At 39.8% G+C, this 72,089-nt stretch overlaps 1 long non-coding RNA gene across 1 annotated transcript; it reads left to right on the forward strand.

Moving 5' to 3' along the window:
* Positions 1-6,481: 6,481 nt before the first annotated feature.
* On the forward strand, positions 6,482-44,807 carry LOC144282879 (uncharacterized). Its single transcript, XR_013351290.1, has 3 exons — positions 6,482-6,681; positions 43,103-43,250; positions 43,979-44,807. It is a non-coding gene; the product is annotated as an uncharacterized LOC144282879 (long non-coding RNA).
* Positions 44,808-72,089: the final 27,282 nt, after the last annotated feature.

Below are 72,089 nucleotides of genomic sequence, written 5' to 3' on the forward strand. Positions count from 1 at the left end.
ACAGATGAATGGATAAAGGAGATGTGGTATACATACAATGGAATACTACTCAACCATCAAAAAAATGAAATCTTGTCATTTGCAACGACGTGGATGGAACTAGAGGATATTATGCTAAGCAAAATAAGTCAATCAGAGAAAGACAATTATCATATGATCTCACTCATATGTGGAATTTAAGAAACAAACAAGATCATAGAGGAAGAGAGGAAAAAATAAGATGAAATCAGAGAGGGAGATGAACCATAAGAAACTCTTAATCATAGGAAACAAACTGAGGGTTCCTGGAGAGGAGGGGAGGTGGGGGATGGGGTAAATGGGTGATGGACATTAAGAAGGACACGTGAGCACTGGGAGTTATATAAGACTGATGAATCACTGACCTCTACCTCTGAAACCAGTAATACATTATATGTTAATTAATTGAATTTAAATAAAATAAAGCATAAAAATGTAAAAAAAATAATAAAAATAAAATATGAAAGTAAAAAAAAAAAAAAGAGGCTATGGAAGAAATACCATCTCAGACTTTTCCAGGTTTAAAAGCATAGCTTTAAAAAACTCTTTCTTTTTGAGATTTCTTGAACCTGTGTTTTACCTGCATTATTATGGGCTAAGTTCTTTTTTACTTTTCCTTTCTACAGGTCCCCTGTGCCCCACTAACAGTGGCCAGGCCCTCTATTCCCTGTGAGTTGCAGCTAAATTGTGAGGTAGTTGTGAGCAGATGAATCTGCAGTTGGAGGAAGAGTGCAAGTTATGAAGGCTTGCCCAGAAAGAAAGGCAAATGGTCAGATTCCCCCTTGTACCTGGGCAGCTGAAAACTTCTGGAGAAAATCCATGGAGTCTAGGTGTCTGGCCCTCACAAACTGCACAGGCATAAATCAGCAATAAGTCATCTTCCCTCACAACGTCCCTCTGCAACCTCATGTCTCTTCTGTTGACAAGGTTACCACGAATTGTCCTGGATTTATGAAAGAATCTTTCTAATGATAAGATACAATCAAACAATTTTCCCTCTCAATATTCTGTAATATAACCTCATCATCAGGAAATCACTATCCAAACCCCCAGCCAAGCCTTTTAGGATCTGACTCCTGACTACTTTTCCATTCACATCTTCTTAAAAAAAAAAAAAAAAAAAAAATTACTTTCCGACCTTTTTCTCTTGGAGCATTTCTGCTTTTACCATGCTATATTATTTTTTTTCCCCAAACACGGCAAGCTCTCTCACCCCTAATCACTTACACATGCTCTTTGCCATGCCCATCCCACTCCTTTCCTCCATTGATGTCACTCTTTGCCTGGAAAAGTCCTGCTCGTCCTTAGGTCAGATGTCACCTTCCTCAAATTCCTCTAGTCACCCTTAGAGGCTCCTTTTCCAGGACGAGAGCAAACCCGATTAAAGCAATGTCATGTTGTAATGGAATCAGGGGAAGATCCACGTGTTATGGGACATGAAGCCTAATGTAGCTTTATGGGGTTTTCTTTAAGGAAAAGCACAGAAAATTCCTATGACAAAGTTAGACACAGCTTATTTGGGTGAAAATATCTTCCTACTGCAAATTTTATAAGCACATATGGGCCATGTGAACCTCTTACTAGGACTGTAGAAGTGGTCTGTGTGTGAGAGGGGCCCTGAATCTGCTTTCATGAGCTGCACTATCAATCTACCTCTGACTGTAATTGTCATCTATCATGCCTGTCTCCCCATGAGACTGTGAGTTCCTTAGGGTCAGGGACCATGTCTTCTCTCTCTGAGTTAATTATTTTTAAGAGGCCAGCTTTATTCCAAGTCACATTTTATAACCTCATATGTCTCTTCTCTGGATTCTGCATTGTCTGAGAATTATACTTGGTTTGGATTGAAGTTAATTTTTTTCTAGAAGTAAAATCTACATAAGAGGTACAAAACGGATATTCAAAAGTTAACATCTGTGGGGCAGAATTGAGAATGCCTGTGGGAAAAAAAAGGGGGGGCATGTGAAAACTATCACTGTTCCTAAGAAGGGAATGCATTAGAACCTTTCTTCTCATCATAAAGACTCAAAAATATCAGCCATTGACTATCAGCTTGTGGCCCAGCAACTATTCATGGAGCATGTCACTTTCTGGATTATGGTAACTAGTTTTCTGTACAACAGTTGGAAAACATTTTCTATAAAGAACAAGATAGTGAACATTTTCTTCTTTGCAGGCCATATAGTTTCCATTGCAAAAACAGCCATAGACAATATGTAAATAGGCATGACTGTGCTTTAATAAAACTTTTTTGACAAGAGCAGGTGGCAGTGGGCTCAATTTGGCCCATGGGCTATAGTTTGCTGACCCCTGTTCCCCAGGTTCAGTAAAAAGCATGTGATAGGTATTAACTCTAGGGCTATTCTATTTTGGAGAGGAATGCATCAAGTAAAACCAACTTGCGTACATCTCTTTCCATGCTAGTTGATTTCTTGCAGTTCAGAAACATAGTAAGTCCATCAACAACTCTTTCTTAAGAGTCTGCTAAGCACTAGACCCTCTGCTAGCCTTAGAGAATCCGTGGGAACAAGATCAATGGGGCATCTTCCTGTCCAGTCTGTGAGCAGGAATGTGTTCATTGTTCATCATGTGCCAGGCTCTGTGTGAGGGCCGTGGAATCCATTGCTGAGCAAGATTGATGGTGCATCCATCCCTCCATCAGTCCGTTTATCCACCCATCTACTCAACAAGCAGCTAATGAATTTCTACTCTTACAAGATAAGCTGGCAGAACTCTGCATAATTTATCAGCAACCAGGCCATGGCTCCTGCCTCCAAGTTGCTTACCATCTAGGGAGGAGATAAGCCATGTGCATTAATATCCAGGGTCTGAGGTACAGAGAGAAATGTGCTACAAAAAAGTACAGATGGAGGGCTGTGGGTGCTCAGAGCTAAGCAGGATGATTTCCAGCTGGAAGAGGTTGGGAAGGTTGACAAGATGACATCTACTTTCCTGTTAACCCTTTAAAGTGACACATGAGCCTGTGCAAAGATTACAAACAGATTCTGAGAAGACACTACTCTTTTGTACACGCTCGCAGCCCTCAGGTTCCACTGGGACAAGCCTTGCACCACTCAGGGAATTCAGTTTCCGAGACTGGCTCTTCTCCTCTCCCATCAAAATGACCCTACCTCTCAGTTTGCTTACTTGTGAGGAATTTCCCTATTTGCAGGCTCTTGAGTTATGCATCAAAAGGAGTTGTTATTATGCAAAAGGATGATAATAATAATTCTCACAACTCTATGATGTTGTATCTATTTTGTAGATAGAGAAGTTGAGGTCAAAGGGATAAATTAGCTTACTGAGCAACACAAAAGAAAGAGAAGCAAGCCCAGAACCTATGCCTTTTGACTCTCAGATGGCTCTCTCTTTAACAGACTATTTAGTGGCCAGTCTCCAGATAAATAAGCTGGAGTTCATCTTGACTCCTGTGATCTTCTTCCATTCAGACCAGCTCCCTGCTGGACATTTCTTTCTCCACTATATTTCTTGGAGATATAGCTCTGCTTCACCCCTTCAGCCACCACACCAGGCTGAGCTCCACTGAGCTCATTGTTCATTGGGTCAACCAGCATTTATCCTCTGCCCCCAGGGAGTTCACACTCTATTATTAGGGCCTTGAAATTGGCCTTCCCACCTCCTTCCTGCCCCTTTCCAATCTATCAATCAGACAACATTAATAAGCCTTTCCTTAGTTTAATTTAAGACACATTCACTGATTATCTCCCTTCTTTTTTATTTTTTTAAAGTTTTTTTTTAAAGATTTTATTTATTTATTCATGAGAGATGCAGAGAGAAAGGCAGAGACATAGAGGAAGAAGCAGGGTCCCTATGAGGACTCCCATGCAGGACTCAATCCAGAACCCCGGAATCACACCCTGAGCCAAAGGCAGATGCTCAACCACTGAGCCACCCAGGTGTCCCTGATTATCTCCCTTCTGTCAGGCTCTGTTCTAGGTCCTAAGGAAGGAAAATTAAAAATTTATAGATTTCATAGTTTACAGAACATTTGGGGTTAGGTCACAAATACTGAGGACAAATAGCAAATCTCAGTTGAATTGGCAGTAAGGAATCTAGACAAAAGAAACATTCCAGAACCAGGAAGAAAGAAAAGATGGGTTTTCTGAAAGAGTATTGACTTATCAATGAAGAAGATTTGTGCGACTTTCATCAGCTCCAGACCTTGTAACATACACCAGCCAACAGTGGGAGAGGAAAGGGAGAAAAAGCATCTCACTCCCAGTTCCAGAGTGAGGATAGCTACTGCATAGCTGCAGAAGGGCTCAGAACCTAAGTGGATGGGGTCTGCCCTGTCTAAGCCCAGGACTTTAATGCCCTTGATCATCCTCTGTATTCAGAGGCTGCTCAACCAAAATGGTTGGTTATGATAATTAAAATGCTTTTCCAAATAAGAGCAGTTCCAAGAAAGCAGGTTGCCTTCTGGGAGAACTCTAGTAGTCATTTCATGATTGATTGGAAATATCTGTAAATACGTGTGTCCTGAGAGGTGAATGAGAAATGTGTGTTGCTATTTTCTCCCTGATGAGTCCATTTGTCCCAATAGAACAGTTTGGCAGAGAGGGGCATGGAGGAAAGACCAGTGGCTGGTGATGTGGGAAGCTCCACTGTGAATGGACCTCATGGTGCTGGGATTGAGGGGTTTGGGGAAGTGGAGAAAGCACAGCTGGAAGGCACTGTGGAAGGAGAGTAAACATAATACATGCTTTTAGGTCATGGAGCTGGTTTTTGGTAGAAAGTAAGTTGAGAAAAATAGAAATCAATGTTACCAAGTTTGAACTTTATCTTCCTAAAAACAGTGCTTCTGTGGGTAGAGTTCTTAAGCAGGAGTAATGAATCATAGTGACATCCCTTGTGTCACCCCTTGGGAAAATATCTCTGCCTACACTGAGGTTTCCACAGATTCTCTTTTGACATTCAGAGAGTAAAGAAGAGGAAGAGGGAAATACCCTTCCCCTCCATTATGCTCTCAAGCCAGAAACCCACTTTGGAGGCCACAGTCAATGACGAACACACTCATGCAAATTCTGAGCTTGCTTTCGTGCTCTGTTTCTTCACCAGCTATGCAGCTAAGCAGAATGGAACAAGAAATAGTGTCTTGGGAGAAATAAGATTGCTAGATTAGATATAAGCCACCTTTACATAAAGAAAAAAAAAAGTGAAACTATGGCACTGCTGCAAAAAGTCTTTTGAAATTATTGTAGAATTTTGTGTGAGACTGAAGAGGCTAGTTAAGACAGGGTGGGGGGAGTGCCTGAGTATGAATATCTTTGGTGACAGATGGTTCTAGAATTAAAGTGCAGCGCCAAGGTCAACAAACCATGGATGTGGGCCAGAGACCTGGTTTTGTTTTGTTTTGTTGTGTTGTGTTGTGTTTTGGTTTGTTTTATGGCCCTTGAACTAAGAATAGTTTTTGTATTTTTAAATGCCTGCATTTTAAATGATTATGTGAACACCTACCTAGTAGCCTGGATTTTGCCTGTTGGGCCACGGAATCTAAAATAATTACCATTCTGGCCCTTTCAAAGTTTGCTGACCACTGGCATATTGGATAAGAATATATAAGCTTTGGGGTCAGAGAGATCTGGATTTGAATTCTGCCCAGACGTGTCATTTCATTCATTTGACACATACTTCTTAAATATTTATTCGTTTTCTCTCTTGCCTCCCAAGATGCCATCCTCTCCTGATTTTCCCCCTTTGTCACTCACCACTTCGTCATGATCTCCTTCACCAGTTGCTCCTAATCTTTCTGACCTCTTAACACTGGGTCCAGGGCTCAGACCTTAGACTCCTTCCCTTTCTTATCTGTTCTCACCATGCATTTGGAATCATTCTTTCCCACTGCATTAACCTGTAAGCTGATGACTTCTAAGTTTTTATTTCTAGCCCTCCAACTCCACAGTCATAAAGGCAAGTGTCTCCTTTATATGTCCCCTTGACATTTAATGAATATCTCTGGCTTACCACATGCAAAACTGAACTCCTGATCTTCTTCCCCAAACCTGTTGTTCCTATAATCTTCCTTCTATTAGGAAGTGGTAACTCCATCATCCTAGTCATGTCAACTGAAGCAATCATTTAACCTTTCTGAATTTCAGTTTCTTCATTTATAAAGTGATCATTGCACCCATCTCAAAGTCAGTGTGAAGATCAAATGGGATAATATGATGTAAATGCTTCTCAGAGTACCTGCCACAGTTAGCATTCCATAAGGATGATTCAAGTATGGCCTTGCAGTTCTTTCATCCTAATGTCTTTTACATCCATCTTTTCTTTCTTTCTCTTTTAGATCCCAATTATCTTATCCTGAGACCATGACAAAAGTTTCTTAACTGGTAGCCTTGGCTTAGTAGTAAAGTAGTAGTCATAGATAATATGATTCTCTCCATTTAAAGATAAAGAAAATGAAAATCATCCAAATATGACCTAGATCTCTCAGCTTAGAAAGCAACTAAGTGAAACCCAGGCCAAGTAAAAAGCCAGTTTTCTGTATTCTCTAGTATTTACCAGTTTCATCCTCTGGAACGCAGCTTTTACTCTGCTTATTGCCAGGTGAAGAGCAGAACCTAAGAGGATAATATGATAACCAAAGAAGGCAACTGAAAAATGGAAAACAAGAGAAGGTGTTCCTAAACTGGACAGGTATGTCAGAACCTTCTGGGGTTTTTTATGCAAATTCCTGAGCCTTGCCCTAGAGCAACTCTAACAAAATTTCCATGGATAGGGCTCAGGAATGCATATTTTTAAAGAAATTTTATTTATTTATTTATTTATTTATTTATTTATTTATTTATTTGAGAAAAAGAGAGCAGGGAGGAGGATCAGAGGGACAGATGGACAAGCAGACTCCCTGCTGAGCGAGGAGCCCAAAGTGGGGCCAGAACCCAGGACTCTGAGATCATGACCTGAGCTGAAGTCAAGACTCTAAACCATTAAGCCACCTAGGTGTCCCTGGAATGCATATTTTTTAAAAAAGCTTCAAAGGCAGTTTTGAATAGTCAGATTTGAGTAGCCGTGCTCCAAAACTCTGGCAGATTTCACAATATTTAAAGCCAATAAATATGATCTCATAATCTAAAACACCAAAAGGCCAGCAAAAACTCAACCACTCTAATATATAAATGGGCAAAGGGCATGAAAAGAGAATTCATAAAAGAGGAAGCAAGATGGCTAATAGAAATATTTTAAGTTGTCAGACCTATCGTATTCTAATGAGTGCCAACTTTTAAGAATGAATGGCATGCCATTTTTTGTACCTATCAAATTAACTTTTTTTTTTATGCAAGTGAAGATGTGATAAGATGAGCACTTTTTTGAGCTAATGGGAAAATAAGTACTGGAATTACCACTTTAAAAAGCAATTCAGAAATATGTATCAAATTGTTGTAAGTCATCTTTAATTCAGAAATTCTTCTCATATGAATGTATATCCAATGAAATAATCCAAAAAAAATGTGGAAGATATTTTACATGTAAAATATATTTATAACAATCTCATTTGCAAAAGCAAAATAAATGAAAGCCCAAATGTTCAACAATAGGAAAAGTGAAATATTTAGCACTATTATATTAGCAAGCAGTTATCCAATCTTTCAGAATATATGATTTCATTTTACTAAAATATTAAAAAATATATAGGCCAGGGAGGAAAAAGGCTGAGTGTCCTTAAACAGTGTTAACAAGAGTCTGTGAGTAGGACATATTATTCTCTCCATCTCATTATGTTAAAGCAAAAATTATGCTAATTCCATGACTCAGATTATTCTGCTCATCTTCTTAAAAGACCCTACACAGATTTCTACACTAGGAAAACATTTTTATTTTAAGAACTAATGTAGCTCCTTTGTCTCTTACCCAGGCTGTACCCCATTTGCCCATTTTATTTACTAATATACATTACTTTTACCTTAGCACTTACTTGCTATTCAAAATTATTTGTTGGTGCATTTATGGTTCCTACTAGACAATGAGATGTTTGAAGGTAATATTTGGGAGTCCCAGATGCCTAAAATTGCTTCTTGATAGACCCCATGGATGACAAAGAAAGTCCAAAGTGAAATTCACATTTAGTGTCTCTAATTCCATCAAAAAGAATGTTGTCAAAGACTTTTGGTTTCTTAGGATGTAGAATGTGGGAGAGAGTGGCACTGCTGTGGGTACTACAAACACAGTGCCAAGCAATCTGCAAATTCACAAAATTTTTTGAACCAATCAGAGTACTGAGTTTATAGGACAACCAGCTAGCCCTAAATCAAAAGATACATGCCTTCAAGAAGAGCCAGGGTTGAGCACTTACTTATGGTAGATGCTACAGGAACCATAAAAGCTGTTAATAAGAATTCAGCTAAAAATTTTTAACACATTGCTAAAAACCACACTGGGGTAACATGAGATTATAGAACGCCTGGCACCATGGGAATTTCCACCCACTCACTGGCTCTTCTCAACAGACAATAGACAACAGACCTCAGTGGGTGCTCACAGGAATGACTGGAGGCAAGGTGTGAAACCTAAGGGACTCTCCCTCCTGACATAGGTCTCAGAGAGTGGGCCAGCAGCCACCGTGGGAAAGTCATGAGCCCTACATGGATCCTTCTACACTCTCCTACACAACAAAAGCTTTAAGCTTATAGGTAAGGAGCAACAAATAATTATGGCCCTGGGCAAGTAGTGAAAACCCACTGCAGCTAGGAAAAGGAAGCAGAAAAAAAAAATCAAAGTATTAAAAGATGGCTTGATGACAACACCCAGATTTTGTAAGTAGGAGAGAAGCCTCCCAACTTTAAAAGCTAAAGGTCCATTATTCAAATTAAGCCATGTAGAGAAGCATAAAATGTACAACAGATAAAAGGAGAGCATGTATGGACAAAAACTCTATTGATTTATCCTCAGACTTTACAGGGGACCTGAGGTACCACTAGGAGATAGATGTTTAGGACTCCACTACACATGCTTTAGAACTACCAGATAATGAGGTCTGACTAGGATGTGACCACTAGCTAAACTTTCTTTTTTTAATTTAAATTCAGTGTAACTAACACATACTGTATTATTAGTTTCAGAGGTAAAATTTAGTGATTCATTAGTTGTATACAATACCCAATGCTCATTATTTCAAGTGCCTTCCTTAAGGCCCATCACCCAATTACCCCATCTCCTACTCACCTCACCTCCAGAAACCCTCAGTTTGTTTCTTAGAGTTAAGTCTATTACTATTTGCCACCCTCTCTGTTTTTATATTATTTTCTTTTTCCTTCCCTTCCCCTATGTTCTTCTGTTTTGTTTCTTAAATTCCACATATGAATGAAATCATGTGGAATTTGTCCTTTTCTGACTGACTTATTTCACTTCTAGTTCCATCCACATCATCGTAAATGGCAAGATTTCATTCTTTTTGATGGCTGAGTAATATTCCATTGTGTGTGTGTGTGTGTGTGTGTGTGTGTGTGTGTGTACACACACACACATACATATATACTACCTCTTCTTTATCTATTCAACTTTCAATGGACATTTGGGCTCTTTCCATAGTTTGGCTATTGCAGATATTGCTGCTATAAACATTGGGATGCATGTGCCCCTTCAAATCTATATCTTTGTATCCTTTGGGTAAATGTCTATTAGCACAATTCCTGGGTCATAAGGTAGTTCTATTTTTTACTTTTTGAGGAACCTCCAAACTATTTTCCAGAGTGGCTGCAACAGTTTGCATTCCCACCAGCAGTGTAAGAGGATTCCCCTTTTGTCGCATCTTCGCCAACATCTGTTGTTTACTGAGTTGTTACTTTTAACCACTCTGACCAGTATGGGGTGATATCCCATAGTAGTTTTGATTTGTTTCCCTGATGCCAAGTGATGTGGAGCATTTTTTCATGTGTCTCTTTACCATTTATAGGTCTTCTTTGGAGAAGTGTCTGTTCATGTCTTCTGTCCATTTTTTGAGTGGATTTTTTTGTTTTTTGGGTATTGAGTTTGATAAGTTCTTTATAGATATTGGATGCTAGCCCATTATCTAATAAGGCATTTGTAAATATCTTCTCCCATTCCATAGGTTGCCTTTTAGTTTTGTTGACTGTTTCCTTTCCTGTGCAAAAGCTTTTTATCTTGTTAAAGTCCCATTTAGTTCATTTTTGTTTTGGTTTCTATTGCCTTTGGAGATGTGTCTAGCAAGAAGTTGCTGCAGCTGGGGTGAAGGAGGTTGCTGGCTGCCTTCTTCTCTAGGATTTTGCTTTCTAACATAGATTGGCAACTATCATTCATTACTCCTTTGGCTGCCATGCCCTCACTCTTAAAACTTCTGTAGGTGTTGTTTTATAAGGCAGGATGGGCTCTGGAGTAAGTCTTCCTGTGTCCAAATCCCTCTCTATAATTACAAAGTTTATCATGTTCTTTATCCATTCATCTGTGGGTGGACATCTGGGCTACAATGGAATATTACTCAGCCATCAATAAGGATGAAGTCTTACCATTTATATTGATGTGGATGGGGATCCCTGGGTGGCGCAGCGGTTTGGCGCCTGCCTTTGGCCCAGGGCGCGATCCTGGAGACCCGGGATCGGATCCCACGTCGGGCTCCCGGTGCATGGAGCCTGCTTCTCCCTCTGCCTGTGTCTCTGCCTCTCTCTCTCTCACTGTGTGCCTATCATGAATAAATAAATTTAAAAAAAAATTTAAAAAAAAAAGGATTTTATATTGATGTGGATGGAACTGGAGGGTATTATGCTGAGCAAGATAAGTTAATTAGAGAAAGATAATTATCATATGGTTTAGCTCATATGTGGAATATAAGAAACAGCACAGAGTATCATAGTAGAAGGGAGGGAAAATAGAATGGGAAGAAATCAGAGAGTGAGACAAACCATGAGAGACTCTTAAGTATGGGAAAGAAACAGGGTTGCTGTAGGGGAGGGGAGAGGGGGGATGGGTAACTGAGTGATGGGCACATGATGTAATGAGCAGTGGGTATTACATGCAACTGATGAATTACTTAATTCTACATCTGAAACTAATGATGTACTTTATGTTGGGTAGTTGAATTTCAAATTAAAAAAGGAAAAGAAAGAAAAGCTTATAATCTTGGGTAAAATCCATAACTTTTCTTTTTTTACTTTTAAGCAATCTGTACACCCAACATGGGGCTCAAATTCACAACCCTGAGATCAAGAGTTGCATGCTCTATCGACTGAGCCAGCCAGGCACCCCAGGGCAAATTCCATAACTTTTCTAAGTCTCTGTATCTCGATCTGTAAAATGGGGATACTAATAGCATCTACCACAAAATATTTTTTTTCAGTGACAAAGAAATGAGTGGATATATATGAAGCATTTAGAACAGTATCTGACACACAGTAAACACATAATAAATGTCAGCCATTATTTTTCCTAAACATCAGCAGCTTTTGGGGCTACATAGAGCAAGGACTTTGGACCTACGTTGACTTGATAGTAGTTCACTGCCAGTTAGTAGCTCTGTAATCATAGGCAACTTACAGCAAGATTCTCACTTCATTGTCTTTATTATTTATCCCACTTTCATTGATTGAATACCATGTATTATGCATTCTTCCTGCTTCTTTTGTACAAAATTGATATCAAAGATTAAAGATTATAAAGCTAAAGGATGCAAATAAGTCACTTAGTAGCAAATTAATGGATGCCAAAGAAATTAATATTGCCTAATTTCTCTCTGGATTCAAGGTCTGAAAGTGTACCTTCAGAATATTTTCCGTATTTCTATATCCCTTGATTTTATAACAACCTGAGATATAGTTAGCGCTAATAACTACTTGCTATAAAAATGTAGTGGTCATACAAATTGTGATAATAGCCCAAATGGGAATTGTGATGTTCTTTGTGGGGCCCAATAAACTGTGGCATATCAACTCATAGCAAATTAGAAATAGGGCTCTTTGATGCATATTGTGGTTCTTTATATCTCAAAACCTAGCACCATGTCTACATTTTTCTATTACACTTATTACCATCCATTCATTTGGATATGGACTGACTAACAGGAAAGTCAAAGTAGACTTGAAAAAAAAGGGAAAAAAAGGTAAGAGAGAAAAATTATAAATTAAAAAAAATTCTATTTTGTCTATTCTCTTTTCTGTGAATTGGAGAAAGATCATACTGGTTAGGTATAGTCAAGGACCACTCAAAGTGACTTTTAAAGAATGTATTCTATAAGGATGGAGTTTGAGAATCACTGTTGGATGGATCTGAATCAAGCAATTTCTAGGATTTGGTTGGCAACAATGAGTCTGTCTCATTTGTGAAATCACATAGTTGAAACCAAAAAAAAAAAAAAGAGAGAGAGAGAGAGAGATTGTGCTTTCTATAGCCACCCCCACCCCAACACACAAACCCATTTAAAGTAACTATTTCTTTTTTTTTTTTTAATTTATTTTTTTATTGGTGTTCAATTTACTAACATACAGAATAACACCCAGTGCCCGTCACCCATTCACTCCCACCCCCCGCCCTCCTCCCCTTCTACCACCCCTAGTTCGTTTCCCAGAGTTAGCAGTCTTTACGTTCTGTCTCCCTTTCTGATATTTCCCACACATTTCTTCTCCCTTCGTTATTTAAAGTAACTATTTCTTATCCTTTAGGCTTCTCCTTGTTCTCCAGGCTATCTATTTGGCCAGTCCCCACCACCTGACTATTTCTGATCATTGAAGGACCACGACAGGCTTAAAACGCAAACCTCCATATCTTATGATATTTTTCTACCTTCATGCCTTATGAAAAAAATGCAACTTTTACAATATTATCTGGGGTTCCTTGGGATATCTCATTCTATCTCTCATCCTAATTGCTTTATGTGTGCCAATTGTTGAGATTTTGAGAAAGATATTTTAATAGGCCAATAATCTTTAAGAGGCATACTAAGAGACCAGGCATCCCCAGAAATGCCATGTGTTCACCCTCCTACATGGGCAGTTTAGAACATGCTATTCTAAAAAAAAAAATAAAATAAAATAAAAAATAAAAAAAAAAAAAAAAAAAAACATGCTATTCTTTCTATTTGTCATGTCCCATCTGACCTCTCTGTGCTGCTTTGTCTGTGACCTCTGTGGTAGGGAAAGTAAAAAGCCACCAAAGATAGTCAAATCATAAACCCAATAACCTATGAATATGTTAACTAATATGCTAAAGGACAGTTTCAAGGGTGATTAAATGATGAATCTTGAGATGGAGAGGGTGTCCTGGATTACCCAGGTGGACTGAATATAATCCCACAAGATTTGTGATGGAAGAGAAAGGAAAGAGAATGTCAGAGATGATGGGGTCAGTTAGGATGGAAGAGAGATCACACCAGGAGCCAATGACTGTAGGCAGCTTCTAGAAGTCAGAAAAATACAAGGAAACACATTCTCCCTAGAGCCTCCGGAAGGAACACCACTCTGCCAACACCTTGATTTTAGCCCAGTGAGACTCATTGCAAATTTCTGATCTCCAGAACTGTACGTAATAAATTTGTGCTTCCTTAAGCCAAGTTTGTGATAATTTGTCACAGCACCACCAGAAAACTAACACAACTTCCAAGAAACTGATTGTCTTAATGAAGATTTCAGTGTGATGATTTTTCATCTTGCTCAACTGTCAATTGGCCTATAACTACTAGTTCTAGATAAAATAAGGGCTTAGTAAATTAATAATGATTAACAAATGAATAAATGTATGGATGATTCACTGAACATTTCTTGCAAGCATTTAATTAAGGAGAAGATGGTACATTAGACAGAGCTACAGACTCAGGTCAGAAGCCAGAATTAGTTTTAGCTCTTCTGCCTGGATGGAGATAAATCACTTCACCTCTCTGAATCTCAGCTTCTTAACCTGAGAAAAGAAACCCAAGATATTTTTTTGGTCCCCAAGCTAACGCTCAGCCATAAGATTGTGTGACCATATGCCAGGAAATTTTTGGAAGACGTGCCTGAACTGCATCGGGGGTTGGACTGATGACCTTACAGGTCTCATCTAGCACAAAGATTCTATGACACAAACACAGCAGGACACATCTTGTGTAGAAAGTAACTCTAAGACAACTGATTTTTCAGAGCCTCCTGGGGGGAGGGGAAGTCCTGTGAGAGCAAACAAAGGCATCAGTAGCTTTGGGTCAAACTCTGCTTCTGATTCAGGCCAAAGGCAACTTGAATGCCACAAAGAACATCAAAGGGCAGAATCTGGCCCTGGAACAAGAAGACGGATGGAGGGGAAGTCATGATCTGCAGTAAAACAAATAAATAACCTTTAAAATCACATCTGCAGACGGTCTAACATTTTTAAATGCTTTCCAATAAGCTTCCCTGGTAGCTTGCCACAAAGCCTGTCCAAGAGGATTTACAACAGATGGAGGCAGGGAATTGCAACCCATCCCTGATGCTGCTACTAACCATTTGGGTGACCTTGGGTACATCATTTCACCTCCGTGGCCTATAAGTTTCTCATTTCAAAGTGAGAGGACAGAATTAGATGACTTCTGACCTCCCCTCTAGCTTCAAAATCTTACCACCTCAGCCCAAGCATTGATCATGGATTCTCAAAAGCAGTGGTTAGTTTTATGTTAAAAAGCAGACATTTATAGGATTCTGCAGAGGAACCCAAATTTAAATTTAAATCCTAGCCTGGGAGAAGGAAGGATAAGGAAATAAGAAAGAAGAAAACATGGAGGGTTACAGAAACTGATATTTTTTCTCCTTAAACCATTTCTTCATCATTTTCCCCTGTTGATACAACTGCTCAAAATCATCCATAACCAACATCCTTGTAAATGACCCCACTCTAGCTAAAGATGTGTAGGTCAGGCTTAGAGCCGTTGCTATCTGTGCTTAGGCAGATCTGCAGGCTTGGGCCTCCCAGACATGAAACCCAAATCCCAAGATAATACTTAGGACACTTAATCTTCTTTTGTCCTCTGCTTTCCAGTATAAGAATCCAGCAAGATGGAGCACTGAGCTATCTCCCAGATTCCCCATTTTAGGGCAGGTCTTGAAATAGTTTATGATGTAACTGTTTCCATTGCATTTCTTTCCTCAGACCCCTTCCTATATAAGTCAAAGTTGTGAGAACAGGAACTTTTCGTTTTCTGAAAAATGAAATGAAAATGAAAATCAAAAAGGGGGAATGGTTTACATTTACCAGATGTTAAAAGGTATTCTGAATTTGAACTTCAATAAGTTTTAAGTTTTACCAAGACCTATTTTCCATCTGCTCCCCACCCACTATATAAATACAGAGACAACTATGCCCACAGGATCCTTTTGAATTTCTAGACCTTGGATATATTTACCAAGGAGGAATGGAAGAGAATTATCAAGACAATAATGTGTATTCCAATAGCTAATTAGAAATAATTTCATCTATTTGCAGAATGTGTTAAATCAGTGTTTTCCAGAGTATGGTCACATATATGGGTGTATACAATATATAATATACAAAACAATTTAAAGTAGAACATGTGTGTGATACACTGACTGTTCTTACCACTTGCTCATGGGCATCTCTGTTCTTAGAGTCTTGTTCCAAGAAGAGAGTCTGTGAAATTTAATGTGATGAGGACATATGTTCCATCACCTCAATGATCTGCCCACTTCCAAATGCGTCTCCTACCTTACCTGGCAGCAGCATCACCATGGCAACTCCCATCCCTCAAGTCCTAATCAACATCCCTCATCACTTATGGTCAGCATCCCTTCCCTTAACTTTTTCAACACTCCTGTGTTCCCAAAACAGCTTTATGTCTCCTCAAGTTCCCCCAATCCCTCAACCCCAACCATTATATGACCTCCTTAAACCAAACCTTTCTCTAAACCCCTGGTTCTTCTTTCTCACTCCCAGGCTCTCCCTACCAATGGTGCCTCATCCTACCACTCATCATAAGTCACTGACACCACACTTCTCAGTCTCTATTTCTTCCTACCTCAGACCTCCCTTTCAAGTTAGATTTCTCTTCCAATGGGTGAATCCATTGCCTTGGGTCTTCCTCTCTTTCACTCATTCTGTCTATTTTTTGATCCACCACCCTGCAAACTCATGCTCAAGCCTGAGACTCACTCCTGTCTGTTCCTCCCTAGCATATACATTGAGCAACTCTCACTCTCTGAGCTAGGATTCTTCCTAGATTTCTCTTGATTTTATTTCCTTTCCTTTAATTTCACTTTATAAATAAATTTATTTATATTTTAAAAGTAAGTTGGTTTAAAGAAAAAATATCTACTAAATACTAAATAATAGTGCACAATAATATAGAGAAGTCCCAAATTTTGATGATTATAAATGAATGACAGCTTGACAAAGGCTACAGTAGAATTTACAGGATATTTTCCCACATATTTTTTTTCATTTGTCCTTGTGACATCCAGTAACAGCAGAGAGGATACGAGAAATTAACCCACTGTTGAGACAAGGAAGCAAAGACTGAGGGCAGTTGAATGAATTACTCAAGGTCAACAACAAGTAGCTGGTAGACCAAGGACTAATATGAGAGCCCACTGACTTCAGATCCCCTGCTGTTTGCACTTCCTGACAGTGACACTCTTCCCTTGCATATACGCTTAAATATGAATCCTTCTTAATTCAAAATGCACAATGGAGACCTTCGGAAAGGGTACTTGCCAGGAGTAAAATGAAGAGGAATTTTAAAAAATTTATCTCAGGTACTTTGAATGCATGTCAAATTAAGAAAAAGTATGATCTATAGCCAAGGAAAAGACAACAAATCACTGGAATATAAATAAGGTTCCCTTACAGAAAGTGGCAGAAATATGGAACACAAATATAACTCAAGGAAAATGATATAAGACTCTTGCATTTTCAAATATCAGATGTTCGAAAAGAGAAGTTGCCAAAAGATGGGTAATGCAGATTGTGAATGGAGTCAGTTTCCAGGAACATCATGGACAGGACCATCACTATGTTCTAAGAACATCACACACACCAGGCTCCAATACATACTGAGATGGCAGGGTGATGGGGAGAGGGGGAATGGGGTGAATCAGGCATTGACTGGGCTTTAAGCACTTATTTCAGCAGTGGATTTGGACCCAGGGGAGAGTGGGCTTGAACAGAAATGGCCTTAGACAAAAGCATGGTGCTAAACCTGAACTTTTGGAATTTCTTCAGGTATGATGGTGAAGAGTACAGGTGAGGTAGGCAGAACTGACTCAGGTTTAAATCTCAGCCCTCTCACCTACTTGTTGGGTATATTAGCAATGTCTAACATCTCTGTCTCCTTTCTTCACCTTTAAGAAGGTGGCAAGTACAGTATCTGTCTCCTAGAGTTGGTGTGAGAAAGGGATGAGATAATTCTCCTAAGAATATTAGCACAGAAAAAGTCCACTTAGCTGCAATAAAGGAATAAAACAATCACCTAAAAAGGATAAAGAATTAGAATGACCTCAGGCTTAAGAACAACATTCAAGACTGCAAGACAATGCAATAATACCCTCAAAAACCAGAACAAATATGGTTTCCAACCTAGAATATCACAACCCTCTAAATTATCAGTCAAGTGCATGAAGAGATAAAGATATTTTTAAACATTCAAGATCCCAAAAATGTTGCCTACCAGACAGCTTGACTCAGAGAGCTGTTGGAAGCCATACTCCATCAAAGTAAGGGAGTCAGACAGGGAAAAGATCCAGGAAACACGAGATCCAACTTAGCAGAGAAAAGGAGGTAATTCCAAGATGCTGCTAAAGACAAGCTCCAAGGTCACCATGGTGCAGCCAGTATGGAGAGCAACAAGATGAAACCGAAGCAAGAGAAAGAGGACTCTAGGAGAATGTTTCCAAGGGAGAAAAAAAATAAACAAAACAAACAAACAAAAAAGACAACCGACAGATTACTTCATACATTTCACAATAATATGCAGAGTTTTGCCACCTGGAAGAAAGTTTGTAGATGCATTTGTGATAGTTACATGGAATAAATGAAAAAGTAGGGCAATTTTTATCTCCCAAAATATGTACCAAAATGGGAAAAAGAAAACGAAAGAAAAAAATACCATAATAACATACTATGTGGCTCAGCCACAAGGAATATATCATATATACAAATTTAAACACTGAATATTGATAGAGCAGAACCAGGGAGAGGAGAAGTGTTTACGGTTGGTATGGAAGAGATCTAATTCCTTATCTTCCAAATAGGAAGCCAAAGACACATATCCAAAAATGTAAATCAAGCAATTATAAAATGAACATGTTATAAGGAAATGAGATAAATAGAAGAACTGGTCAGATGATTTTAAAAATTGTGGCCTCTGGGTTTTATAATAAACCTTATAGTATTACATGAATTTTTAAATTCTATACATGCATTGTTTGAATTTTTTAAAGAAAATGAAAAATAGCCTAATAGAGTTTCTGGCATAGAGAAAATAACATCTAAATATTAACTATTTTTATTGTTGTTAATATTTTTCAGGAGATAAGTCCCAGAATTAGCTGGGCATTGTCAGGCAAATTAATAATCCAGAATCTAGTATTTACCAGGCTTTTTGTAAACTGTAAGAAAACAGAGACCATGTTTCTCCTCCTTTAGCTTTACCACTATTTCCTACCCCACTCCAATATAGTAGAGAGCTAGTACAAATAGATAATCAAAACGTAGTCATGGAATAAATGAACAAAAGAACAAATGAATGAAAAACACAATATTCAATTGCTAATGTGGGGTTAACTGAGTCAATAAGTACAGAAAATAAACTTGATTCTGATGAGATCTTAATTCACTCACTTATGGACCAAGCGCAAGAGTCAAAGATAATTGTAATTCTCTTACTTAACACTTAATTTCAATGAGCATTGTAATTCATATATTATGTCCCACCAATTTGTCTTCAATCACTCCCCAGCCCCTAGAATTTCAAATTTCCAAGAAGTTATTTTCTAGATACCTGGAATGGGACAATGCCAAGAAGAGTGGGCAGGTAGAAATATATATAAACAATTCAAAACTATCTAAAAAGAAAAATGAAACACAATTTCAGCTCTCACGAATATGATAAACAGGGCCTGCAACATTTCCCAGAAACATCCTCCAAGGGAAAAGGACACTAGGACATTCCCAGTCCACTACGTGCAGTACTGTGTCACAGACTGACAAATATGACATCCTGGAACTCTCTTGTTGTCTGCAGAAGTCATAAAGACACCAGGTGGGAGCTTTGGCACAAACTAGCTTTCTAAAGCATGTATCTTATAAAAATCAGAGTTTAATTCATGTGTTAGATAATTTCTGCCTTCCCTTTGAGATCTATTCTCCACACATTTTTTTCATCCTGCTAACCTGGCCAATACGGATGCAAGCTCTTCACCATCTGGCTTCCGGTTGTGAGATGCAAGAGGTCAGGGGACAGAGGAAGTATGTTTGGCTGTTGATTCCCAGCCTCCATCCCACATACATCCACTTTTCTCTGCTCCATTGGCTCTATTCCTTTGCTGAAGCAAGCTTTTATACTTAGATCTTCTTTCTGAGTTCAGGTAATTGCTTCTTCTCTTTCTCTTCAGACCGGGGGTCTCAGCAGCTCACTGATATTGCCAACCCTTGGGATACTGCGTTCTTTCCTGTTCCTTTCTCCAAACCTTTGCACAGTGTCACTTTACAAAACTCTCCCATGACTTGTCTAGGGTAAGTTTGGTGTCTGTCTCCTGTATGACTAACACACACTTGATTTGTGTGATGATTACATATTTGACAAAAGCTACCAGACTTACCAGATTGGGGATTTTCAATAAGTGTAACTTTTCACAAACCCCCATTCCTCTGGGGAACTGGCTTGAATTAGGAGTTCTAATATCCTGCCAATCCATAATAAAGTCCTTCCAGGTACCAGACACCCCAAAGCTGTGGAAAGGTAAATGGATTTAAGGTCAATGATGTCAGTCTCTGGAGGGTAAATGCTGGAGTAAATGAGCTAACGAGAGGGGAGATGATAATTAGCAAGTGGGGTATATGAAATCAAGATTTGAGAGAGATGCAATTGCTGGAGATGATAAAGACCAGAGCATGGACATGTGAGCAGGTGGCTGAGGTAGGGTGGAGGAAGAAATGGTTAGAGCTAAGGAAGCCAAAGGCTGAAGGATCACAAAGATGACCCAACTTCATGGAGGCTGAATTTGCCAAGAATGTTATCAAGCAGAAAGGAGGAGAGGAGAAGTAAGCCAGATATTGAAGTCATCAATCAGTTAATAACAACAACAAAAAATAACAGACTTTTATATGGCACTTATAATATGCCAGCACCATTCAGAGTACTCCTCATCTACCTATCCCCATTTTAAAGATAAGAAACCAAGTCCCAAGGACATTAACTAACCTACTCTAAAACTCCAAAGCAAAAAATGGCAGAGCTTGGATCCTACCCAGGCAATATGATTCCAAAGTCTGTCTTTAACCACAAATTTCCCCTCTTGTTCTAAAGAGCAAAAATAAAATGCTAAAATATATAATTAAAGCTAACACTTTGGAAGCACTTCCTCTGTACTTCTGTACCTCTGTACTCTGTAACCTGGTACTTTTGGGTACTTTTGATATGCTTCAAAGCAGCCAGGATTTTTGAAGTAGAAAACATACTGTGGAGAAAGGGAATAACCCCCTCACCCTCAGGCCCTAAGTTATCTAAGGTATGGAGATGAATCAGTCACCAATGGAAGCCTTGAAGGCGAAGCTGCATCACCAGGGGACAAAAGACTTTGCTTAGATCAAGAAAGTGATAGGACCTTTCAGAAAGAAAGTTTAGAACATAGGGGATTTGTTAATTGCTCACTGTGAGTTCCAGGAAAGCACAGGGGTTTCAGAGGGCAGGAAGAGGTAGGGATAGAGTCAGATTTGGGAAGCCTAGAGGCATGTCCATTGATAAAGGATTGGTTGGGAGCTTTGGCCTCTGATGCTGCTTAAGGAGGAAAGGATGGGAAATGTAAGGGGCAAGTCCTGAAAGTCAGGGAGCATCTGAGAATGATAGAAATCCTGGGTGGAAGAGGAGCTTTATATATACAAGGAGGCAAGACCGTCAGGGCAACTGATCTGGTCCACAAATGTGTCTTATTGGTCTCTATAGCCCCAGCATCTGGCACCTATCATGGTTTAATGAACAGAGCTTGTACCTATACTCCTCATAAGGGAAGACAAGGTCTAACATTATCTGACCCTACCTACATTCTTACTTCATCTTGAACTACTATCCTCCATGTTTGTCCAACTCCAACCATGCTGGGCTCCATTGTATTCTTCAAACACAGCAAGCTCCTTTCCACCTCAGAATTTACATATTTACTATCTCACATCTGCCTGAATCCCCTCACCCCACCACCAACCAGTTTCCCACATGCCTGCCTCTTTCTTGTCACTCAAGTTTCTGTTCAGATGTCATCTCTTCATTGACACCTCGCTTGACCCTCACCCTAATATCTCACCCCAGTCTCAATCCCATCCTCCTACTTTATTCCCTTCATAGCATATATCACTAATTGCTTATTTGTTTATTAATGTACATATTACTTATTTTTTATAAATTCTTTCTCTTTGCACTAGAATGCCCATGAAGGCAGAAGCATAATCTGTCTGCCCTGTCTTTATGCCCTAGCACTTAAGTAAATATTCATTGAAAAAAATGACTTAAAAATTCATTAAAACACTTTCACAATATGAGTATGAAGTTGTATCAGAAAAGCACTCATAATTCATGAAGCCCTCTAAAGCCCAGCAAGATCAAGATTTGGCTCAGTATCCCCAAGCTAGCTCATCATGCTCCATCTGCAACTAAGTGTGTGGGTTCAGTGGCTGAAGCTGAATGGCTCATAAGGGGAGTAAGCAAATATTTGGCAGGCTTATTTGCCAGAGTCATTGCCACTGATTAAAAAGCAATTAATTATGGGAATTAAGGGAAGAGTATGGCCTGCATGTCCCTGGGCCACCTTTTTCTGAATGGCTCGTGTGGCCCAGGGCACGTCAGGACATAAAGTAAAAATAAACCATGTGCTCTGAAGCCACAGTGAGGCTTTGACAATAAAACTGATGAGATGGCAGGTCATAGATAAGGTGACCCGACTGCAGAAGATTTTAAAGAGCGTGCCTTTGAACTTCAAAATGAACAGAGGAAGAAACAGATTCTTAGAATTAAAAGAAAAAAATAATACTAAAAAAAAGAAACTCAAAAACCTCAGCATTGGGTTAGAGAAAGATAAGATTTACTGCATTGGGAAAACCAAAGGGAACCCATGCAAAGTGTTGTCATGGGATGAAGCAATTGAGATAAGCCCTTTCCAGCTCCGAATAGAGGGTAAGTAGTTTGAAAGCAAAGGGGGCTTTGTCTCTTCCATTGGGTGCATTTGATTTTTTATTTTCTGGTCAACCTGACCTTTGAGTCTTACTCTAGTGATTTCTGACCTACTTGTGGTATGGAAGCCTCAGCTCTCTAAAATGAAATTCATTTGATTTCACTGCTTAGCCACTATGAAATTCCTTCACTTTTCCCCTACTCATAACATTTTTTCCCACCTCAGTTAAACTGAACTAGTCTTTTCAGTTCATGGCTATAAACAAGAGTTTGTATTGTTTTAGTAACTTCCAAAACTAAGAAGTGAGTTTAGAAATCATTCAGTTCCCAGATCTGAACAAAGTCCTGGAATGATGAGCAAGCTAGCTTAAGAGTACAGCTAGCTAGTGACAAGTAGAGGGCAGGGAACCCCATGCGCTTCGTCAGGTGAACCTGAGTTTGGGTCCACCTCCACTATGTGCTAGCTGTGTGACAGTCACCAGCTTCTTCCTTTTTTTTTTTTTTTTCACCAGCTTCTGTATCTACAACAAACAAGACTATATTTCCTTACTGAAATAGTCCTCATCTTTAATCTGGTGAAAATTCCATAATCTCCATAGACATTTATCATGTATAAGTGCTATACTGGGATCTGGGGGTTTAGTACAGATACAACACAAAATAGACACGTGGATTTCACCCTCTCTCCATAAATTGGTAGCTATGATTATCTTATTACCTTAGAACTCAGGTATTCAAAGCAGGGGATTTAGGGGAGATACAAAGCAATTTCTCCTATCCACAGCTAAGGCTATGAAGACACTACACCAAGAAGGGTAGGAGGCTTGTCTAGGTCTGGGTTTTTTGGGCCTGCTAAGAAGGCTTTTAGCTTTCCCTGCTCCATACTTTAAAGTTCTATGTACAGACAATTCTCTCTATACCTTAATATGCAGTATTCTAGAACACTGGCTTCTACTCAGTAGAAGTTATCAAAGACCTTCCCAACCTTTTCCATGCCATGGCACACACTCCAAATGCAGCCTTTTAGCACCCTATAGCCCAACATAGGGGTTGGCAACATTTTCTGTAAAAGACTAGATAGTAAATATGTTTGGCTGTGTGGGCCATCTGGTCTCTGTTACAGCTCCTTAACTCTGGCGCTGTAGCTTGAGAACAACTTCAAACAACATGGAAATGCATGGGCATGGCTGTGTTCTAATAAAACTTGATTTACAAAAACAGATCCTGAGATGGATTTGGCTCACTGACTATAGTTTACTAGCCCCTGGCCTAACACAAAGTAAGATATCAATAAGTACTATTTATTAGTTGCTCATTAAGTAAACAAATATTTGCTGAGTACCTTCCTGAGTGCCAGGGTAAAGGGGGTGAGTAAAAGGACATAGTTCTTACCCTCACTGAGCTTACAGTTTACTTTCTGGGTAAGTAGTTACAAAGCAATATTAAAGGAACAAATGTGGTTTTGAGATAAGGAACAAACAGGATATCAGCTCTTTTGACATCAAAGCTAAAGTTTTAATGTTGTTTATAAGCTACTTTGGGGTAAAAAAAAAACCTACAAGTCTTTATTACTGTTAAATATTATTGCCAGGTACAGTTCTGGGCACACATTAATCACTTTACTGAAACATATTGACTTTTATCTTACATTAGGGGATTTGGGTCCTCATGGAGACTCTTGCATATCCTTGCCTTTTCCAATCTCTACAAATTTTCTCTCCACAGATGTAGTAAGAATTGGCAGGCTAATTGACATGACTAATTTTGTCTTTAGGCTCAAGGTCATGGACTATATTAAAGCAACTTGTTCAAATTTCAAATCTCAAACAACCTTGAGAAAATTTGTGGATGAAAAGCAGAAAATCATCCAAAAGCCTTGTCTTAACCTTGGTGCCCCCAAGAAAAGTGGAGCCTGGACAAGTCTTGTAGGGAGTTTATTTTGAAAAAGTGATCCCAAGGAACAGAAAGAGGATTGTGAAGCGTGAAATAGGGAATGAAGAAAACCCTGGCCAGGGTGCACTGTCCAGGTGATCACCCACATGGATAACTGAAGCTCAAACCCCTTAGATCCTTTCTGAGAAACCTTACAGAACACACCAAATAATGGCTGTCTGAGAGATAAATGAGGATATATTAAGCTGCCTGTTCCCATCCCCTGTTGGTTCCATCTCAGGAGAGGCTACCTCTCATACTCTCAGGGCTGCATATACTTCAGAATGTCTGAACAGGTTCCTTTAGATTCAATACATTGGCCAAGTCATTAGAAGCTCCAGGGAAAACTCAAGAGTTAGAGGATGCAGCTGAGGCCAGATGCTGTTGGGTTCAACCTGCATGGTAGCTGGTTACTACAGCAGTAGGTGGAATAGAAAAGGCAGACCAGAAGATATCAGGTGGAGCAAAAGAGATGTCAAGCCAGTCATGGACTTAAGCTATAGCAAAGTACACTGAGGAAAGGTCTAGGCTTTATACACAATGAATGTCCAGCCATTTGTCTAGTATAACCAATTCTCACCTCTAACCTCCCTCTCCTGATGCAGACTCTGGCAATAATTCACATTTGTGTAGCACTTGCATGGCACTTTTATGAACATTGGCTCTGTCAGAAATCTTGTGTTGTAACTAAAGAGTGAATCAGTATTCCTCCCTTTTCTCAGATAAGTGAACCAAACTTAGATATGTTAAGAGAATCAACTGTCTAAGGAAGCATTATCCAATGGAACTCAATGATGGAAGTGTTGTACACATTGTTCAGTACAGTAGCCATTAGCCACATGTTGCCAAAGAACATGTGAAATACCATTCATAGGACTAAAAAACTGAATTTTAAATTTTATTTCATTTTATCTAATTTCAATTTCAATGGCCACACGTGGATAGTGCAACTATATTGACAAAGTGGTAACAGACACTATATAATATGTCTTTTTTATATTGTATTCAAAATATTTTTCACTGGAAGTTCAATGAAGGAAATGTGTTGACTTTCCTCATATTTCATTTTTGTTTAGATATTTAGTGCTAAATTAAACTATTTCACATGTATTCTTGCTATCACCTGGTTGTTTTCCCATCTTTTTTTTTTTTTTTTTTCTTTAAGAGAGGCAGAGACACAGGCAGAGGGAGAAGCAGGCTTCCTACGAGGAGCTCGATGAGGGACTTGATCAACCACTGGGCCACCTAGGTGCCCCTATTTTCCTATCTTAACTGTGATGTATAAAGGAAGGACTCACTCAGAAATAGCACTGAATAACTAATGTGAGCTGAAGCAACCAGAATCTTCACAGGAACAGAACAAAGGACAGCTTCTCCCCTCCCCTCTCCTTATCTTGTTTCTTGATTTCAACTTTGCACTTGGACACAAGACCATTTTGTGCTTCCATGCATGGAGCAAAAAAATCTTGCATGCCTAAAAATTATAGTACATGCCTTGTTCCGCAAGGTACCTTAAGATACCATTTGTATAAGGTGAGATGCATAATTTGGAGGCATCTGTTCCTAATAAATAACAGATTTGGAAGATTCTACCTCAAACCTTCAGAGTTTTAATTCCACAACTTTTTACTTCATATCTTACCACTTCTTAATTCAAGTATGATAAGTATGTCAAATCCAAGTATATTCAATAAATGATTCAGGAGCTACTAAGTTACAGTACAATTGTTACTTAAATATTTATGTGTTGTTTAGAGGGAAAGAGGCATTTTAAATCTAAGACAATCATACATCATCCATCCTGAATTGTTAGAACGAGGCACCTCTCCTTCATGTATTTTTCAGAAAATAAGCTTATTGTAACCTTTAAAGACTCTATAGTTTCTAAAATCCTATCCACTTTTGCTGGAAGTTTCTGAATTCCTGAATTCTGAAAACACTCTACTCTTTCTTAAACAGAATGCCAACATTTTACTCTTTTATCCATTCACTTATTCATTCATTCTTTCAACAAATATAAAATGAACATCTCACACAGGCCACTCATGGTGAAAGGTTCTGGCTCTGGAGTACATCAAGCAAATAAGTCATTCTGCCCTCAAGGAACTCAACAGTCTTGAACCCCTAGCCTCCCATCCTGCCATTATTACTTAGAACAGGATAAATATATTGTAAATATGGAATAATACAATGACATTCTAGAACAGTGCTTTTCTCATAGAAATCCAGCATGAGCTGTTTAGGTGATTTTAAATTTCCCCGAAGTCATGTTTTAAAAAAGCAAAGGGAAACAGGAGAAATTAATTTTAATAATATATCTTAACCTAATATATCCTGATGTTATCGTTTCAATTATATTAAATATTTAAAAATTATTAATGATGTATTTTATATTCTTTTTCATAATCTTCAAAGTTCCATGGGTTTTTTATATATATAGCATGTCTCAATTCAGACTAGCCACATTTCAGATGCTTAATAACTACATGTGGCTAGTGGCTTCTGTACCGGACATCAAAATTCTCGAGGTAATAAAGAATGAATGATTAATTGCCCCTTCATTAAATGTAAGTAGGCATTTAAATATTTGAACTCCATATGCCTGCTTGTCCTAGTTTCTGACCCCCCACCACCACTCAGCAGTCAGCTTGTTTTCCTTCTTTTTTGATATAAATGTGCTATCTTTGCAAAGGCCAGTGTCTCCTATTATTTATTTATTCTTATAAACTGATATAATCAATTTTCCTACAATTGATAATAAGATAACCCTGCCTAAAACAGGGCTCTGTTCCTTAAAGCTCTGAGTAAGGGTTAAAGAGACATTTTGTGAGCAAATCACCTGAGTATTAATGTATGAAATTTCTAACACAGGTTTGATTTCCTAAGATGACTTTCACTTCTCTCTTTCAGCCACTTTCTGGATCACTGGTTCCCAAAATGTGGTCCTCAGGCCAGTAGCACCAGTAGCACCAGCATCACCTGGGGAATTATTAGAAAGGCAATGTCTTTTCCCCATCCCAGACCTACTGAATCAGAAACTCTGGAGATAAGTTCAGCAATCTATGTTTTAACAAGTCCTCTGGGTGATTCTGGTGCCTGCTAACATTTGAAAATCATTATTCTAGAAAAATCAGACTGCTATATACATGGATTTGACATGAATAAGTATTCTTTTACTCTTTTTAAATTCAGTATTCTAATTGCTTGCAGAAGTATTAAAGAGCATTATTTTTTTCTCTAAAACTTGATGTTAAAAGTTGTGTTGGTTAATATACATATTAGCTTCCTATTGTTACTGTTACAAATTACTGTAAATTTAGACACACAACACAAATTTATTTTTTAACTCTTTGATTCTATTTTATGTTTTTTCCATCATAAATGAACTCTTTAATCCCCATCCCCTATTTCCCTGCATTTCCCTCTGGTAACCACCTCCTCTGGCACACTTCCTTTCTGGCAACCATTGATTTGTTTGTTCTTAACTATAGAGAGAGATAGTTAATTTTTTTTCTCTCTCTCTGTCTCTCTCTCTTTTTCCCTTTGCTCATTTGTATTGTTTCTTAAATTCCACATATGAGTGACATACAGTATTTGTCTCTCTCTGACTGACTTATTTCACTTACTTCATACTCTCTAGCTCTATCCATATCCTTGAAAATGGCAAGATTTCATTCTTTTTTTATGGCTGAATTATATTCCATTGTATATATATATGCCACATCTTCTTTATCCATTCATCTATCCAAGGACAACTTGGGCTTTTTCCACAGTTTAGCTATTGTAAATCATGCTGCAATAAATATAGGGGTGCACATATCCCTTTGAATTGGTGTTTTTGTATTTTTTAGGCATATATGCAGTAGTGAAAATTCCTGAATTGTAGGGTAGTTCTATGTTTAATTTTTTGAGGAATCTCCATACAGTTTTCCACAATGGCTGCACCAATTTGCATTCTACCAACAGTGCAAAAAAGGTTCCTTTTTCTCCATATCCTTGCCAACACTTGTAGTCTCTTGTGTTGTTGATTTTAGTCATTCTGACAGGTGTGAGGTGATATCTCCTTATAGTTTTGATTTGCATTTCCCTGGTGATGTGTGATATTGAATATCTTCTCATGTGTCTTTTGGCCATCTGTTTGTCTTCTTTGGAGAAATGTCTGTTCATGTCTTCTGCCCATTTTTTAATTAGAGTACTTATTTGGGGGATTTTGAGTTTTATCAGTTCTTTATATATTTTGGATACTAACCCTTCATCAGATATGTCATTTGCAAGTATCTTCTTCCTCTCAGTAGGTTGCCTTTTAGTTTTGTTGATTGTTTCCTTCTCTGTGAAGAAACTTTTTATTTTGATGTAGTCCCAATGGTTTATTTTTGTTTTATTTCCCTTGTTTTAGGAGACATATCTAGAAAAATGTTGCTAAAGCCACTGTCAGAGAGATTACTGCCAGTGCTCCCTTCAAGGATTTTCATGGTTTCAGGTCTCAGATGTGGGCCTTTAATCCATCTTGAGTTTATTTTTCTGTATGGGGAAAGAAAGTGGTCCAGTTTCATTCTTTTGCATGTGGCTGTCCAGTTTTCCAAACACCATTTGTTGAAGAGACTGTCTTTTTCCCATTGTATACTCATTCTTCCTTTGTCAAAGATTAATTGACCATATAATTGTGGGTTTATTTCTGGAATTGTGATACCTCCAGTTTTGTTTTGCTTTTTCAAGATTGCTTTGGCTGTTTGAAGTTTTTTGTGTTTCCATACAAATTTTAGGATCATTTGTTTAGTTCTGTGAAGAATGATGTTGGTATTTTGATAGGGATTGCATTAAATTTGTAGATTACTTTGGGTAGTACAGATATTTTAGCAATATTTGTCTTCCAACCCATGAGCATGGAATGTCTTTCTATTTCTTTTCATCATCTTGAATTTCTTTCATCAGTGTTTTATTGTCTTCAAGGTACAGGTTTTTCACCTTTTTTGTTTAGGTTTGTTCCTAGATATCTTATTGTTTTTGGTGCAATGGGATTATTTTATTAATTTCACTTTCTGCTGCTTCCTTATGAGTGTATGCAAATGCCACAGGTTTCTGTACATTAATTTTATGTCCTGCTACTTTGCTGAATTCATTTATCAGTTCTAGCAATTCTTTTGGTGGAGTTTTTTCTATATATAGTGTCATGTCATCTGCAAATAAGGAGTTTTACTTCTTCCTTTCCAATTTGGATGCCTTTTATTTCTTTTTGTTTAATTGCTGTGGCTAGGACTTCCAGTTGTGTTAAATAATAGTATTGAGAATGGATATCCTTTTCTTATTCCTGACCTTAGGAGGAAAAGCTGTCAGTTTTTCCACCATTGAGTATGATCTTAGCTGTGGGCTTTTCGTATGAGGCCTTTATTATGTTGAATTATGTTCCCTCTAGACCTACCTTGCAAAGGGTTTTTTATCATGAATGGATGTTGTACTTTGTCAAATACTTTTTCTGCACCTATTGAAATGACCATATGGTTTTATCCTTTTCCTTATTGATGTCATGGATCAGGTTGATTTTTTGTGAGTATTAAACTACCCTTGTATCCCAAGAATTAATCATGTTGAGTGACTTTTTAAAATACATTACTAGATTTGGTTTGCTAATATTTTGTTGAGGATTTTTGCATTTATATTCATGAGAGATATGCGCCTCTAGTTTTATTTTCTGTGTGTGTCTTTATCTGGGTTTGGTATCAGGGTGATACTGGCCTCATATAATGAATTTGGAAGTTTTCCTTCCTCTGGTATTTTTTGGAATAGTTTGAGAAGAATGGGTATTAACTCTTCTTTAAATGTTTAGTAGACTTTGCCTGTGAAGACATCTGATCCTGGAGTTTTGTTTTCTGGGAGTTTTTTATTTTTTATTTTTTATTTATTTTTTATTGGTGTTCAATTTACTAACACACAGAATAACACCCAGTGCCCGTCACCCATTCACTCCCACCCCCCGCCCTCCTCCCCTTCTACCACCCCTAGTTCGTTTCCCAGAGTTAGCAGTCTTTACGTTCTGTCTCCCTTTCTGATATTTCCCACACATTTCTTCTCCCTTCCCTTATATTCCCTTTCACTATTATTTAAATTCCCCAAATGAATGAGAACATATAATGTTTGTCCTTCTCCGACTGACTTACTTCACTCAGCATAATACCCTCCAGTTCCATCCACGTTGAAGCAAATGGTGGGTATTTGTCATTTCTAATAGCTGAGTAATATTCCATTGTATACATAAACCACATCTTCTTTATCCATTCATCTTTTGTTGGACACCGAGGCTCCTTCCACAGTTTGGCTATCGTGGCCATTGCTGCTATAAACATCGGGGTGCAGGTGTCCCGGCGTTTCATTGCATTTGTATCTTTGGGGTAAATCCCCAACAGTGCAATTGCTGGGTCGTAGGGCAGGTCTATTTTTAACTGTTTGAGGAACCTCCACACAGTTTTCCAGAGTGGCTGCACCAGTTCACATTCCCACCAACAGTGTAAGAGGGTTCCCTTTTCTCCGCATCCTCTCCAACATTTGTTGTTTCCTGCCTTGTTAATTTTCCCCATTCTCACTGGTGTGAGGTGGTATCTCATTGTAGTTTTGATTTGTATTTCCCTGATGGCAAGTGATGCAGAACATTTTCTCATATGCATGTTGGCCATGTCTATGTCTTCCTCTGTGAGATTTCTGTTCATGTCTTTTGCCCATTTCATGATTGGATTGTTTGTTTCTTTGGTGTTGAGTTTAATAAGTTCTTTATAGATCTTGGAAACTAGCCCTTTATCTGATATGTCATTTGCAAATATCTTCTCCCATTCTGTAGGTTGTCTTTGAGTTTTGTTGACTGTATCCTTTGCTGTGCAAAAGCTTCTTATCTTGATGAAGTCCCAATAGTTCATTTTTGCTTTTGTTTCTTTTGCCTTCGTGGATGTATCTTGCAAGAAGTTACTATGGCCGAGTTCAAAAAGGGTGTTGCCTGTATTCTTCTCTAGGATTTTGATGGAATCTTGTCTCACATTTAGATCTTTCATCCATTTTGAGTTTATCTTTGTGTATGAGTTTTTTATTTTTAATTTAAATTCCATTTGCCAACATATAGTACATCATTAGTTTCAGATGTAATGTTCAATAATTCATCAGTTGTGTATAACACCCAGTGTTCATCACATCATGTGCCCTCTTTAATGCTCATTGCCCAGTTACCCCATCCCTCCCACCCAACTCACTTCCAGCGACCCTCAGTTTGTTTCCCAGAGTTAAGGGTCTCTTATGGTTTGCCTTCCTCTCTGATTTTTCCCCACTCAGTTTCTCCTCCTTCCCTTATGGTCCTTTGCACTATTTCCTATATTCGGCATATGAGTGAAACCATCTGATAATTTCTTTCTCTGTTTGACTTATTTCACTTAACATAATACTTGTTAGTGGCATAATCTCTATGGCATAAATCATTCGGCATAAATCTCTAATTTCATCCATGTTGATGTAAATGGTAGGTATTCATTCTCTCTGATGACTGAATAATGGGAGTTGTGTTTTGTTTTGTTTGTTTTACCAATCAATTTCATTGCTGGTGATTGGTCTGTTCAAATTTTTTATTTCTTCCTGCTTTAGTTTTGGTAGGTTATATGTTTCTAAGAATTTGTTCATCTCTCCTAGGTTGTTTAATTTGCTGGCATATAGGTTTTCAAAATATTCTGTTACAGTTATTTGTATTTCTGTAATGTTGGTTGCTATTTCTCCTCTTTCTTAGTAATTTTGTTTATTTGGGTCCTCTCACTTATGTTTTTCATGAGTCTTGCTGGAGGTTTATCAATTTTCTTGTTCTTTTCAAAGATTCAGCTCCTGGTTTCACTGATCTGTTCACTGGCTTTTTTAGTTTCTATTTCATTTACTTCTGCTCTAATCTTATTATTTCCTTCCTTTTGCTGGGTTTAGGGTTTTTTTTTTTTTTTTTATTGTTCTTCTTTTTCTAGCTCCTTTAGGTGTAAGGCTTGTTTATTGAGACTTTTCTTGCTTCTTGAAATAGGTCTCTATCGCTATAAACTTCCCTCTGAGAACGACTTTCCCTGCATCCCAGAAATTTTGGACCATTGTGTTTCCATTTTCATTTGTCTGCATGATTTTTGATTTCTTGTTGGCCCATTCATTTTTTAATAGCATGTTATTTAACCTCCATGTATTTGTGCTCTTTCCAGAATTTTTCTTGTGGTTAATTTCTAGTTTCATAGTGTTATAATCAAAAAAGATGCATGGTATGACTTCGATTTTTTTTTAAATTTGTTGATACTTACTTTATGGCATAATATGTGGTCTATTCAGGAAAGTTTTCTGGGTGCACTTGAAAAAAATGTGTATTTTGTTGTTTTAGCATGGAATATTCTGAACATGTCTGTTAAATTCATGTGCTCCAGTGTGTCATTCAAAGCCACTGTTGCCTTGTTGACTTTGCAAATTTATTTTCTTACAATTCTGGAAGTCAGAAGTATCAAGTGGGTAGTCATCAGAGAGGGAGAAAAACCGTGAGAAACTCTTAACTCTAGGAAACAAACTGAGGGTTGCTGGAGGAGAGGTGGGTGGGGAAATGGGGTAACCGGGTGATGAACATTAAGGAGGGCACGTGATGTGATGAGCACTGGATGCTATACACAACTGATAAATTATTGAACACTACATCTGAAACTAAATATGTACTATATGTTGGCTAAATGGATTTAAAAAAAAAAAAAAAAAAAAAAGATGGGACACCTGGGTGACTCAGCGGTTTAGCCCCTGCCTTCAGCCCAGGACGTGATCCTGGAGACCCGGGTTGGAGTCCCTCATAGGGCTCTCTGCATGGAGCCTCACATCGGGCTCCCTGCATGGAACCTGATTCTTCCTCTGCGTGTGTATCTGCCTCTGTGTGTGTGTGTGTGTCTCTCATTAATAAATAAGTAAAAAAAAAATTTTAAAAAGAAAGAAAGAAAGAAAGAAAGAAAAGAAGAAAAGAAAAGAAAAGAAAAGAGAAAAGAAAAGAAGAAAAGAGAAAAGAAAAGAAAAAAAGCTTAAATAAAAAAAAAAGAAAAAAAGAAAAAAAAGAAGAGATACCACGTAGCCTCACTAGTCTAAAATCACAGTGCCAGCAGGTCTGTGCCCTTCATGGATAGTCTAAGGGAATCTGTTTCCTTGTCCTTCCAGCTTCTAGAGACCATGCACATTCCTTGGCTTATGGCCCTATATCTTCAAAGCCAAAAACAGTAAGTCCAGTCTTTGTCAAGTCACATCTCTATGCAGCTCCTTATTCAGCCTTCCTCTTCCTCTTTAAAGTGCCCTTGTGATTACATTGGGCCCACCTGGATAATCTAAAATAATTTCCCCATCACACATTCAACTGATTAGCAACATTAATTCCATTGACAATGTTAATTCCCCTTTGACACTGAACCTAACATATTCATAGGTTCTGGGGATCGGGACATGAATATCTTTGGGAGCCTATCATGTTATAAGATAATGAGCTACTGGCATATCTTAATGAAAGAATTTTTAAAGTTATTTACCTTCTGCATATTTTTAAATTCACATCCTTCATTTTTCATTGGAGTTGCAAAGGAAGTAATTACTTGCACTTTGTAAATCTCAATATTTATATCACTCTTAAAATTACTTAAGTGAATTTAGATGTTATGGTGATTTGGTATAGCCAATCATCCATTTAATTTTTTTCAATACATGTATAACTTTCTTCCTGAGAGTTGAAATTGTTTATCATTCCTATTTTCCTTGAAAGTATGTTTTTATTTTCTTCCTGAGATTCAGAGAATATTTATTAACGCAATATATTTTCATGCTTTAAGGTCTTCCATTGATAATCCCAACATACATGTCTATAACAAAATTATATAGACAGATAAGTGGATATGTACATATGTGTGTGTGTACCATTCCCTGGGATCACTATGCTTTATGATTTAAAATTTTTCCTCTATATTGAATTGTTAATGCTATTAATATAAATAAGCAATCAAGCTAAAATGTTATGTATTTCATAAATATTTTTAAATTAAAGAGTAAAATTTTATTGGAAATATTTTTTTGTTATGGATGAGGATGGAGAAAGAGCAAATTACAGTGTCTTGATTATCTTAAACTTTTCCAAACAATATTCCACACTTTAGGACAACCTTTCATAATACAATTCTAGGCAGTGAGAGGCAAGTGTTTATTTGGGAAAGTGGAAATGGTTCAACAGAGAAAGTCAAGGTGATCTCTAAGAATCATCCAGATGCACAGTCAAAACAGAGTGAGTCTCCTGACAGGATACAGACAATGCAGCCAATACAATTATAAATTCACTATGCATTTTTTTCTTCTCTGCTTGGAATCACACAAAATAGGATATATCAGCATTCTAATGATCGTAGGGTACAATCTTTAGTACTACAAATAGTATGTCTCCGTGGGTGAGGTCATATGTCTTATGCATCCCAACTATCAAAAATAAACAACAAATCCCCATCAACCATGCTCGAGGAAAGATTAAGTTAGTTCTCAATGACCTCTAATGAAAATGTTATGGGGAAATTATTGTCATTAGGAAAGGAGATCAAAAGGCAGGAAGGCCCCCAAAAAGTAAGAAAAAGTATCATAAAGTTGTATTTTAAAATTAATTAAAATATTTATCTTAGACTTTTCTAACATTAATTATGTTTGTCAAATTTGTTGTGATTTCTTTTCCTATTCTAAGTGAATGCTCATTTTCACAACTAATTCCATATTCACAATGATGTATGCTTTCTAGAAGGGAACCTCTAAATGAATTTTTTAACTTAAAAATACAACTTAATAAATGCTTGTCAGACCGAATTGAATGGAATTCATTCAATCAAGTGGAAGACAATTAATATTAATCAATTCCTTGTGTATGCCAGGCACCCTGTTTAGACTGTTTGGAAACAATATTTCATTCACTTCTCACAAAACAAGCAACTAAACAAAAATATGCAAAACATTATAAGCATGTATTACTATCCACATTCCACTGCCAGGGAAAGGTTAAGCATAATATTCACAGCTAGTCATTCCCACAGCTAGCAAAACAACAATGCAAGATTAGATCCCAGGATTTTGGAGAATAAGTAGAGCTACCACCAAGTCATTATTCATCTCTTCAATGGGTTAGGTCATGGTAAGGGCAACATAGAGCAAACCAGGGGCAGCTAGCTCAATATAGTGGCCGTGGCAGTGGTGAAGAAAAGTATGTACAATTCTACGTGAAATGATCAAGAAAGGCCTCATCAACAAGGCAATCCTTGAACACAGACTCAAATGATATGAGGACTTAGTTTTGCAGATGTCAGAAGAATAAGCATCGTAGGCAGAGGGGGCAGCAAATGCAAAGGTTCTGAGATGTTCTGGGAGTGTTCCATGAACAAAAAGAAGGGTGATAAAGAAGAGTTGGAGGAGGGAACACATGCAGCTCCAGCAAGGTGTGGTATGCGGCTCCCATAGCCTCTGTAAACTTCTATAAGAACCCCAGCTTCTGCTCTGAGGAGATTCCAAAGGCACAGGAGGATGCAGAGAAGCACCTTGATCAAATTCACATTCTCCAAGATGCCTATCTGCTGGGTAGAGACTAAGCTAACAGTGGGTCAAGGATGGAGGCAGGGGACCAGGTAGGAGGCACCTGCAGTAATCCAGGTGAGAGTACAGACACAACAGCAGTGGTAGTGAGAAATGGTCCAGTTGTGGATGTGTTCTATAGACAGAGCCACAGCATTTGCTAATGGCATCTGTGAAGTATAAGACAAAGAAAGAGAAGTTGGGATTATTCCAAGGGGTTTTTTTGTTTGTTTTTTGGTTGTTTTTTTTTTTTTTTTTTTTTTGACAGGGGGAGGCAGAATGACTGAACAACTGAAAGAATGAAGTTTCCATTTATTCTAAGAAGTTATTGTTCTTGATTCTTTTTTGTTGTTGTTCTTGATTCTTTATACAAATGATCTATAATCTTCATGTCAACTCAACCCTACAGGCAAGGTGGCAGAACCAAGGGCAGAAACAAGATCCTGCCCGCCCTAAAGCTCTACATGTACACTCAGTAGCAGCTCCATAACCTTGGGCAATAATAGTTTACTTTCTTAAAGGATGTGCCTGGCACAGTGCTGAATCCTCTTGCATCGATTTCCCATTTAATCCTCAAAACAACCCCACTGGGAAAGGATTATCCATCTGCATTTTGAAATGAGGAAACTGAGGCCTATGCCCTGAAGAAGCACCAGTGCCAGCTGGGCAGCACCCTTTCCCCCCAACCCTTCCAAACTTCCTAAATCTGATTACCTCAAACTTTCCTTTTTGTTACTCCATAATTGCTTCCTGCAATTATTCAATGGTATTTTTTTCTTCTTGTCTTTGCAGTACTCTCACATTTATTTAACCAATTCACTATATTAAATTCCATCTGTTAAAATAACTAGAGTGATTTCTATTTTTCTACCAAGAGAGTGATTCCATGTTTACTTCCACCAATGTGTTGTGCCTCTCCCAAGGAGCAGGTACTGTGCTAAGCACTGAAGACATACACATAAAAACGACAGAGACCCTGACCTCAGTGATGCCAAGGAGCTAGACAAACACATGCCACACTCAGTCCCTGTAAACCAGTCAAGCCGTATAACAAGTTAAAATGCAAGAACTGTCAACAAAATGTAATGGAAATACAGGGGACAGGAACTGACTCTAACAAGAAGAATCTTGCCAGCTGACAACAGGGCTCCTCCTTGAAAGAAGAATGGAATTTAATGGGAAAAAGAAGGCAAGGGTAGGTAGAGGCAAAGGCAACAGCAAGAGCCGGAAAGAGGGGGAATGCTTAGAATGACAGAGAAAAGCCAGTAGCTCAGCAAAGTGGGGACTGCACCAGGTGTGTGATGATGGAACAGTCTGAGCTTGAGGCAGGAAGGGGAAAGGGGCACTTGGACACTTGTTCTTTGAAAGTTAATCAGAAGTTATCAAAAGAATTTGGCCAGAGAGTGACATGGTCAGATCTGCCTTCCCAAAGATCATTCACTCTCACTCCCAAAGGAGGGCAGAAACTGAGCTGTGAATGAAACCCAATGATAGATAATGAAGGTTGCAGTAGGGTAGTGGAGGGGTATGTGGAAGAAGGGTGGATCTGAATAGGATGGATATGCAAAGCTGTTTTGAAGCAATCCCAATAGAAAATCAAAGTGTTATTTGTATTTTCCCTCCATCTGCCTAACAGTAGCCTTGTGCCAAATAGGTAAGCAGTTTAATCAACTTCATTTTCTTGGTCTTGCCTACTCCTCTCTACTCCCCCTAGAATGCTGGGGACATTCCTACCAGAGGCTCTTCAAAACATATCTTGTTTGGTCTCTTTTCTTAAATCATTGTTCACTTGAACATGAACTCCTTCCAGAGCTTACACCCTGTTTAGGGTATGCAATTGGCCAGTGCTTTGTTGAATTTAGAAATGACTTCTTGGGTCTTGAAGGATACAGAGATAGATGCTGAAGGAGGACACAGCACGGACTGGGGTGCAACTTGGTTCTGTCGCTTATTGGCCTCAGAAAATCACACCAGTCCTCCAAGCTTCATTTTGCTAATTCATGGAATGGGAATCCTAATATTTACCTCACAGTAAGTGATTTACTAGGATAAAGGAATGAAGTCTATAAGACATATGGAGCTCAGACCACTTGAATGCTAGGTCCCTGAGAGAGGAAACCAGTCTGTTGTTCTCACCAACTCCACATTTATTAAATAGCTATATCATTCAAATTAATACTTGCCTGTCTTGCTTTGTCTTATTTTTTGCTTACTCCTTGTGTGAATGTCACAAGGCTGAATTCCTCTCTGTAGAGTTCTCATGGAAAGCAGAAATCCTGGAGGAAACTCAGTCATGAATTCCTTACACTATGCTGGCATCACTGTGTGCATTTCCCCAAGGCTTTTCACTTATAGGAGTGGACTAACCCTTCTGGGAAGCCAAGGGATGGTTATGCCCACACAACAGGAGAGGAAACTAAGATCCAGGAGGGAAAGTGATTCAAGGACTTTCATGAGACTAGAATAATAAAGCTGCAACTGGAGTCAGATGTGTCCAACTATGTAGCCCCACATCTCCTGAGCCATCAAGTGGCAGTAAGATAGCCAGGATTCTCTGTTGGAGATGTGCTTCAAGCTAACAGAGGACAAGAGGGAAGAGTATGAAGCCCCTCCCCAATCCCAAGGTGAGTGGTTATTCCCATTTGGGACCTATATCTCAAGGCCTCCCTGATTGCAGACTTCCTATATCCTTGAAGTACTGCCTGGGCCACAGCAGATGCCACCACCTTATTTGCAGTTCTTTATTTCCTTTCTTTTTTCTCCCTAATGCACATTGCCTTCTTCACTGTCCTCATCATCCTTACACATCTGCTCATTTCATTTATAAAGGTACCTGCCAACCTGAGGTGCCTCTCCCTTTCTTCCTTTTGGTCCTTAAGCCCCATCCTTCCACATGCCTGTATTAACTGGAGGGGGAAATTAATAAACCTGCCCACATTATTAACGTCACACAGGAATTAAAATTTAACATCTTTCCCTTTTGCCTATGATGAAATACTTTAATTATACTGAAACAAGGTGAGTGCTGAAGGCAAAGCTGTACTGATAGAAACCAGAGTAAAAGCACCCTTTTCCCAAGCTCAACATAGTAGGAGACAGCTTTTGGTGGAGCAAAAGTATGTGGGATTGGAAGACAGGCAGACCCTGGTTCCAATGCCAGTATTTCCATTTCTTCCTAACTCTGTGATCTTGAACTTTGCTGCTCCTGTGATACTAAATTATACTTTTTCTTTTCCTTAGGGACAAGAAAAATCATGTAACTAATTGCATTTTACTCTATGCCCTGGCTACCAGGAAGCTCATAGACTTGTCTAGAACTCAATTTAAATAACAATATAGGACCCAATGATATCTATGTTAATGCTAATTTACCTTTTGGTTTTCATCTTCTCCCCTACCATATTTTCCATGATTCTGGTTTTTATGCTTATATTCATAATTTCCCCTCTTATTAAATAAGCATATAAATGTGTTTTATTCAATCTTTGCAAATCAAGCAGAGTATAAATAAATAAAAATCTCTCTACACTTTAATTTTCAAACCTATAAAAGTGGTTATAAGCACCTACTACATAGCATTGTTATGAAGACAGAATGAAATAAAGTTTTTAGCATAGCCTTGAACATGGAAGATGCCTATTAAATATTAGTGCTCTCCTTCCCTTGAGAAGGCAAAAAGTTGGCTGATGTATGTGGCCCATTTAAAACATTTTCAATAAGATGTGACAGATCTGAGGCATGGGAACATGTAGCCAAGTTTAAAAAATCTCACAGATGCATGAGCATCCCCCAACCTGTCCCAAAGCTGGGTGTGACAATTCCACTCTTCTACTTTCAAGACTGTCGAAGGCTACACTGCAAAGTCATAAAGCTTTACGTGATGTTAATGTATAACAGGCCACGATCTTGGGCAAGTTCTTAATCTCTCTTAAGTCTCTGTTTACTTGCATTAAAAATAATAATACTACCTCTCTGTTTAGTTCTACTGAAGATTATGTAAAATGAAAAACATGGTTTGCTTAGATCATGCTAAGTGGTCAATTAAGGTTAGCTATTAACTTTAAACTCAATAATTAGTACTATTGTTATTGCCAGTATTTTACATTACCCTACCTCCTCTAATCTTCCCAATTTAGAAAGGAAGGCATTATTTTCTACATCTTGCAGCTAAGAAAATTGAGGCTCAGAAACGTTGCATGACTTCCACAATTTAAAAGTTGTTGGAGTGGGCCGCCTGTGTGGCTCAGTTGTTGAGTGTCTGCCCTTGGCTCAAGTCGTGATCTCAGGGTCCTGGGATAGAGCCCTACGTCGGGCTCTGTGCTCAGTGAGGAGTCTGCTTGAAATTCTCTGTCTCCCTCTTCCACTGCCATCCCCACTCACACATGCAGTCTCTGTTAAATAGTAAATAAATCTCTTTTTTGAAAAAGCAGATGAAGGTTCATGTTTTTTAAAAACATTAAAACAAAAGGTGATAGAGATTAATAGAGAAATTTTGCATAAAAATTTAGAGTCACCTAAAGTTATAGGACAAACTTGGGAAATAACTTCAGGTCCAGTGCACACCAATTTAGAATTTCACACATATTGGTCTAATACAGAATGCCCATTGCCTAGCGTAACACCAATTCTTTATTAAGGAATAAATGATATACAAAAACTGTACATATTTAGTGTGTACAATTCAATGAGTTCAAATATATGCAGACACTCATGATACTATCACCAATATCAAGGTAATAAACATATCCAACCTCCCATATCCTAATGTCCCTTTAGTGTTGTTGTTGTTGTTGTTGTTGTTGTTGTTGTTTATGTGTCTGTGTTTTGTTTTCTTGGGGTGAGAGTACTAAACATGAGATCTACTCTCAACAAATTTTAACATACACAAGATGGCCTTGTTAACTATAAACACTACATTGTACAGCAGACCTCTGGACCTTGTCCATCCAGCAGAACTGAAACTTTATACTCATTGAATAACAACCTCTCCATCTTTCCCTTGCCTCAGGCTATAGCAACCACTATTACATTCTCTGCTTCCATGAATTTGACTGGTATAGCTACCTCCTATAAGTAAAATTATGCAGTATTTGTCTTCCTGTGGTTGGCTTATTACATGTAGCATAATGTCTTCCAGGTTCATCCATATCATCCCAAAAGGCAGGATTTCCTTCTACCTTAAAGCTGAATAATATCCCATTGTATGTAGACACCATATTTCTTTTATCTACCCATCTGTCAGGGACACTTGGGTTGTTTTCATATCTTGATTATTATGAATAATGCTGCAATGAACATGGGAGTACAGATATAAATGAAAACTTCAATGCAGAAGTAAAAACAATGCAAATGTGGAGTCACACTTGGGAGACACACTAACTCATTTTAGGTTAAGAAGAAAATTACATTCACATCAGCTTACTCCTGCCTAGAGCTATCTGTTTTTCTCTGAAAAGAAAAGCACTGAGTACCACTGAAATTGCTTCACCTTGTTTGGAGTCAAAATAGATCTGGGCTCAAGTCCCAGGTTTTAGCATTGTTAACATATTAAATCTTTGTTATCTTAATGAATACATACCACTTAAGCTTAAAAAGAGATAAGCAACCCAACTGCTCCAGTCCTTGAGTGTAGGCTGCATGGAATTATAAATCAATTTTTTAAAAAAGTACTCATCAAAGAATCAAAGATCTTCGCTTGTTCATGCCAAGATAAGTTTCAAGGCAGGTGCAGTAGGATTCGTGTTATTTATAGAGAGAGAATTATAACTGGGATGAAAATGTCCTTTCCAACCAAGAAGAGACTAGGACATTTTCTTTCCATATTATTCAGTCATGTCATCCATATCTATCAGCCCACCACATTTTTCTCTCTTAAGAAACCTTCAACTTATTCCATGCAAAATGGGTTCTAATATGAGCTGCCTTGTCATATCAGGTAGATATCATAAGTATTATATAAACTTCTATTTCTGCAAATTTTCATAGGGATTCTCATGTTACCTACTACTTGGAGATTTAGAAGATTTGCATTGCTTTCATTCACCCTCAAAACTCAGCATGATTTGTTCAAAATTTTACTAGTCAGCATTGAAATAAAAAAATGGTACATCATGCACAATGATAAACTACCCCATGTGGTTTGGATAAATTAAATACTTTAAGCTTTCAGTCTCCCTAATGATTTGGAAATGAAACAGCTGTGATTTATGACTCTAGCTGATAGGCTAGATCTGAAGTTTACACTTTGAAAAATGCCGTATTTAAATCCCCCTATAAATAAAAAATCATATTGCTCTAAAAATCTAGCCTAAGATATGCATGTAATAAATTAGAGATCCTCATGTTGGGTGGGGACTCATCCAGCATCTCATCCTGGACTCATCCAACATCATCTCCAGGACTGATGGCTTTCTTCTTTGAAAAAATTGCACTGTGTGAGCCAGACTGCATCTGGTAACACGGAATCAACAGTTGTTGTTCCTTTCTGTCCATTTATTTGACCATCTTAATGACTGCTGTCAGAGCCAACCTATATCAGGTTAGTTGTAAGGGTGACCTTATTGGTTTTTAAGTCCAGATCAACTATTATGAATCAGGTGGTCTCCAAAGTCTAATACAAACATCATCCTGGTTTCTTTGTGCCTTTTTGTTTGTTTGCTTAAATGACATGTCTGCTCTTGGATTCTGCATTGAGGCAGCTTACAGAAGCTAAGAAAAAAAGAAGAAAAGGGGGGAAAGCACTTGGAGGGGAGTCCATTGACCTCGGGTCCAGTATGGCCTCTATCTCTCCCTTCCTTGTGATTTGGTGTTAATTCCTCGCCCACTCTGAGATCTTTATATTGAAAGGATGGTATATTTCATGCCTAAATCCACTTCTTTCACTGACAATTATAGCATAACACTTGGACTGGAGCAAAGGTAACTTCAAATTCTTTGACAAGCTGCTTATTCTTTCTGCCTCCCAATTTCCCCAACTATAGAACAGAAATAATTGTTCTTACCACACAGAATTTGCAGGAAGACTAGAGGAGAAAACATATGCACACAAAGTACCACAATTCTTGGCACATAGTTAACCAATGTTCAAAAGTACTCATCATTATTTTTATAATAATCATTACCAATATTTTCATTATACTGCCATCAATCACCTGCCATTAAGGACAGGAGGAGGTGGGGAATGAACAAGCTTCAGGGAGGACGCAACACCAAAGCAAGAGCCATCTCTCATGTTTGTTTCAGAGGCCTAACACCAAAGCCAGCTTGTGGTAAATGGAATAAAAAAGTATACTGAGTCTTCATGACCCATGGGACTTGCCAGAGGTTGCCTAAGGCCTCACAGACCTGGACCTGAATTCCAACTCTGCCACTTACTAGGTCTTGGAACTGGGTAAGTCATTAAACATTTTGAGCTCAGTTTTCAAAGCCATGGGGTGAGTGGTAATACCTACCTTATACGGTAGTCATGAGCATAAGTAAAACTGTGGCTGGAAAGCACTTCACATCCTACCCAGCCCATAGTAAGTGTTCAAAGAATCAAAGTTGCTACTGTTACTCTGATGATTACCATTATGGCTTTTCTGGCACTGTTTCCTGGCCCCACTAAACCCAAAGCCATTCCCTCCCTGTGTCTTCAGATTTCCTCTGGAGTCCCATCCCTTCTATTCAACAGGCCCACTTGACAGGCCCTTGTTCACTAGCTCGCCTTCTGTTTTTCTCTGCTTCACTTTTACAGAAATCCTCAGCTTGCTGAGAAGGGCGCTTGTCTCATTCATGATTCATGAGGCATGGAGTATACAGATGGCATTATATAAATGTTTAATAATCACCATATGGTTTCCCCAGAAATTCTGTCACTCATTGATGAATCCAGACTGAAGGCTCCTTGTTTGTGAAATAGAAGGCAGACCTCCATTCTCCGCTCCCTTCCCCTGCTGTGGGTGCACCATGAAACAGGGAAATGGTACACACCAGCCTGGGAGGTATTAGGAGAATGCCAGATTTAGGATTATGAACAAATGAAGCCCCCCCCCCATACTGGCTATTACCCTTCTGTGTCAAAGATAGCTTGGTTGCTCCTGTCATATACTGATGCCTGTCTTAATTATTCCATTACAGGTCAGTGTTTTAAGTTGGCGAGGTATCCATGAGGTTTTCAACTGGGTCCACTTCTACCATGATCTCCTTTCTCCTGGCCGTTTCTTTAAAGGGCCTTGTGATAGCCCTTTATTTGTGAGGCTCTGCACTTGCGGATGGAGTCGCATATGGAATGAGGGAAACGGCACATTTGACAAATGGGAATCATGATTGTCTGGCCTCCTGACAGGTGTTGATGTGTTCTCCTGACCTGTAAATGTTGCAGCTGACTGATTACAGTAATTGATTGAGAAAACATTTGTCAATAGCTTTCTAATGAAGGAGAGAGGTGAGGAGGAAAGATTGCTGGAGCTCCTAGGAGCTGGATTTCACTTAACAGAAGGAGCACTGAACCATGTTCTAATCACTGAATTCCATATCCCCATCTATAAAATGGAAATTCCATTCATCTGGTCAACATTTGTGGAGTACCTACTATGTGCTAGATAAGAGGTCAAAAGCTGGTGATTTATAAGTAGAATATGATCCTCATACTTGGTCTGTGTCCTGCTTAGTTGATCTGCACCATCCTTTTGTTACAGTTGGAAGCAGATGGCCGATATGTAAAATCAGGATATTTCACATTAAAAATATAAGTTTCTGGAATCCCTTGGAAAAACCATTATTTGGCAGCACTGGGCCTGTATGTCTGCAAGGCAACATTTGTCTCAACTTAGGTAGCCACTGCCTCTTGGAAATGGGCTATATGCCCTAAGTTTGTCCATGTTCCTACCACTCCATGATTATATCTATTAGTGTTAGCAGTCTGGGTCCTCGTAGGATTCCCAGTTTGAGATCCTTGGTTTAGATTCTGAAGATACAAAAGTGAAAAAAAAAATGATTCTGGTCCCTGGCCTTAAATTACTTACAGCAGTAAGTAATTTACTTACTACAGTAAATACTAAATTTCTAGCAAAGAGGAAAATTAGGCATTCTGGTTTAGTAAAGATTCTACACAGTAAAGCCATCCCATATCTGTCATGATGGCTACCATATGTAAGAAGCCATTTTCAAAATCTTTGCAATACCATCTCCTGTGGTGCCTGGGGTTGTAGTTGCAGGTCTACATATGAAAGCAGCATGCATGGGCATGGTTTACAATTGTGTCACCAGACTGCCAGTGGCCTCAAGTGGGTCATTCACTTCCCTAGGAATCCTATTCTTCTAGATGCAACAGTGTAAGGGACTGGAAAGTGTGCCATAAACTCTAATGCTCTATACTGGGAGCAGTAAACTATGACAACCTGTTTTTGTACATAAAGTTTATAGCCTCATGCATTCTTTTATGTATTGTCTATGGTTGTTTTCACATTATGACAGCAGAGCTGAGTGGCTAGAACAGAGATCATGTAGTCTATAAGGCCTAAAATATTTATGAGCTACCCCTTAAGAAAAAATTTTGCAAACCTCTGCTCTCTATAGAAATTAGCTATAATAATAATAATAATAATAATAATGATAATAATACACATTATTATTGAACATGATTTCCTCTGTCTTGAGAAAGGCTTTCAGTATTTGCAAAGCCTATGAGTCATTAGTATGACCCTCACTTTTCAACAGATTCCTTGTGTGCTGAGATGCATTACTAAGCTTTCTGCATGGTGGAGCTGCTTTATCTTTCATTGGAGGAAACTTCTCTACAATTGGGCTATGGAGTGTGTAAGGCCTTGAACAAAGCTTGTCCCATCCCCATCTCTTCCCGGAATGACTTACTCCTTAGGCCACCAGAGTCAGAGACATTTGATAGAGTTAAGAACTATAACTTGTTTGAAACTCTCCTACAAAATTGCACCAAGAGATGGGTTGCAAAAAAATGAGAGGCAATGTTGCACCATGGTTAACCCTAGCAGATGACTACTGAGTTTCAATCATTTTTCCATGACTTACTAGTTGCATGACATTGAGCAAGTACTTAACTTTGTTGTGCCTCATTATCTTCATCTGTAAAATGGGAAGAATGTAAGACTCATCTCACAGAGTTTTGTGAAGATTTCATGGGGATAGTAATCACAAGACAGGGAATAGAGTTTGTAGTATAGATGCGTATGTGCATGTGAGTCTATCAGGTCTGGTGTGATGCCATCAGTGCCCTAACTTCAGAATATAAACTCCAGGGCAGTGTTTTAAAAGTATGATCATAAGGACATCTGGTTCAGAAATGTGTGGGCTTCATTATTAATGCAGATTCCAAGGCCTCACCCCAGACTTCCTAAAACAGCATTTGATGTTGAGGGAAAAGTGTCAGACTCTTTGCTGTAACAAGATCCCCAGATGATTTTGATGAACCCCCAAATTTAAGAATTGCTACTCTAGGGATAGCAGCCTCCTCTTTCTGCACATTATGGCACACACAAATTCTGAAAAAGGCAGTGAATCTGTGTCCAACACAATGCGTGACAGGCCAGATAAGAGCCAGTGGCATGAATTATGAATCTCCTCTTGTCAGAGAAAACCCTTCAGGCAAAAAAGACCTGCTCTGGCTTTTAATGGAGTTGAGATAAACTGGGTAACCCAAAGAGTTCCTCCTCTGGACAGCTGCCTCATGAGACAGCTCTCAGAATCACTTCCTGCTCCAATGCCCAAACCCACACTTCAGCTAATTTAGTCCAGATGGATTCCCACCCACTGTTCATTACACATGGGCGTTTTAGTGGGTTCCCAGTGCAGCTTTAGTTCCTCTCTTACGGGTCCTCTTTTAATGGATGAGGACACATGTGTAATGAGAACACTGAACATGCAGAACTCATAGGGTTTAGTCATAAAATTGGTTTTTGGGGTTTTTTTTCTTTTTTTGTCCCCAACTGCCCTCTTAAGCTCACTCAGTGAGGCTAATAAGTCTTCCCCTGCCACTGAGGGAAAATTCAGGTCATCCCATGGTTATAAATCTCAAATGGACAGTCTTCATTCAGAAATTTTAAAATGCAGTCCAATACATTAATCAAAATTTTTATCTATATTCAAGAATAAGACTCCTCTTCCACCTGGCCCACCCCAACAGCCAGAACCTATGGTAGTCAGGTAACCTGCCTTGGAGAAGGATCACTTCTTGCTTTCTTGTTTGCCAGCTGCAGTTATTTCTGATCCTTGCTCCCTTTCAGATGAGGGTGGAAGACGGAAGAAAGAGAGGTAAGAGGAGTCAAAAGGTCCTTACTTAGTACTATTGTAAAATAGCTCTGCTGTCTCTGGGCCCAACAGACAAATCCTATGAATTCTATACTTTTCACAAGGCCAGTTCCAAAATGAGCTAGATGCCCTAGCGGAGATCATCAACTGCACCCTCAGTTCTATGGGACCTAGATTCATTCGAGCACATGGACAGTGCTCCTCCCATTCCATGAACTTATGCTGAGGTAGCCCTGTGGGTAGGTAGCAAAGTGCTTGAAGCCAGCTTTCTCCCATGTGCCCATTTCTTTTTTTTTTTAATTTTTAATTGTTTTTTGTTTTTTTAATTGGTGTTCAATTTGCCAACATATAGAATAACACCCAGTGCTCATCCCATCAAGTGCCTCCCTCAGTGCCTGTCACCCAGTCACCCCCACCCCCCGCCCACCTCCCTTTCTACCACCCCTTATTTGTTTCCCAGAGTTAGGAGTCTCTCATGTTCTGTCTCCCTTTCTGATATTTCCCACTCATTTTTTCTCCTTTCCTCTTTATTCCTTTTCACTATTTTTTATATTCCCCAAACTAATGAGACCATATAAAGTTTGTCCTTCTCTGATTGACTTACTTCACTCAGCATAATACCCTCCAGTTCCATCCACTTCAAAGCAAATGGTGGGTATTTGTCGTTTCTAATGTCTGAGTAATAGTCCTTTGTATACATAGACCACAGCTTCTTTATCCATTCGTCTTTCGATGGACACCAAGGCTCCTTCCACACTTTGGCTATTGTGGACATTGCTGCTAGAAACATCGGGGTAAAGACTGCTAACTCTGGGAAACGAACTAGGGGTGGTAGAAGGGGAGGAGGGTGGGGGGTGGGAGTGAATGGGTGACGGGCACTGGGGGTTATTCTGTATGTTAGTAAATTGAACACCAATAAAAAATAAATTAAAAAAAAAAAGAAAGAAACATCGGGGTGCAGGTATCCCAGCATTTCACTGCATCTGTATCTTTGGGGTAAATCCCCAGCAGTGCAATTGCTTGGTCATAGGGCAGGTCTATTTTTTTTTTTTAAATTTTTATTTATTTATGATAGTCACACACAGAGAGAGAGAGAGAGAGAGAGAGAGAGGCAGAGACACAGGCAGAGGGAGAAGCAGGCTCCATGCACCGGGAACCCGATGTGGGATTCGATCCCGGATCTCCAGGATCGCGCCCTGGGCCAAAGGCAGGCGCCAAACCGCTGCGCCACCCAGGGATCCCTATTTTTAACTCTTTGAGGAACCTCCACACAGTTTTCCAGAGTGGCTGCACCAGTTCACATTCCCACCAACAGTGCAAGAGTGTTCCCCTTTCTCCACATCTTCTCCAACATTTCTTGTTTCCTGCCTTGTTAATGTTCCCCATTCTCACTGGGGTGAGGTGGTATCTCATTGTGGTTTTGATTTGTATTTCCCTGATGGCAAGTGACACAGAGCATTTTCTCATGTGCTTGTTGGCATCTTTTGCCCCTCTCAAATTGGCTCTGTGCAAGGAAGTGGAGTCCCTTCTCCTTCATGCTGGAGTCCTATGGAGGGAGTCAGTCATCAGTCCACAGCTCCTAGATACACACATCAAATTCCCTGAATGGTCTCAGGGAAGCCCCATCGCCCTTGGCTTGAAGTGAGGAACACACTCCCGCCACCTTGGAGAGGAACTCACAGCCTTTCAATGAATCTCTGGAAAAATCTCCCTCATATAGTCCCCTCTCCATTTGCTCCTGGTCATTCTAAATTCCACTAAGGAGAGAGGAGCTTTTCAAGAAAATTGGTTCTCAAATATCCTCTTTGAAATTCCTCTGTGTCGATGTTTGATATCAGCTAAATCTTAAGCTCATCAGTCTAAACTTCCAAGTCTTCAGCTGTGTCCAATGTCATCATGTTATTTTTAAGATGATTTCTGAGAGAAGCATTTCCCAGAATAAAGCATGTAAAGTCTAAAAATCACTCTTTTAGACAAATATCAGTTCATACCAAGTACTGCAACTAGCTCAGAGTCCAAGCATGGGCTCAATTTCAGCAAAATTCTAGAGAAATGCCAACACCTGCAGACAACCAAGTCACTCTGTTATTTCCAGAAGGCCAGCCCCACAGCATGTGAGATGATGCTCTGTCACCTCTAGCGTGTCATTTACCATCCTGCAGTGACTGCTTACTGCCATTTCCCTGTTAGACTAAGGATTTCTGAGAACACACCTGTATCTTATTCATCTATCTCTACATCTCCAAATACTAGCAAAGATTCATCACTCGGAAGGCACCATATAAAGATTAATTGAATGGAATACAAATATTTTTTCCCTTTCCAATCCCACCTCTGACCAGTCCTTTCAGCCACATTGAGGGAGAAATGACTGATACCTGATAGCAGCTTAACACAGTCTATTTTTCTAGGCATATCTATGAATATATGAAGGCATTAAAGAAAAAGTATAGAGTTGATACTGAAACTTGAGGAGTTAGCTTTTCTTTTCCTCTAAAGTCACACCATGTGGTATACCATCAAAGGAGAATCCCCTACCTCTGTTACATTTTATTGCACATGTGGACCAGGTACATCCAGGTACACCCCTAGAATACAATATAAATTACATGACCTGGCCAGAGATCCTTCTGAGGCACAGATTTCTTGTTGCTGGTTATTTTTTCTTATTTTCTAAGAGTGCCTCCTTTGTGCTACTTCAAATAGGTTGTTGGGCTTTCGAGGAAGCAAGTCAAAGCAAGTGGGATAAGGGAAGGCTCTTCCTATGAAAGTCAACCACAGACTGGAGAGATTTTTAAGAAGCCCCAGAAAGTAGCATCTACACCCGTGAATGCAGCTTCTCTTCTCCTGAGAATGAAATTACTTTATTGCACTATTCACCGAGTCCTCCACTTGATCTGTGCTCTTACAGCATTTTGCTCATCCCTCAAGCAAAGCATTTATCATGCTCTGTTATGGATAATTCACGAATGTCTGTCCCCTCAAGACTCAGAGCTCCTTTGGGGAAGGAACTTTATCTTATTTATCTCAGAAAGCTGAGTACTTAAAACACATAGTTTTTGTTAAATGGGTAGATGTTAATATTTGTTACATGGATGAAACGATGAATGGATGGAAGGATGGATGAATGGGTGGCTGGACAGATGGATTTATTTCTTGCATATTTACAGTGTGGAAATTAGAATCACATAGTGTCTCTGTCTGCGCTCAAAGCCAGGTAGTGATCATGAAGGATCTGGAAATAATGCTGTTCTCCGCCAACAGCTGCAACAATATCTCACAATGGCATAATATTTTGAAATGTGTATGTGTTCAGATGAGTAATTTTTATATTGAATCCCTTTTAAGATTAGGACGCAGACTATATATGAGAATATCTATATGATAAAGTGTTTTTTTAACTTTTTGACAAACGAAATTAAATTTTTAATTTAAAAATTGTATTTAATTGAACTGACTGAATAGATTCTTAGATTGAGTATCTACTTTTGTTTTTGTTTTTGCTGCCAATCATCCAGTTGTCCTTCAGATAACCGTACTTTGATTGTTCTCAAAGAAACCATGCCCCCATCAGTCTTGTATGACTTAGGTGAAGTACTACATCAATTGAGCCAATCACAATGTTTCCTTTTCCTGGTCCTATACAGAAAGATTCAAGTTTGGATATCTGATGCAATCAGAGCCAATGAGTTATCACCAGATTTTTGCTTAAACTTCTAGGAGACTCTAGTTCATCTGGTTTAACTTGAACCTGAAAGAATATAAAGTCTGGTTACTCAGCAGCCATCTGGCTATGATAAGGAGGCAATATTTGTCTAAGAATGATTTTAACTTGGAGAACCATGTAAGAAAGAGAATGACCAGATCATGATTTTTTGAGTCTTTGAATAAAACTGTATTATAAATCAACTCTACTTCCAGACTATATACACGATTTTTTCAAGTATAGAAAAAGTCATCTGCCCACTTCGTTTAAGGGGGGAAAATGTGTGTATATTCATATATAAATGATTCGCTGGTCCTAATGGCTTCATTGATCTTATCAGAAAATGGATCATAGTAGGCTCAGATTTTTATAACCCCAGTTACATATATGGATAAGACTATAATATTTTGAGAAGGCTGTGCATAGACTCATCTTCCACAAACAATAATGTGCACCTACTCATCCAAGCATTGTACCATACCCCTGAGAGACAAATACCATATCTGTTTTCTCAAGGAGCTCACATGTTTAATAAAGGTTAGATTTATAAACAACTAACTATGATACATGTGAATAAACTATTCGGGAAAAATAGTGTGGTAAGAGCTTAAGTGAAGAAGGGATTGCTTCTGATGTGCAAATATTCTTCCTAATTTATAGTTATAAAATGTGTCAGGACGGTAAGTGAGTAAATGGATAAAAAGGCGGGTTTTTTCCTATGCTGACTATATACTAGAATCACTTGGGGGCTTTTAAATAAATCTGATGCTGAGACCCCCCACTCCTATTAAAATAGACTCTCTGGGAGGCAGGTCCCAGAATTGGTATGTTTTAGAAGATCCAGAAATAATTTTGGTGTGCAATGAGGGTTACCAATCACTTCTCCATAGGAGTGATGCTTAGTCCTCCTGTATATCCAAATCACCTTGGAGGGCTTATAAAAAGTACAAATGCTGGGGTTCTACCCTCAGACATTCCAATTCAATTGGTCTAGGGTGAGATTCATGTGTCAGTAAATTTAAAAGCTTTCTTTTGATTCCAATGTGCACCCAAGGTTGAAAACCATTGCTCTATAGGGAAATCACCATTTTGGAGGTGGCTACTAAGTACTAAGCATCATGCTAGGTATACACATATATATCTGATTTCCTTTGGTCTTCAGAAAAATCTTTAAGTCTTTCAAAATAAATCAGAGCCCCATTTTACAGATAAGGAAATAAACATTCTGAAAAACAAAATAACTTGCCAATGTGACCTAGATAATAAGTGATGGAGCTGGAATTCAAACCCATTTTTGTCTGACTCCAAAGTCCAGATTTCTTTTTACCACAGTATTCATGTATTCATTGATTCATTTATTGTCACTTGGTCTATTATTCTTTCAATAAATGTTCTGAGAAAGTATGTGGCTTAGCTCTTGCAACACACAAAGTATCGATGGATGTCTCTGGGAACACAACCATGTGGACTTATATGCATGAGGGACAAGTCAGTGTGAAATAAACTAGCCATAAACCATCTCCAGTACCTCAGGCTGCAAATACAGTGGTTGATTATTCAAACCTCCTTGTTCTGGAAACTATCCAGTCCCTGTGACTCCACAGAAGGGCAAGCCACATAAATGATGCTCTCACCCAAAAGGCAGGCTACATGCAACTGCACTTGGTTCCACTCTAGTTCAATGACTGGGAGTGGAGGGGCAGGTAGGGTTTCCTGATGAAAGAGTGCCTTGGAGAGACAGAAGGGCAAAAGCTATACTGGTCTGAGAAGCAAGATTTGTCTCCTAGGCACAAGGAAAGGAATGTCTTTGCCTTGCTCAGTTCCTAAAACAACTTGCCCTTTATGATCAAAACTGCCAGCAGTTCCTGCCTGAAGGCTGGAGGAGCCTGTCGTCTGAACAGACAGAGGGAGGCTCTAGTGCCTAAGGCAGGGCAGTCAATGAAGAGGAAGAGAACAACCACCTTTTCTTCCCCTCACCTTGATGGCCTCCTGCTACAGGTGCATCCCTACCACTTTCATTTCAGAGATGCATGCCATCCCACCATCTGGCCTCACAATGTTAGAATTCAGAAATCCTGTCTATGTTCATCTTGCTGTCCATCTACCAGATCCTCTGCTCAGCTTGAAGCAGTTTGGTTCCAGCCTACATTTTCAGCCTCACCACTGCTACTACCTGCAGCTAACGATCCTTCCATGTATTCCCAGCATGCCCCTTACTTCTGGGCTTTCTCTCATTCAGTCTCCTCTACCTGGAATCCTCTTTTCACTTCCTTCTCTTGGAAAACTCCTACGCAGTTGTCATCTCTGCTAGGAAGACTTCCCATTATACTGAAAAGCAGAGTCACTTTTTTTTTTTTTACAAGAAGAATTCTCTATTTCACTTTTATACTTATACTGCTATTGCATTCACCTCAGGAGCTTAAGATTAAATGACCTTTACATACCTATTTCTAGTGTCCCCTCCTCCAGGATGACTTTGTGGTGTCCTGCCTTTTTATCCTGAGCCCAAGGCCAGTATAGGAGCCTTTCTACATGCTTCTATAATGGTAGCTCAGTAACTCTCAAATATTGCTGTGCATCAGAACAATCTGAAAGACTTGTTAAAATTCAGTTTTTTGGTTCCCATCCCAAAAGTTACTGGTTTAGTAGGTCTGGTATGGGACCCAAGACTTTGCATTCTGTTATATTCCCAGTAATACTGTTGCTGATGGCCCAGGGATCACACTTTGAGAACTGCTGGCCTACACTTACCTCTAACATAATTTTTTCATTGTACTTATAGCATGTGTTGTAAATTACTTGTTTGTGATTCCATATCCCTTACTCAATCAGTCAATAAGGCTAAATCAGATCATGAAAAGCATTACGAAGAAAATAAATCATAGTATATTAGTTATCTATTGTTGTGTAACAAATTACCCCAAAACTTAGCTTAAGACAACAAACATTTATTATCTCATAGTTTCTGCAAGTCCAGAATCTAGAAACAGCTTAGCTAGATGATTCTGACTCAAGATCTCTCTCATGAAGTGGCAGTCAAGCTGTGGGCTGGGGCTGCAGCCTCATCCAAAAGCTCAATTGAGGGAGGACCCTGTTCTGAGTTTGCATACATGGATGTTGGCAGGTCTCAATTCCTCACTGGTTGTTGCCAGAAATTTCAGTTCCTCTCCGTGTGAACTTTTCCATAGGATGCATTAATGCTCTCAAGACATGACAACAGGCCTTCCCCAGAACAAATGATCCAAAAGAGACTGCACACACCCAAGATGGAGGCCATGATCATTTACAACCTAACCTTAGAAGAGATATAGCATCACTTTTGCTATGTGCAGTGGGTCACACAGACCAACCCTAGTTCAGTAAGTGCTGGCTACTGTATAGGATAGTTACTGGAGGGGAGGCTGTCCTATTTAGGCAGAGTGTCTGAGAAGTCCTTTCCGAGGGGATGTTATGAAAACTGAGACCTAAATGAAGAGAAACAATCAGCTGCGTTAAGACTTATGGCTCTGCTTTTCCAGACAGAAGAAAATGAGCTTAGTGTATATGAAGAAGAGATAGTAAGCTAGTGTAGCTCTAGCAGAACTAGCAAGGGATCAGAGAAGAAGCCATCATTATTAGCATCAATATTAGTAATATTTTTTTAAAATACCTATTATACTCAGGATCTTATGCAATGAAGAAGGAAAAAAACCCTGCCATTCCTAATTTCAAGGAACTGGCCTTCCAACTGAAGAGTACTCCATTTTTTCAATTAGTGGAACAAGAAAGAAAGTTTAGATAATTCAGTATCAATATATTCCCATTACCACACCCATCATTTCTTCCTGTATGACTTCCAATTATGTTCAATCAACCTAGGAGCAAGGGTTGGAGAAAAAAAGTACCGATTAATTGAGTGAAGCTAAGGCCATGCTTTACATTCATCAAATTTAATGAGCCACAACCTTTCCAATATTGGAAAGTATACAACCTAGAATCAAGACAAAGCTGGAAGAGACCACAGACATCATTCCATCCTTTTCTCTTCAACTCTGCTTGATTTTTAAAGAAGAAACTGAAACCAGTGAGCTATAGAAACCAGTCCAAGGGCTCACAGCTTGTTCAGCAGTACTCAATTCACTAATTGGATTAATGAACTAAATGAGCACCCATCACATACAAGGTGTTCAGAGTAGCAGAGGAATGACTAAAAGCTAGTCTCAAGATTTCTGGGTCAGCCTGATTTCCATAGCCAGAGGTGATGCAGAGGTTGTCTTATGTGTGGGAAGGAGCAGAAAAAGAGAACTGCTTCTTAGCCTCCATGTTCTCCTCTCCCAACCAGAGCAGTGATACTTTAAACTACTATATATATAGGATTTCATAAATAAGTCTCTTGCTAAAAAAACTTGAAAACCACTTCACAACACCATCCTTCCTTTCTTGACTATAACTCAGAGATCAGCAAACTCCATCCCTTGGACCAAATCCAACCCACTGCCTGTGAGCCAAAAGTGGCTTTTGCATTTTCAGATGGTGAAAGCAAAAAAAAAAAAAAATCAAAAGAAAAATAATATTTTGTCACACATAAAAATCAGATGAAATCCAAATCTCAGTGCCCATAAATAAAGTTAGAACACAGTCACACCCGTTCATTTAAGAATTTTCTATGGCTTCTTTTGTGCTACAATGGCAGAGTTCAGTGGCTGTGACAGACCATATGCCCACAAGCCGAAAATATTTACAATCTGGCCCTTTACAGAAGTGTCTGCTGACCTATGATATAGCCAAGTGTCCCATATATGCCTTCATCCTTCCTACACACCTTCCTTCTTCCTCTTTGTCTTCATCCCAACAAAACTTTATTAGAGATTTATATTCAGAATACAGTTAACTGGAACCATAGGTCTGCATTTTGAAGCTAGTGTATTTTGTATTTTGGTTGTGACTTGGAAATACTACTAATTCTTTGGTGTCAGTTTCCCAATCCAAACCGCCCACTCCCCTATCCACTTTTCTAGTAACTTCCTATGGTCGGTGTAGCAAAAGAACCTTGAATGAATACCCTACCACTACCAATGGAAACACATGCCAAGTGATAGAAGTTGCTCTTGTCCTGTCACTTTGGGCCATGAAAGTCTGAAAGAGCAGAGCTAAAGTACATAGACAACTCCACCACTCAAGTTGCTTAAGCTCCTAAGTAGCTCCCTAGATGCTCAGGAAAAGGAAGAGGAGGCTATTGTTTTTTCTCCTTGGTGCAAGTGTGAATTGTAGGAAGCATTCATTGCTACTGGTAACCTGGACTGATGCATAGGTAAATAGCTTTTATATGCTGTCAGGAGTATTAGATAATAAGATATATTTTAAAGGTGTTTGTTCACACTGCTAATCAAAGATGTGCAAAGTAAGACTGCATTAGGTATCTCTTTTATACCCACTAAAATAATTTTAAAGAAAATTAAAAATTACAAAGCCCAATGCATACAGAATTATAAGGAAAAGGGACACAAATACACTGGATAAATCATTTTAGAGACCAAATCAGTACAACCCAATGGAAGTATCTTGCAGTCATCAAAATGACCATGTTGCAACATGAAGAAATTCCTCCAAAAGTAATGTTAAAGAAGAAAAAAATAGAACAGAGCATTTTATTTATGTTGCAATTAATGTAAAAATATGCATGCTTCTGACTAAAAATTGGAAAATGAAGTTTCTAACAGTTCTTTTTGGTTAGGCATGAAGAGAATGTGGGTGAATATTTGTTTTAATTTCCATGAAAGTTGCTGTAATAAAGTCCTTTGTTTTACTTTTAAGCTCACATTTTCATAAAAGAAGACAAGAAAAAAGAAGGAAAAGGGCTAATCTTTATAATTACTTTTAGGAATACTTTTAGGAGCAGGAGCATTTTATTTGAGGAGGGCCAGCTCACAGCCTCCCGGGGGTACCTAGAAAGTCTATGATGCAGAAACGGGATCAGGGTGGGAAACAAGCTGAGTTCTTCCCATGAGCTCTGGAAATCATGGCATCAGCAGAGATGGATGCCCCTGATGGGAAGTAGCAATGGGGGCCACTTGAGAAAGTGACTCAGCAGGTCCAGATGGTATTTATTCAAGAGTTCATTTATTTGGATCAACTAACATATGAAATAGCAGGGACTCTGACAAGGACATGTGATACCTCATTTCCTTGAAGATAAGAAGCTGCAAACACACTATCTATCCTCCAAAGAGCCTGGGGAAGGCAGAGTGAGGCTCAGAGGTGGCCAAACCCTGAACAGAGCCCAGTTTCCATGGGATGACAGAGACAGATAGAAGTTTGTCCTTTAACATTATATGGTCTCATTCATTTGGGGAATATAAAAAATAGTGAAAGGGATTAAAGGGGAAAGGAGAGAAAATGAGTGGGAAGTATCAGAGAGGATGACAGAAGATGAAAGACTCCTAACTCTGTGAAAATAACAAGGGGTGGTGGAAGGGGAGGTGAGTAGGGGGGTTGGGGTGACTGGGTGATGGGCACTGAGGGGGGCACTTGATAGGATGAGCACTGGGTGCTATATTATATGTTGGCAAATCGAACTCCAATAAAAAATATATTAAAAAAATAAGTTTGTGTCCTTTGTTATGGGTTGATTTGTGTCCCCCTACAAAAAAAAAAAAAAAAAGATATACTGAACTCCTAAGCCCTAGGATCTCTGAATGTGACCTTATTTGGAAACAGAGTCATTGTAGATATAATGGGTTATATTGAGGCGAGGCCATATGAAGAGTAGAGTGGGCCCTACTTCAATATGACTGGTGTCTTTCTAAGAAGAGGAGAGCCCACATAGAGACACAAAGAGAGAATGCCCTTCGACAAAAAAGGCAGAGATTGGAGAGATGCAAATGCAAACCATGGAAGGCCAAAGATTGCTGACCATCACCAGGAGCTAGGAAGAATTAAGAACAGATTCTCCTATGGGTTTCAAAAGGAGCATGGCCCTGCTGACACCTTGATTCAGGACTTCCAGCTTCCAGAACCTTGAGGAAGAGCATTTCTGCTGTTTTTAGCTACCTAGTTTGTGGAATTTTGTTACAGCAACCTACCTTGGAAACTTACACACCCTGAAAACTCCCACGGCCAGCTGAGCAGATCTGAGCCAATCTTTTGGATTGCCACAACTGGTCATAGCTTGGGTCTTATTGATGCAGAAACCAAATGGAAATAACCTGGCAATTAGAGATGCAGTTTAGGCCCAAAGTGGGGTAAACAGAGCAGAAATGTGGGCTGTGAGCCAGGCACCCTCTCCCCAGAGCAGGATGTAAGCATTTATCAGCAGACAGAGAAGGATGAAATGACAGGATGGCAAAAGGCAGAAAAATATGATGTCCAGACACTCACACACACATCCAGCTACATCACTTAACTAGCTGTGATACTCTGATAATTTACGTAATCTCCCTGAGCCTCGTTGCCTTATTGATAAAATGGAACTAATAGTATTTCCTACCCCATACAGTTATTGGTTGGAATAAGTGACTTAATACCCGTAAAGTATTTAGAATTGTACCCAGCACACCGTAGGTATGTCATAAACAACCCTTGCATACTTCCATGTATACTATCACATTTAATCTCCCAACTACTATATGATGGAGATTTTGTTAAGTTTAAGAATAAATGGAGGCTTGAGAAGTTAACATAGCCAAAGTCATAGACAAAATAAAACAGTGTGGCAATTGGAGATCTAACTGAGGAAAGAGGAAGCAATGGAGGACAGTGCAGGAATGTGAGATGTGAGTCAGAGATTTTCTAGTAAGTCCCACCATGAGCTTGGTCACCTGGCTCCACAGCCTGCTCTTTCTCCACTCTTCCATGGTGCTGATGCCCTAGGTTCTGGACAGTTGATCTGTCAGAAATTTGCTGCAAAACCTTCAGGAAGTTGCTTGCATTTCTTAATCTACACCAGGGTTTCTCAACTTCAGCACTACTGACATTTCAGGCCAGATAATTGTTTATGTGGGAAGTTGTCCTGTGTGCTGTGGAATACTTAGTAGCATTCCTGGCCTCTACACACTAGACACCAGTAGCACCCCCTAGCCAGTCAGGATAACCACAAATGTCCCCAGACATTACCAAATGATCCCTGGGAAGCAATATTGTACCCAGTTGAGAATTATTGACTTACAAGAGAGGATTCAAGTACTTGTGAAACTGTTTTATTGAGCCATCCTGGGAGCAAATTTGGTAAGTATGGTTTTTAATCTTTAAAAAGAAACAATGTATTTGTCAATATAAGGTAGTATATGACAAATTTAATATTATTTATTAGTGATCGCTTGCCAAGTGCAAAAAAAAAATCACAAAACAGGTCTTGCCTTTAAAGAAATCACAACCCAATAGAGGAAGGGAGAAGGTGCAAAGACAAGGGGCATTGCTGGGGTTCAAAAACCTAGAAAAAAATCACCCCCAGTTGAATTGCTAAGGAGACTTCATAAAGGAGATGGCATATGAAACACTTATTGGAGGGGGGGATGGAATGTCCTGCATGGAAATGGATTTATACAAACTCAGTACACAGTTGAAGCCAGGTGAGGAAAGACAGAAGCTAAGCTGATTTGGGTTTCCAGAATTAATGTGTTTTTCTGTCCATCTAGGCCTTTCCCACTTTGATTGACAAACAAGATCTTCCTCCTTGAGGACTCAGCTCAAATGCCACCTCCTCTGGGACTTCTCTGAACTCCCATATTTGCAAAGATGCTCCTTCTCCTTGTTCCTTTTTACCTCTAATAGCCCCCATCAGTGTCTCTCATGTGGCTGCTATTGGCAATTGGGGTAGATCAGTTTTTTATTGAGCATTCAATAAAGGCTCTATCAGGAATCTCCCATGCATCGCAGGAAAATTAGTATACCTAACTCCACTCCCTAAATATCCTAAATGTACTCCCCAATCACTCTGACAGCCAAAAGTCTCCACAGCATTTTTCCAGACATCTCTAAATGGGTACTACTGCTCCCAGTTAAAACCTACCTCATGATATTTACGTTTTGCCTGAAACCATGTGTGTCTCTCCTCCTCTTGATAGTAAGCTCCTTTGGGGTAGGGACTGCTGATTTCAAATCATATCTGCAATGGAAAGACCTTGCTCAGTACCTCGTTTGCAATTGGCCCTTGGTAAATATTTGCTGATCTAATTAAAGCAGAAAGTTCATCTAGGGAAAAACTGGAAACTCAGAATTGAAAAATAAATTTGGGCCAGGCCATAAGGGACTTCACATATGCTGAGGAACATGGATTTTATTGTATTAGGTGAAAACATATGAAATTGCCATTTTGTAAGTCAAAAATAATCAGTTATCAGCAATTTCATATAGTTCTTCCTAATGGAAGACAGCATTATTTATTTCCTTAACTTCCTGTTTAAATTGAAATATTTTTTAGCTTAAATACTTAATTTTGTCTCATCTTAAACACAAATATTCATGAAATAATGGGCTATATGTACTTTTTCCTTTAGAAAACATTAAAATAGTTGTGATTCTTAACAACCAACAGTCATCCATGTACTACCTAAGATTATGTCCTGTGCCACAAGTAGACACAGACTCTGCTGTTGGAAACTACGCTAGGAAATGGGATGCCTTCTCCAGTCTGGGAGCGGGGGCAGAGACTGGGGATGGGGGACATGACTAGTGAGGGGGGCCGAGGCTGGGGCTGTGTGGATAGAGACCCGGGCTAGGGGCGGAGGCTGGGGCTGGGGCGGGGTTGGGGAGGGGGGCGGAGACTGGGGCGGGGCTAGGGCGGAGACGGGCTGGGGGCGAGGCTGGGGTGGAGACTGGGGCTGTGTGGATGGAGACTGGGGCTGGGGGCGGAGGCTGGGGCCGGGGGCGGGGCTGGGGGCAGAGCTGAGACAGAGATTGGAGCTAGGGGCGGGGACTGGGGCTGGGGACGCAGACTGAGGCGGGGTGGGGGCGGGGCTAGGGCGGAGACTGGGGCCGGGGGCTGGGCTGGGGCTGGGGGCGGGGCTAGGGTGGAGACTGGGGCTGGGGGCGGGGCTGGGGTGGAGACTGGGGCTGGGGTCTAGGCTGGGGCTGTGTGGATGGAGACAGGGGCTAGGGGTGGAGGCTGGGGCTGGGGGCAGGGCGGGGGTAGGGGCGGGGCTAGGGCGGAGACTGGGGCTGGGGGTGGAGACTGGGGCGGGGCGGGGGGCGGGGCTAGCTGGGGTGGAGACTGGGGCTGGGGGCGGAGCTGGGACAGAGATTGGAGCTAGGGGCGGGGACTGGGGCTGCGGGCGGAGACTGGGGCTGGGGGCGGAGACTGGGGCGGGGACGGGGCTGGGGTGGAGACGGGCTGGGGTCTAGGTTGGGGCTGTGTGGATGGAGACAGGGGCTAGGGGTGGAGGCTGGGGCAGGGGGCAGGGCGGGGGCGGGGGCGGGGCTGGGGCTGGGGGTGGAGACTGGGGCGGGGCGGGGGCGGGGCTAGGATGGAGACGGGCTGGGGGCGGGGCTGGGGGCGGGGTGGAGACTGGGGTTGGGGGAGGGGCTGGGGCTGGGGGGCGGAGGCTGGGGCGGGGCTAGGGCGGAGACGGGCTGGGGGCGGAGACTGGGGGCTGGGGCTGGAGGCGGAGACTGGGACCTGGGGCTGGGAGCAGAGACTGGGGCTGGGGGCGGAGACTGGGACTGGGGCGCGGGGCTGGGACAGATATTGGAGCTAGAGGTGGAGGCTGTGGCTGGGGCGGGGCTGGGGCGGGGACTGGGGCTGGGGGCGGGGCTGGGGCTAAAATTGGGGCTGGGGGGGTTGGTTAAAGAAGGATAAGGAAAAGAAGAGGAAGAACCATCGAGAACAAGGAAGAATTAGAGGAATAAAAAGTAGGGGAGGAAAAATAGGAACAAGGTAGGAAGAGAGAGATGGAGAAAGAGAAGTAAAAAAGCAAAAGCCAGAGGAGGGGGCAATGATTGCTTTGGGCCCAGAGTTGCTCCTCGCTCAGGTTCCCAGGTTCCACTCCGGTGCTGCAGTACAATCAGCTTAGAGCTGATTATCATGGCTGACATAGCAAAGCGCCTGCCTATTTTTAGATGAAATTAATCATTTTCTCGTGTTATTTTTGGTTCAGATAATGGCTCCAGTACACAGCAGCTTCTTCATTAGCTGCCAGCAAGAATGTAAACAAGGTTGAATCTCCGCTTGGCAGGTTCTATATTCAGCTCTGCCATCAGGAAGCTGAATTCCCTGAGAAAGCTGGCTCTCCCACAGCCTGTGAGGGGCTGCAGGGGGTGCTTCACCAAACCAGTGGATGGATCCCTGGGAGTTGGAAATGACTTTGATCCCAGGGTTTGCTTTGTTCAATTGCTCTTAAAGCAGGCACGACTTAAGTGGGCACTGCTGACATTTGGACTGGATCGTTCTTTGTTGTGGGACACTGTTCTGTGCATCATAGGATGGTCAGCCACAACTCTGGTCTCCACCCACCCCATCATGACAACCAAAAATGTCTCCAGACGTGGCCAGAGGTCCCCTAGGGGACAAAATCGCCCCCAGTTGAGAACCTCTGGTTTAAATCAATAAATTAAAGCAATAATAGTGTAACTCAAATTAGTGTTAGGAGCACAAGCTTCTAACCACTTAATTGCCCGAAACTAGAATTTCCAGGCTGCCTCATTCTGTGAAAGAGCAGAATGCTCTTATTTATTTGCTCTTGCCTCCAGGTTGCTGGTGATGACCCGTGAGAAACAAGCTGCTTTGCCAGGCCTTCCACTGGTGGCCACCTTGGCTACCCCCACCCTGGCCTCAGAGAATGCCACTGCTCTCCCCCACCTGCTTCATCCCAAGCAGGCACCAAGCCCTCCTTGTAAACTCTGCCCAGCAGATCACAGAAGCAAATATGTTCACTAGATATTACTGAAGCTCAGTGACACTAGCAGGGAACCACAATAACAAGATAACCCACAAGCCCTGCTTTGACCCTCCCTGGCCAGTGCTGGCCTTGTGCTCGTTCTCTCTCTTAATATCTCTTCATGAGACCTAGGCCAGCATGCTCTACCTCCTGGAATCACTCTCTCTGAGTTCACTTCATTGAAATGTGACCAACTGTCCCCCTCCTTGCACCCAAGGCTCCCAAAGCAAGCAATTTAATCTAAGTCCAGACGGACACTCACTTCCCAAGTCCTCTCCCACCTCTTCAGGAACCACCATTCCCAGGATGGCTGACAGTGGGAACACACACAAATCTCTGCTCTCATCATGGAGTGCAATCTGATGTTGCATCCTGAGAAAAATAATCACTTACCAAGCTGACATCAGAATCTCTCTCAACTCTGGGCACAGCAGACATAAACCGTCAAGATCAAGTCCATTTTTCCTCAGTTTCTCCTCACCAAGATTAAACTGAAACACTGGGAGGCAACGCCCTAAGTCAGTGATCCAAATTCAACGTGACAAGTTGTCCTGCAAACCTACAAGGAGCACGTGGCCCAGGCTGTGGTGGTGAAGGAGGCATTCGTGGTAGATGTGAATGAAGCGCTAGGAGTATCATGAAAGGTGACCGAAAGTTAACTAGATAAAGTTTATGGGGGATGGGGCCCAAGGAGAAACAGAAACCGATTCCCAAAGCAAAAATACACCATGGTGGAGAGCAGCCATATGTATTAAGAAGGACACAAAACAGATTTTCAAGGGTGTACAGAGCAAGGCAGATAGTGGTACGATATCAGAATTGGACCACGTCAAATTCTGACGTAAGGAGAAGAGAAAGAACCTGGATCTGATGATTTGATTCTAGAAGACAGTCCCAAGGCTTGTGACTGGGCTGCTCTGCTGTGGCCCCTCCATAGCTGGTAACTCCTCAGACATACCAGCCATAGTTCCCTTCAAAAAGGGGCACCAACTTTAGTTTTCTATCACAAAGTTATCCTTTATTTTCCCAACTATAAGGGGTAGGAGGAGGAAAAACTCTTCCTTGCATATGTTAGGCCAGCGTGAATGAGAGCTTACAATCAGAACCAAGGTGGAGGGCTGGCCAGCACCTCCCTGTGTTCCAGAGAGCTTGTTCCCTTGGCACTCCTCTTAAAGGACCTTGGTTGTCATTGTAGAACCCATGCTGATCCTGGCCTGGAGACGCAGACACACACACACACACACACGCACAGACCAAGTCGGGGAATATCTGCTCTCCCAGATGAGTTTGGACCACTAGCTCTACCACCCTCTCCTTCCAGGCCTGAACATGAGGAAAGAGTCAAGGGGAGAGCTCTGATCATCCCCTCTGACAGTTGTCCGGTGTCAGTGCTATTATCTTCTCTTAGCCACAGCCTCTTGGTGGATGATGGCTTTCATACAGGATCTCCTAACCCAAATCCAAATGTCAGATACTGGTAACAAAGCCTTAAAGAGAGCCTAAAATAAGGTCGGATTGGGTTACCCCAATAGGCTTCTGGGGAAGAACAGTGATCCTCACATATTCAAGGTTCACACCATGCATGTCTGATGAAAGTAAACCACCACAGAAGGAAGACTGGGGATAAGTGCTACCTCCAAGAGTTTATTGCTCTGGTTGAACAAATACCAACTCAGATACATGGGCCAGGGAGAGATTGTAAAAGCAAAAAATCCTTAAAATCTAAGAGGCATGTTTATTTAAATTTACATCCAAATGTGAGGCCAGGAATGCCAGTTACCTTTCATCCATGTTCCAACTCTCTTCACCCAAAATTGGCTGGGGCATTGTATTGATAAGAATGCTGGGACAGGGTAAAGTCTCCCCAGAAAGAAAGTGATAAGAGCAATGATGACTGCCACAGGAACAGGAGGGGTGACTCTCTCTGCATGTGCCCAGAGATGGGTTGTTAGTCGAGATTCTTTGAGTTTCAGACAACAGAAACTGAACTTGAATTTGTTTAAGTACAAAGACAAGAAGTTATTGGTTCCTACAAAACACAGAATGTAGGGAGATGGGCTTCAGCCATACGGTGAGTTTCAGCCAGCATGAAAGCCAGCAGGACTTTCTCTCCTCTCACCTCTCCATGCTGCTGCTTCTATCAAAGTGCTAACCTCATCCACTTCCACTGAGACCTGCTTCTTTTATGCAGTAGAGAACAGGGCCAGAAGCTGACTCAGAACTGCATTCTTGGGTAAAGAGAGGACAGATTTCCCTCTTCTACTTCCTATTTAAAAATAACCACAGGGAAGGATACTGATTGGTCTGGTTTAGGTCATGTGTTCATTCCTGGCCCAGTCACAAAGGTCCAGAGCAGGGGACATTATAATTGGCCCAGGCTTGATCAGGTGTTCCTCTCCAATATCAGAATGTTGCTTTGTGTGTGTATATAGGCACGTGTTTGCACCCGCACACACATGTGCATGTCCAAGTGTCTGGAAGGTAGAGAAAAAAAATCGGTATCTGTTACTACAGATATGCTCAATTTAAAGTCCTCTGAATCTAAGTGAAATTTTTGAAACTTGAGAAATAAATATCTATTTTCTAAACCCCCTTTTGGAAGCAACTTCTGTTCTTTCCTTTTGATTTCTGTATCATTTCATCTGTAACCCCTTTAGACTCTTTATCTCCTTGGCAACTTATTTGAGCTTTCCTAAAAAGCCATGCCTACCTGGAGATCAGATCAGATAAGAACAGCTAATTCTTCTCATCACCAAATTTTAGCTTGCTTGTTTCTGTTCCTGAGTACTTTGTGTTCCTGCCTATTAACATATATAAATGGGCACTGCTCCTATCTAAGCCAGCCTCATGTCTTACGCTTTAGACCCCATCCTCTCTAATCTACTCAAAGATTTTGCATTTGAAATGATCTCACCTCTCTCTTATATCAAGCATTTCTCTCTCTTCTTAGATCGTTGCAATTAACATATAAATATACCATACTTTCTTCCATCTTAAAAAAAATTTCCCTTAACCCCATGTCTCCCTCCAATGACTGCCCCATTTTTTTCTCCTAATAGATAAATTTATTAAGAGTAAACTCTGTTTTCTGTCTCTAATTCTTCACCTCCTCTTTTCTCTTTACCTTACTTTTGTCAGGATTTTGTCTCCACCACCCCACTAAAACTACTCTTGTCAAGTTCCCAACATCCTCCATCTTGCCCAATCCAATAGATAATTGTCTTTATGTTACTAATTTATGAGCATAATTTGACATTTACTTGTGTGTACCTTCTCTACTAAATGCTTTTTTCACTTGACTTCGTTACAGCACATTTTATTGGGTTTACTCTTACCTACCTGGCTGCTCTTTCTGAATCTCCTTTGCTGGGTCTTCCTCTTGCTCATAACTTTGTTAAAAAACCAATGTGCTTGACTTTATTGTCACTCTACACTCTGGGGAAATGCAACTGTGGCTTTAAATAAAATCTATATGCTGACTAGTCTAGTTCAGAACTCCCTTGATCTCCCTCCTTGCATTTTCAATGGCGTGTTCAATGCCTTCATTAACATGCATAATAATTTTGAACTTACTAGGGCCAAAACAGAACTTGCCCACCCCCACTTCACACTCCTCTCCAATCTACCCCATCTTGTTTAATGATGCCACTATTCACCCAGTTGCTCAGTCTGTAATTATAGGAATTATCCTTTATTCTTCTTTTTTCCTAACACTTCACATCCAACCCATCAGCAAGTTCTGTTGGTTCTGCCTCCAAGACACACTCTGAATAGAATATTCTCTCATCACCCCCACTGCTACCAACCTAGTTCACATTACCATCGAATTCCACTTGGACCACTGCGAGAGCTTCCTAATGGTTTCCCTACTTCTACTCTTCCTCCTCAACACTCACTGTCCATATAACACAAGAGTGATCTACAGAAAATACATTCAGATTATACTTCTTCCCTGCTTAAAATCCTGCAAGAACTTCCCAGTATATTTTAAATTCAATTCCAAATCCCTACCATGGCCCATGTGATCTTGCCTCTTCCTTCTTCTCCATCTTCTCTTCTCTCCCTTATTCCAGTGTTCCAATCACACTGATCTTTTTGCTATCCCTCCTCCAGACCAATATGATTTTCTTTCCAGCGCCTTTACCATGTTTTCATTTTTGAGAAATGCTCCTCTCACCCCAGTTCTTCACATAGCTATCTCTTTGTCATTTAAGTCTCCTTTCAAATGTCACTTTTTTTAGGAAACATCTTCTCTAACCACTTACATACCATAGTCACACTTATTAGTACCTCAGAAAAATATTTGTCCCATAGTAGTGTTTTATTTCGTTTATGGTACTCATCTGAATTACACCATTTGTTTATTTAGGTATCTTTCTTTTCCATGTTTTCCCACTGGAATATGAGCCAATACCATTTCTGTCTTGATTTAAACTCATTTATTTGCCTTTATCAATTCCTTGATCAATACCTGGTAGTAATAAATTATAAATAAATACTTGTTGAATGAGAAAAATAAATGTTCCTTTCCCTGTCCTTTTCATAATAGATGTTCAATAAGTGTCAGTTGAATGGAATGATAGAAGGAAGAATGGGTGGTTAAAGGGATGGAAGAATGGATAAACAGATAGATATATAGCATCAACAAATTCAAAATCTCCCTATTACTGGCAAATACAGAGTAGCAACTAATTTCCTTTTTTTTTTTTCATTTATCTTTTGCTGTATAACAAACCTGCCCAACACTTGGTGGCTTAAAACAATATTTTATTATCTCTCACAATTTGAAAAGTTATTTGGGTGGCTTTTCTGATCCACCTGATGTTGGCTAGGATGCTAGGGTGGCTGCATCATCTGAGGACTAAATTGGGCAGAACATCCATGATGACCCATTTATCTGGCTAGTGTCTGATGCTGGTTTTTGACTGAGAGTTCAACAGGGACTGTCAACCAGAGCGCTTATGTTTGTCATCTCTGTGTCACTTGGGTTTCTCCCAGCATGGCAGCTAGTTTGGAGGCATCCTAGGAGTAAGTGTACTAAGAGATTCAGGCAGAAGCTCTAAGGCTTTTTCTGACCTAGACTTGCAAGTCCCATCACATAATTTCTGCCACATTCTATTAGTTAAGCAATCACTAACATCAGCCTAGATTTAAGCTTTGACCTCTGAAGTGAGGAGCAGAATTGAGGGCAGCCATCTTGTAGACTATCTACTATACACATAAACAGGCAGCCCACTGGATTTGTTAGGGAAATTACAGTTACTAGATCCTAGTCCTTCTCTACTCTTTATGAAAACTTCTTCCAGTATTTGCACCTATGTGTGTTATTTCAGGTCAATTAGATCTTCTAGGCATGAATGAGTAGAAAAGAAAACTTTCATAAGTCAAGACTTCGTAACTCATTGGTTGCATATTCATTATCTGAAAACTCTTCAGAATTCTTTGCCTTTTCTTTGTTCCAAAAATTTTTATATATTGTTCCAAAAATACAATCTTGTTTCACTCTCTTTAAATTATTCTGTGAATTCTAACCGGGGTTCTCTGTTTTTTCCATCTCTATGCTCCTGTCACCTGTTCCCCTTCCCCGCCACCACATCTCCTCATTACCTCAGATAGGCTTATACAGGAAGAAAAAGTCATTTCTAAAATAAGAGCTAGAAAACAGGATCTGAACAACCAAATGCAGTTATAAATCAAGGCACAGAATTAAGAGTTGAATTACTAATTCAACAATTGAGCTCTATTCAGTTCCACCATGTTTTCAATGGTTCTTGCTGGTTGTACATAAAAATCACATGTGGAGCTAAAGCAAACCAAGAAGAAAATAAAAATCCTGGGCTTTACCCAGACTTATGAATCAGCAGCATAAGATGTAAGGCTGGACACCTGTATTTTTTTTTAAATCTACAGATGACTCTGATAATCTATCAGTAGGACTTACCTCTCTTGGGTTTCAAGACTCCACACTGAAAGTAAAACCTAGCTCTTTTATAATTATAGTTTATCTTATTAATACACACTTATTATTTTTCTATTAAAGAATAGACTGGAAATATCAGCTAAGTTTCCCAGTGTGATTTTTATGTTCCAATTTCTGGCTGAACATGTTTGTATATTTGTAAGGAAACTTAATAAGAAGATAGCTTTCAATATGCATAGATTCACTTTCCAGGCATCTTTTCAACATTGATCCTATTCTGCAAAAGACATTGACCTCACAAGAAACAGTTACAGCCAGGTTCTCACTGTGCTGAATTTCCTCAAGTGCATCCTGTAAGTGGGCCACAGCTGCAGCCAGCAGATTTTGCACTTCTCTTGTTCCTGCTGAGGATGAAATGTGCTGAGGCCAATAACCTGGTGAATAATTCATTTTCCCAAAGAACAATTTGTAAGCCTCAGAATTGCTTTTGCCAAAATAAACAGCAAATTTAAAAGATAGTAATACTTTCTGCATGTATATAACTTCCTATAATTTTCTAATTATTCTCCTAACAATGACGATGATAACTATAGCTAGTATTTGTGAAGAGCTTACAATGTGCTGGGTTTTGTGCTAAGTGCTTCAATATACATCATCTCATTTAATTTTCATAACTTTCTGTGGTGAATATTGTCATTTTCATCCCTCTCTACCAAAGGAAGAAACTAAGACTTATGAACATTACCTAACTTTCCCAGGGTCACACAGAATTTGAATCCACATGATGGTCATCATGCTAGACAGCCTCCCATGTCCGTATGTCCCTTTATTTCTTGTCAATCTATCTATCACTCTACTGTTGAATAGATAGGTTAGTAGAGAGAAATAGAGATAGAGATAGGTTCATCCGATAATCACAAAACATGGGTGATAAACAGAATCAAGTATTATGGTCTTCACTTTGCAATGAGAACACTTAAGCTGTACAGTTAAAACAACCTGCTCCCAGGTTCCCTTTGCTTAGGGAAGCAAAGTCAGTTTTCTGACTGGACTCCTGTGGTCTTCCCACAGTCCTGAGGCAACTCCAACAGAGCCAAAGGGACTTCTGTAAATCTGGCCTTGCAGCATGAAGAGGGAGGGGGCTGGTGGAGTGGGATTCGGCAATATGCTGAGCCCTATGATGACATTTTCAGCCAAGAAGAATGTTTTATCAAATCCCCATCAGCCCAAGACTAGATCATACCAAGATTTTGCAATATGAACATAATGTTCCCTACTGTCCGGGACCTAATCCTTTTCCATCGGGGAACACATTTGCAAACAATGGCTCCTAACTGATGAGGAACAGGATCCAACTCTTACTCCACACACCAGGACCTTTACACCACATTGGAGGCAACAGCCCTGAGGTTAAAGGGCTGCTCCGTGTCTAACCACTGTAGCTCTTGCTTGAAGGAAGGTTTCCCAAATGAACCCCCAAAGAAACCGAAAATGGCATGAATGTACATCCTGTTACTCAACACTCTCTGGGTTTCATAACGTGAAGTCAGGAAGAAAAGGTGCCAACATTCCTGAATGTTATAATCATTAAGGAGCAAACTCTAATGTTCCCACACTTGAAAGTTAAAGAGATGGGATTATTCCTCACTTATGGAATCACTGTAAAACCATATGGGCTGAATTAGGCATCCAACATGAATGCTCCCTACCATTCCCTCTGGGGGGCCTTGGGGCTCATCCCAGGCAATTGGCTTTAAAGACAAGGAAATCCTATTTGGAAACATAATCATGAGTCCTGATATTAATAAGTACTTTCTAACTTCAAAGCATTTTAATAAGTGTTGCTCTAATTAAATCTCATAACCTCCCAAAGAAGAGGCAAGCTTCATCATTTCCACCTTGCAAATGGAGAAACTGAGGCAGAGCCCTATGGAACACAAAGCCATAGTCCACCTGAGAGTAGAACCTCTGGAGTACTTAATGAGTTTTATGTTAAATTAAAATGTTGAACTGGGATTTTTCTGTTACCATTAGGTGAGAGCAAAACAAAGGCATTTAAGACTGTATTAGGATGATGAAAAGCATCAGACCAACCAGTTGTATGGTGTTGGCCTAGCAATTTAACTTCCCTAAGCTTTAGTTTCATCTCAAAAATTGAAATAATAATAAAGCCTACCATAATGCTTTGTTGTTTGGATTAAATAAAATAATATATGTTAAAGTTGGTGGCACACAACTGAAACTCAATAAACCTTAGCAGTTCTTGAAAAGCCAGCTCCTTCTCCTATGGCACCATTGAATCATTTATCTATTCACAAGTATTTTTTGATGGCCAATTGAATGTCAAGGACAGTGCTGTCTAGAAAGGATACAGCAATGAACAAGATAGACAAGGTCATTTCTTACATATGGAATGTATCTTATTTCTTACTGTGAATTATTTTTTTCTTACTGTAAATTAATTTACACCAAGCCTGGGCATATTCCATTGTTGATTTTGGTTTGATCTCACCATTTACATGGCTAAAAGATCTGTGACTGTTCTCTCAGCGGGACCACCATAGTCATTGTGCTGTCTGTGGTAGCTTTGATTGAGTTCTACTAGTAAATGCAAGAGGATTTGAAGGCAGTGATCTGATCTTGGCATCTTTATCTGAGGTTACCAAACAAAATCTTGTAGAATTTGACACCTACTTATTTTTGTCTCAGTCCATTCAGTTGTGGAAATCTGTTTTAGGTTTCTTTACACAGGTACTATGTGGGGCACTGTGCTGGAGGGGAGGTGCAAGTGGGAGATCCAAGTTGATACTTCAAGGGTCAATTGTGGTCATACAGCATCAATCGTGTTTTGAGAAGGTGCAGCATCAATAGGTATGGCATTCTATGAGGAGGGTGCAGAATTAGCAAAGGTTCTGGAAGGTTCTGTTCTGTGGAGCTTCTTATTTGAGGGTCTCAGGGGTCCCAGAACATACAATGCCTCGATGTCCTTCTAATTACATTTATATACAAATATGCACATACATACATGCATGCATTTTTTTGAAAAAACAAGTATCTATTGAGTAAGAACTAAAGAAGATATTTATTGAGCTTTTATTCAAGTCCAGAAATGCTGATGGATGCCCTAAAATGTATTAGCACATTTAATCTTCCTACAATTTCTAGAATGTAATTATAATTACTTTTAGCATTTTACAGAGGATAAAACTACTATTTGGAGGCATGAAAACCCACAGTGGCAGAGTTGGAATTCAAAGCCAATGTGGCTCACTATATTCAAAAGTTAACTCTACTAGGAAGGATGAAAGAGAGAAAGGAAGGAAAGGAAATAGAACGTGAAGGAAGGAGGAAAGGAGAGAGGAAACAATAATCTAGTAAACTCTAAGGCATGGCAAAAACAAAGTCCACAATTCACAGCCACATTTTAAGGCCCAAGAGTTTAGTGTTGGGACCCACTGGGAGGAGATGGGGAGGAACCATGTGGGAGAAGAT

The sequence above is a fragment of the Canis aureus genome, chromosome 14 (assembly GCF_053574225.1).
Source record: "Canis aureus isolate CA01 chromosome 14, VMU_Caureus_v.1.0, whole genome shotgun sequence".
Classification (NCBI taxonomy): Eukaryota; Metazoa; Chordata; class Mammalia; order Carnivora; family Canidae; genus Canis; species Canis aureus.